The 60,948-nt window shown below is 31.3% G+C and overlaps 4 protein-coding genes and 1 long non-coding RNA gene across 6 annotated transcripts; 3 read left to right on the top strand and 2 right to left on the bottom strand.

Moving 5' to 3' along the window:
• The first annotated feature begins 11,937 nt into the window (after window positions 1-11,937).
• On the top strand, window positions 11,938-14,262 carry LOC123889479 (gibberellin receptor GID1B-like). Its single transcript, XM_045938826.1, has 2 exons — window positions 11,938-12,438; window positions 12,827-14,262. Exons 1-2 carry the CDS (start codon window positions 12,400-12,402, stop codon window positions 13,835-13,837), a joined length of 1,050 nt encoding a protein of 349 aa, XP_045794782.1. The 5' UTR covers window positions 11,938-12,399; the 3' UTR covers window positions 13,838-14,262.
• A 9,008-nt stretch (window positions 14,263-23,270) lies between these two features.
• Window positions 23,271-26,370, top strand: LOC123891261. Of its 2 annotated transcripts, none has more exons than XR_006803043.1 (9): window positions 23,271-23,513; window positions 23,684-23,809; window positions 23,970-24,035; window positions 24,142-24,252; window positions 24,564-24,611; window positions 24,965-25,036; window positions 25,637-25,717; window positions 25,842-25,919; window positions 26,019-26,370. It is a non-coding gene; the product is annotated as an uncharacterized LOC123891261 (long non-coding RNA). The 2 variants fall into 2 exon arrangements; XR_006803042.1 differs by having other exon boundaries at window positions 23,288-23,513; window positions 25,821-25,919; window positions 26,019-26,342.
• A 6,208-nt stretch (window positions 26,371-32,578) lies between these two features.
• Window positions 32,579-33,963, bottom strand: LOC123890541 (LRR receptor-like serine/threonine-protein kinase FLS2). The gene has a single exon (XM_045940178.1). It carries the CDS (start codon window positions 33,799-33,801, stop codon window positions 32,623-32,625), a length of 1,179 nt encoding a protein of 392 aa, XP_045796134.1. The 5' UTR covers window positions 33,802-33,963; the 3' UTR covers window positions 32,579-32,622.
• Window positions 33,964-48,356: 14,393 nt separating this feature from the next.
• Window positions 48,357-50,229, top strand: LOC123889997. The gene is made up of 2 exons (XM_045939534.1): window positions 48,357-48,491; window positions 48,806-50,229. Exon 2 carries the CDS (start codon window positions 48,824-48,826, stop codon window positions 50,012-50,014), a length of 1,191 nt encoding a protein of 396 aa, XP_045795490.1. The 5' UTR covers window positions 48,357-48,491; window positions 48,806-48,823; the 3' UTR covers window positions 50,015-50,229.
• Window positions 50,230-54,225: 3,996 nt separating this feature from the next.
• On the bottom strand, window positions 54,226-56,491 carry LOC123893266 (probable F-box protein At1g44080). Its single transcript, XM_045943198.1, has 2 exons — window positions 56,361-56,491; window positions 54,226-56,063 (listed from the first exon to the last, which is right to left on the bottom strand). Exon 2 carries the CDS (start codon window positions 56,043-56,045, stop codon window positions 54,858-54,860), a length of 1,188 nt encoding a protein of 395 aa, XP_045799154.1. The 5' UTR covers window positions 56,046-56,063; window positions 56,361-56,491; the 3' UTR covers window positions 54,226-54,857.
• Window positions 56,492-60,948: the final 4,457 nt, after the last annotated feature.

Below are 60,948 nucleotides of genomic sequence, written 5' to 3'. Positions count from 1 at the left end.
TGGTTTGGTAGATGTTTCTTGTTGTGGTTGAGTTGGTGGTGATTTTGGTTTGGGAGGTGATGTGGACTTGACAGTTTCATGAGTAAATGGATGATTGTTCAAAGTATCAGGGCTCAAGTGTTTTTCTAGTTCAGAAAAGGGGTTGTCAGAAGGAACATGTTTATCCTTCTGTTGAGATTTATTAGAAGAGGTAAATTTGTTACTACTTTCTTTACCTTTTCGAATCATCTCATCAGTAGAACAAGCAAGTTCTTCTGAATTGTCAGAAGATGAAAGATTTATGGCTTCAGGATGAATAGTTCTAAGGGGTTTGGTGTAACCTATTCCTATTTCAGCTTCATTAAAGACAAACTTAGGAGCTTTACCTTTTGTAGCAAGAACTTGGTTCTTCTTCAGCCTATCAGCAAGAGTTTCCTCATCAGAACGAGTCTCTTCTGAATCATCTTCATCAACATTCAGCACCATTTTCCTCTTAGGAGCCCTAGAAGATTCCTCAGCAACCTTTTCAGAAGGTGCTTCATGCTTCTTCTTTGTCCTTTGTTCAGCCACAGATTGTTCAACCTTGATTTTCTTCTGAGCAAGAAGATCTGGCTGAACTTTATCCTCTTGAGTATCAGCTTTCCTCTTAGACTTCCTCTGTCTAGGATTGTACAGGTTCTCAGGAGCCTTTGGAACCATTTCCCGGGTAACAGCAAATCCTTCATCCTGTAGCCCCTTCAAGTAATCCTGAATGACCTCTTCACAATCCAATTCAGAGATTAAAGGATAACCATCTACATACAGTCGATCTTCCAAACGTACTTCAAACTCTTGTGAAGGTTGAATCACCTTAGAATTGATGAGATGCATCTTTGTGAGAAAGCTTGCTGACAAAACTTCTGGCATAGTCTTCTTAGCAACAAGTTCTGGATAGAACTTCTGCAAATTCTTAATGATACCTCCTTGAAAAAGTAAGTCAGATAGCAACCTAGGATGAACAATGGTTGTTCTCCTCTGAGACTTGCTGTAGTAGATTGCTTCACAAATCCTTTCAAATAAGTAATCTCCCAGATTCACTTTCTTTTCAGTCAGAAGAAAGTAGATAAGATGACGATGAGACCAAGAGATTGTATCAGTACCACCTACTCTTGGACAAATAGATGATATGATTACCTTAAAGAGCACCCTGCACTCATCCGTCATTCCTTTGACTTTTCCTTTAAGCTGCATATCCACACACATCCGATGCAGCAAATCCTTTCTAAAAGTTGTGTCCTTCTCAAAAACATCTAAAATCAATCCAGAGTTTTCCAATCCCAGTAGAGCATTAAAATGAACCTTTGAGAAGGTGAGATTGATACCACAGACGTTAGACCTAATCTGCGTACCAGTGAATTCCAGAAGACCCATCTCCTTCCTAGTTTTTCCTTTCAGACTAGGATCCCTTTCAATAGCTAAGAATTCTTCTTGCTTAGCTTCGACCTTGGTAAAGACTTTAGCTTTCATCCAGAAATGCTTCAAAAGATCTGGGTAAATAGGACCGTTCAACATCTCAAAGTATTTGTCCTATCCTTGAGAAGTGAAATAAGGTTTCACATCAAATCTGTTTGCTTTCAAGCTCTCGAAGTCGACCATCTTCTCAGGAAGCAGAGTTAACAGAGATTCTGAGAATTCCATCTCGTTCCCAACTATTTGCAAGTTCTTGAAGATGAACGGAGGAATTTTAGTAGTAGGGTTCGTTGAAGATGAAGTTGAAGCAGACATGATGGAGGTTTGGGTTAGGGTTGATGCTAACGAGAGAGAAAGAAAGTTTTGTTAGAGGTTTAGAGAGAAAGAAAGTTTTGTTAGAGGTTTAGAGAGAAAGAAAAGTGTAGGTTGTGAGAGTGAAAAGTGTGCAAGTGTATTGTGTAAGTTTATTTAAATGCGTACAGTTAACATAAAAATGGAAAATTTGGGAAGTTACGCTTATTTGACAAAAGTTTGAATATCAAAAGTCGTCATTAACCACCCACTACCTGACACACACATAAGCCACGTGCAAAAGATTACTTGGTAACTGCCATCTTAGTGAATAACAGTTCAGTAGCGAATACTGAACGTTTTCCACTTAGATAGGTTAGAGCCTCAGAGCTTTTGTATTCAGATGTTCTGACACAGAAGTTCTGAGGTACATAACCTCTTACACCTTAGAAGCCAATTTTTTTTTTATTCAGAGATTGAAAACATGTTCAGATGTTTCTTAATAAAATCAAATCTTTCAACAGGTAAAGCTTTAGTAAATATGTCAGCCCATTGATTTTCAGTATCAACGAACTTAATATCTATTATGCCTCTCTGAACATAATCTCTGATGAAATTGTGTTTAATTTCAATATGTTTGGCTCTAGAGTGAAGGATAGGATTTTTAGAAAGATGAATGGCTGCAGTATTGTCACAATATAAAGGAATATTGTGACTGCTTACTTGATAATCTTCTAGCTGATATTTTAACCAGAGTAGTTGTGTGCAACAATTAGCTGCCGAAATGTATTCTGCTTCTGCTGTGGACAATGCTATAGTAGTTTGTCTTTTACTAGCCCAGGAGATAAGGTTTTCACCAACAAATTGACAATTGCCACTTGTGGATTTTCTTTCGATTTTATCTCCGGCATAGTCAGCATCACAAAATCCATTTAGCACATAATCATTGGATTTCTTATAGAGAAGTCCAAGATTAGTTGTTCCTTTCAGATACCTAAAGATTCTCTTTAAAGCAGTAAGATGAGATTCTCTAGGATCTGACTGGAATCTTGCACATAAGCAAACACTGAATAAAATATCTGGCCTAGAGGCTGTCAGATAGAGTAAGGAACCAATCATACCTCTGTAGACCTTTTGATCTACTTTTCCTTCATCTTCTGTCTTGCTCATGTTGGTAGTTGAATGCATAGGAGTGTTCATTATCTTGCAATCATCTAAGTTGAACTTTTTCAGAAGTTCTTTGGTGTATTTTGATTGATGAACATAAGTTCCTTCCTTCTTCTGATTAATTTGAATTCCAAGGAAGAACTTCAATTCTCCCATCATGCTCATTTCAAATTCATCCTGCATTATCTTAGAGAAATTCTTGCACAAGGAAGCATTAGTTGAACCAAAAATAATATCATCAACATATATTTGAATGATTAAAATATCTTCTTTGGTTGTTTTTCTAAAGAGTGTGCAGTCAACCTTTCCCTTTTCAAAACCCTTTTCAAGAAGGAAATTACTGAGTCTATCATACCAAGCTCTTGGAGCTTGTTTCAGACCATACAGTGATTTCTTTAGTTTATAAACATGTTCTGGGTTTGATATATCTTCAAAACCAGGAGGTTGTTTGACATACACTTCTTCAGAAATAAAACCATTTAAGAAGGCACTTTTAACATCCATCTGATATAGAGTTATTCCATGATTAACAGTATAAGATAAAAGTAACCTGATAGCTTCAAGTCTAGCTACTGGTGCAAAAGTTTCTGTATAGTCAATCCCCTCTTGCTGACTATAACCTTGTGCAACCAGTCTAGCCTTGTTTCTTACCACTTCTCCTTGCTCATTCAGCTTGTTTCTGAATACCCATTTTGTTCCAATAATGTTCTTGTGTGAAGGTTTGGGCACTAGAGTCCATACATCATTTCTTTGAAATTGATTCAACTCTTCTTGCATTGCCACTATCCAAGCATCATCTTGCAGAGCTTCATCAACCTTTGAAGGTTCCATCATTGAGATAAGACCAACTAAAGACTCCTCACTTCTTAGTTGAGATCTTGTCTTTCTTGGACTATCTTTGTTGCCTAAGATCAGTTCCTCTGGATGTGATGATTTGTATTTGAAAGTGTTTCTAGGGGGTTCATCATCTTCAGACTCATCAACAGCAGGTTCAGCATCTGCTTCATTACTTTGATGTTCAGGGTCTGTAGGAACTGTCATGTTCAGAGGTTCTTCAGAGAATGGATGTTCTGAGTAGTTTGGAATATCTGAATACTGATCCTCTGATACCTGAAATCTAGACAAACCTTCCACAAGCTCTGACACTTGGTCAGGCTCTTTGTCATCAAATTTGACATGCATAGTTTCTTCCACAGTATGTGTTTCAGAAATATACAGTCTGTATGCTTTTGAGCGTTCAGAGTATCCTATAAAGATACCCTTATAACCTCTCGCATCAAATTTCGTTAGATGAACTTTGTTGTTTAGAATGTAACAAGTACATCCAAACTGATGAAAATAAGAAATGTCAGGTTTTCTTCCTTTGAACAATTCATAAGCAGTTTTGTTCAACTTAGATCTGATATAGATTCTATTTTGAACATAACATGCTGTGTTTACAGCTTCTGCCCATAAAAACTTTGCTACATTAGTTTCATGCATCATGGTTCTAGCCATTTCTTGCAGAGTTCTATTTTTCCTTTCTACAACCCCATTTTGTTGAGGAGTTCTAGGAGAAGAGAATTCATGCAAGATGCCATATTTTTCACAAAAGTTTTCAAAAGGTTCATTTTCAAATTCTCCACCATGATCACTTCTAACTTTTAAAATGGTGTAGCCTTTTTCATTTTGAATTTGTTTGCAGAAGATGCTAAACTCATCATAAGCTTCATCTTTTGTTCTTAGGAATTTCACCCAAGTCCATCTACTGTAATCATCAACAATTACTAATTCATACTTCTTTCCATTGATAGAGGCAGTGTTAACTGGCCCAGACAAATCAATGTGAAGAAGTTCCAATGGTCTTGAGGTAGAAACAATGTTTTTAGGTTTAAAAGAAGATTTTGTAATCTTTCCTTTTTGACAAGAACCACAAAGTGTGTTTGAGTGATATTTAATCTTTGGTAAACCTCTGACAAGGTCAAGCTTGCTAAGCTTAGAGATTAACCTCCAGTTAGCATGGCCTAACCTCTTATGCCAGATCCATTTTTCTTCACTCAAGCTCAAAAGACACACCACTTTTTGTTCATTCAAATCAGAAAGATTAATTTTATAAACATTGTTCTTTCTCATACCTTTGAATACAATGGAGTTGTCAGATTGTTTAGTCACATCACAGTACATGATTCCTTATTAAAGACAACTACATAACCATTGTCTCAAAATTGACTTATGCTCAATAGGTTATGCTTGAGTCCATCAACTAACCAAACATCATTAATGGAAAGGGAAGAGTTACCTACTGTACCTGTACCTATTATCTTTCCTTTTTGATTGCCTCAGGTACTGAAGTTCCTTTGGTTCTAGAAGTTGAAGTCTCAGATTTTGAAGTTTTCAGAACATCTGATTTAATATTCTCAGGTTCTGAATAACTCCTATCTTCTGAACTTTTCTTTCCAAATCCTGAGGAACTTGGTTCCTCTGAGCTGTCAGTTTCCAATTTTCTCAGATCATCAGCCTCATTCCCCAGAGTACCAAAATTCTTCCCCTCTTCACTTTGGGGTACAACATAATAAACCCAAGATTTTCCAACCTTTTTGGGATAAGTTTTTAGCTTTGAATATGTTCTACCATATTCATAATCAAATCCTTCTCCTCTATGTCTCATGACATTATAAACCAAATTTGCAGCCTTGCTCTTCCCAAGGTTGAGATGCACAAACTGTTGAAGAGCTATTTCCTGCTCATCAATAGGTTTGTGACACACAGCACAACCCTTTTTAAGGTCATTCACTCTGTTCAATAGCAGTGATATTGCTATAAAGTCTTTCCTTCCACCACTCAAATAATGAAGCATCACCATTGAATATAGGGGCTTTTCTATTGCCACTATGTTCATGTGATTCATTATTTAAATAATCATAACCAAAAGCAGGTCCTCTATTGCTTTCACCAGTTCTAGAACTTTCGTCTCCTCCAGACATGTTTTCACAAGATCTTTACTATCTCACTGTTAAGTGAGAGTAACAGACCAGTGCTCTAGATACCAATTGAAGGTGTGAAAACACAAGAAGGGGGGGGGGGTTGAATTGTGTTTTAGCCAAGTTTTAAAACTTTTTCAAAGTTCTTAACTTAGCTACGATAGCAGCGGATAAATAACACAAAGTAACAAGATAAGAGAGAGAGAAATCACACAAGCAATTTATACTGGTTCCTCTCACAAAACGAGAGTAGTCCAGTCCCCTTGCACTTCCAAGGGATTTCACTATAATCACACAAGATTACAAATGCTCAAGCACACAAGCAAGAGACTTCACAACTATGCTTAAGCACACAAGCTTAAGACTTCTCACTTAAGCACACAAGCTTAAGACTTCTCAAAATCAGAGATAATAAAGTTGTTGAAAGAATACAACTGCTCTTAAGAGAACCTTAATAAACAAATACAGTGAACACAAAGTATTTGGACTAAGAGTTAAAAACACTAGTTCAGAGGTTCAGAGCTTGTATTCGCAAATATCAATCGTTCGAGCACGTGTAATAATTGTTGATATCTTGCAACCTGATTCTTCTAGTATATATAGGACTGAGAAAGAGTCGTTGCAAAGATGACCGTTGATGAAGATAACCTTTTGTCTTCAAGCAACTTGTCTTGATGTAGTTTGGTCGTTTCCAAAACAGAGTAAGAGTTTCAGTAACTTTGACCATGTGCAGAGAAGACTTTCCTTATTCAGCTAAGATGTCTGATAACCCACGTTCTCCATTGTGGACAGACAAAATGTAAGTAACTGTTCTGATCAAGGTTGAGAGGTCCTTTTCTTCATTGGTAAGAGAGTTGACCTTCAAATTCGAATCTTCACACAATCCAAGATATACCTCAGAGCTTGATTCACTTCAAATTTTAGTAAGTTCTGATGTCTTCATCCTCTGATGTAAGTAAGTTCTGAAGATTCTTATCTTCTGAGTTTTCTTCAGAGCTTGTCTGAAACTAAGTTCTGCACACTTAAATTAAATTTTTAGTCCTTCCAATTGTATATTAATACTTTGTTATCATCAAAACCTTAATAGATTTAGGGGCAAACATTTTTAAATCAATTTTGTTCCAACAAACATGAACACAAATTAGTGATTAGGAACGAAAAAGAAAATTTTGGAAGGATGAAAACATCATATTTTTATTTTCAGAGACAAAAATTAAATTTCGCTATATTTTTAGAAAAAAAAACTTGTTTAATCCTAATTATTTTTATGAATATGAAAACTAAACATAAGTAATACTATCTATAGCTACTATAGTATATTTCATATTGACAAAAACTATGTTAATTTTTTTATATATTTTAATAAATTAAACTTTTTTTTTATAAAAAGCAAAGAAGCAAGCTATAACTAGCTAAGTATTACATGACCTAACAATATGTTTATACGTGGGCGAAATTTTCACTTTGCCAGTCGATTTTAATATGAGTTAGTTAAGTCAAATATATAAATTTAAGTTGCAATCAGAGTATATTCAATACTCACTGAGTCACCTGATACCAATTTTTTGCTATTAAGTCACTCAATTTACTCTCTAAATATTTAGTGATGTTCATTATTGGGAGTGTGAGCGTTAAGAGTTCCACATCAAATAAGATATGACTTGAGTGATAATATGTTTACAAGTGATAATAGTCACCATCTTAAAGTTATTTTTGTAAGATATATATTAAGTTAAACCTAAGCTGAATTCTAAGATACATGATCATAACCTTCAATCCAAATTATATGGGCATGCGTACGCAAAAGCAAAAAATTATAGAAGACATTAAATATGAGTTAGTACTATATTAAAATTTAATATAGTATAGAGTTTATCCGAAATTCTTTGAATGACATGCTATTAAGTTTCAGCTATGAAATTAAAATTTAATATAGTATTATAGTTTATCCTAAATTCATTGAATGACATGCTATTAAGTTTCAGTTATGAAATGAAGCTCTATATGGTCCAATGTATGTTGGACATGAGAGAGTTTATATTAAAGTCTCACATTTAATGATATATAATTAACACTATATATGTTGTCCATAAGTCTCACATTTCATCATATATATGATGAAATTATATGATAAAGTCATTGTAAAACTTACATATCTAAGTGGAAGAGTCGAAATTCGAACCTCAATCATAACATCTAGTCTAACAATAACAACACATTGAATTAAGACTTATGGACAATTAACACAATATACTTTTTTTTTTTGTTACATATAACACAATATACTTATAAGTGCAGAACATGTCGATTTTGTTAGGTCGAATCAGAGATCTACTTAAATTAAAAAATAGATGATCATTACATTAGACAAAAATTATTTAGATATACACACATTACTATTTTTTTTTTTGAACAACACCCATTACTAAAATTATCAGAAGTATCTCTTTTCACACCACATAACCCATCGTCCGGTTCCTAACATAGCTTATTGAAAAACTTAGTTAATATTTAGAGATGCTCTAAAGTTTTGTTCCTTTATTGTGAGATGAGATCTACGTATTTTGTTTTTCAACCACAAATTAAAATTAATCCCTTTTATCTTTTGACATTAATAAATGTCGAATAATCAGATTATATCATATTGTAAACGAGGCTAAAACAGACTTGTCAACCACCCTACACAAAGGATAAAAGACAAAACATGAAGAAAAACTTGACGTCTAAAGAAATCAAATCGACGTGGCATATTAATTTTAGTTGTACTCCACCTTCTCTCTTTTTTTTTTTTCTTTTTTTTTTTTTTTTTTTTTTTTTATAAAAAAAAGAAGGGTAAATAATCAATTACCCCTGCAAAATAAGCAAATTTTTGTTTATCCCCCTATGCAGATTTTTTTTCTGTTTATCCCCTGCAAAAAATTGATTCCCTCATTTTGCCCCCTGTGTACAGCAGGCAAGTGCTGTGCAATTTTTCTGACGTGGCTTGTACACATGAAAAAAAACATTTATATTTATTTTTAAAATTCCACGTCAGATAATATTTTTTTCAAAAAAATAAAATAAATTTTTTTTCCTACAAAATTTTTAAAAAAATTCTTATTTATTTTTTTCCAAAATAAAAAAATCCTACAAAAAAAATTAAATTTTTTTGCTACAAAATTAAAAAAACAAATTTTCTTATTTATTTATTTTTTCCAAAATAAAATAAATCCTACAAATAAAATTTTTTTACTGCAAAATTTTAAAAAAATTTCCTACAAATATTTTTTTTTCCTAAAATAAAAAAACTAATTTTCTTATTTTGCTCCCAAAATAAAGATTTTAAAGATTTATTTTCAAACCTTTTTGAATTAAAAAAACAACAGAATCTTCGTCGGAACCGTTTTCTTCCACCGTCGTGATCGTCTTCTTCGTCGTCTTTTACTTCGTTATTGACTTATGCTTCTTTCTATTTTTCTAGTTTTAGAGCAAATGGTTTTGGTACAAGAGGAAAACACGAATAAAATTTCTTTTTCTATTTTTTTAATTCAAAGAGATTAACAAAAAAATAAAGTTTTGTTTTTAAAAAATAAAGATTATGTTTTTTTTAATTCAAGAAAATTTGAAAATAAATCTTTAAAATTTTTATTTTGGAAATAAACTTTATTTCGGAGTAAATCTTTATTTTCGTAGTAAACTAAGAAAATTTATTTTTTTTATTTTGGGAGGACATTTTTTACTTGTTGGAAATATTTTTAAATTTGTTTGTAGGACAAAAGAATTTTTTTTTTGTAGGAAATTTTTTAAAAATTTTTGTAGGAAAATAATTTTGGGAAAAAAAAAAGAAAATTTGTTTTTTTATTTTGTAGGAATTTTTTTTATAAAAGAAATTATCTGACGTGGAATATAAAAAATAAATATAAATAATTTTTTCCACGTGTACGAGCCACGTCAGCAGATTTGCACAGTCACATGTCCTGCTGTACACCCAGAGGGCAAAATGAGGGAATCTATTTTTTGCAAGGGGGTAAACAGAAAAAAAAAAATCTGCATAAGGGGGTAAACGAAAATTTGCTTATTTTGCAGGGAGGTAAATGACCATTTACCCAAAAAAGAAAAACCATTTTGAAACTCGAAAAAAAAATGAATATGAGAACAAAATTTTAATTTACGACAGATTACAACCTAATTAAACATTTAAACGAAATTATCGTCATAACCGGTTCAAAAGTTCATAGTAAATTATCCACTAACTTATTTTTAGAATTGTAAGTTGAGTTTAACTTAACCCTACAAAATCGGTTTGTAAAATGAGAATTGCCTCTATTATATAAATTCATACACATGTCACCTCACATTCGATGTGAGACTTCTTAACACACCCCTCACACACAATACCATTGAACTTAGTGCGTGGACATAAATAATGCGTGATCCGATAGCGGAAATCTGATAGCAGGTAGCCCAACAGATCTTGAACAGACTTTGATACTATGAGAGAATTGAAAGTTGAGTCTAACTTAATTTTACTAACCAGCTCGTAAGGTGAAAACACATCGGACACGTGAGAAGCAGATAAAACAGCAAAAAAAAATAATCTCTTTTTCGTTTTACAACGCAGCCAATGTTAAAATTCAGGGTCAATTGACCGGCCCATACTCAAACCCATTTTTTTTATATTTAAAATTGAAGATCATACCCACACCTTTAACATACTATCAAAATTTCTCGCCACTAAATCAAATCTAATAACTTTATACTCTAAGAGTTTGTTTGGATGAGAGATTCTAGAAATTCAAGGGATTTTAAATACTAAGCAATTCAATTGATTCAATTGAATTCCCTTGATTTTCAAATTCCAGTGTTTGGATAAAGTGTTGAAATTTCATCAATTGTAAAATTCTTTGTTTGGGTAATGTAATTGAATTTCCTTCATTTAATTTTATTTATTTTAATAAAATCGACCCTAAACCCAAAAATTGGCCGAAAAACCGAAAAAATCGATCAAAAACCATAAATCGGTTGAAAACCTAAAATCGACTATAAACCATAAAATCGGCCGAAAAACCTAAAATCGGCCAAAAACCATAATATCGGCCGATAATCCGAAAAAATTGCCCGAAAAACCTAAAATCGATAGTAAACACAAAATCGGCTGAAAAACCTAAAATCGACCAAAAGCCCTAAAATTGACTATAAACTCTAAAATCGGCTGAAAACCCAAAAAATTAATCGAAAACCCAAAAATCGACCGTAAACCCAAAAAATCGACCGAAAAACCTAAAATCGGCGAAAAATCCAAAAATTGATTAAAACCCTAATATCGGCTGAAAAATGGGTTTATAGTCGATTTTAGGTTTTTCGGCCGATTTTTTGGGTTTTCGGTCGATTTTTGGTTTTTCGGCCGATTTTTCGGGTTTCCGGCCGATTTTAGGGTTTATAGTCGATTTTTTTGATTTTGGCCGATTTTAGGTTTTCGGCCGATTTTTTGGGTTTTCGGTCGATTTTTGGTTTTTCGGCCGATTTTTTGGATTTTCAGCCGATTTTAGGGTTTATAGACGATTTTTGAAATTTTGGCCGATTTTAGGTTTTTCTGCCGATTTTTTGAGTTTTCAGCCGATTTTAGTGTTTATAGTCGATTTTTGAGCTTTTGGCCGATTTTAGGTTTTTTCTGCCGATTTTTTGGATTTTCGGCCGATTTAGCGTTTATCGTAGATTTTAAGTTTTTCGGCTAATTTTAGGTTTTACGATCAATTAGTAATTTTTAAAAGTTTATGGAGAAGAAGGAATTTCAAATTCTTTGGTTTTATGTGTCATTTTGAAATTCTCTAAATTAAACTTGAACAAAATACTTCATAAATTTCGATCATTTTAAAAATTCTTCAAATTTTCATCCAAACAATAAAATTCATCTCAAATCATTTGAATTCCTTCAAAACATTACTTTACTTCAAAAAAATCTCTCATCCAAAGACACTCTAACATTTTGATAACTCTAAAGTCTAACTAAACTAAACAAAACAAAGCACAGGTATGGTAAATTTGAATTTAAAATAAATGGTGGGACCCATATAAACAGGTAAAATCGGCCGCCCGGTTTGTCGTGTCTGTCGTCTCCGTCCATTTCCGTCGTTCCATTGCGTTTGACTCTCTCTCTCTCTCTCTCTCTCTCTCTCTCTCTCTCTCTCTCTAAGCAGAGCTAGTAATAAGGCTATATCTGTTCTGTTTTGTTCGATATACAACTGTACCTTCTTCTTCTCCTTCTTCTTTACTCAATCCCTTCATTTAATACATTTGCCAGAGACACCACCAACCTTAGTTAAATTAATCAATCAACACTTCTTCTACTACGTACACACACCAACAACAACAACCATCTACGTACTACTCTTTCATACCATACCATACCATACCATACCATACATACCCTTTTCTCCCTTCACCTCACTCACCAACATCTTCCTTTTTCATGAGGGTCACTCTTTCTTATTAACCCCTTTTCTCTGCTTCTTCCTCTTCCATTATTGTATTTCTTGATACATAGATAGATAGATACTACAACAACAACTAAGATATGACTGGAACTAATCAAGTCAACCTCAGTGAATCTAGGGTATTCTTACTTCCATCTTAAAGCTCACATTTTTATGCCTTTCTTGTGTTTGATGTTTTGTTTTAAAGATTTTTTTTTTTTTTGCTTGTTCTTTGTGGTGATATGTTTGATTGGTGTTCTGTTTGATGTTTGGGTTTTTTTTGTTAGGATCATGTAAAAAAAATTGTGGGTTGGTTGGTTTAATTTGTTTTTTGTTTTCTACTTTCTTCATTTTATGTGTTGGGTTTCTTGTTCTGGTAAATTTGAAAACTTTAAAAATTTAATTTTGTTTCACAATAGTTGGAAAGTCTTGTCTTTTCTTCAAGATTTGTGATAAAGTGCAGAACCCCTTTTCATTCAACACATAAAACAGAACTAATCTGAAGTTTGTTTGTTTTTGTTTTTGCAGAGTGTTGTTCCATTGAATACATATGTATTAATCTCAAATTTCAAGCTTGCATACAATCTTCTAAGACGTGCTGATGGAACATTCAACAGAGATTTAGCAGAGTTTCTTGACAGAAAGGTACCGGCAAACGCGGTTCCCGTCGACAGAGTCTTTTCGTTCGATCATGTCAATAGAAACTCTGGTCTTTTCAATCGAGTTTACTTACCGTCTTCAGAAAATGAACCACAATGGGGTGTCAAAGATTTAGAGAAACCATTGAGTACAACAGAAATTGTTCCTGTCATAGTATTCTTCCATGGTGGAAGCTTCTCACATTCCTCAGCTAACAGTGCTATCTATGACACATTTTGTAGAAGACTAGTAAGCGTTTGTAAAGCTGCTGTTGTTTCGGTTAATTACCGAAGATCGCCGGAGCATCGGTTTCCATGTGCTTATGAAGATGGTTGGAATGCACTCAAATGGGTGAAGTCAAGAAAATGGCTTCAAAGTGGGAAGGAAAAGAAAGTTTATATTTACATGGCTGGTGATAGTTCTGGTGGAAACATTGTTCATCATGTAGCAGTGAAAGCTTCTGAAGAAAAAGAAGAAGGAATTGAGGTCTTAGGGAACATTCTTCTTCATCCACTGTTTGGTGGTGAGAAAAGAACAGATTCTGAAATGAGATTAGATGGAAAGTACTTTGTTAGATTGCAAGATCGTGATTGGTATTGGAGAGCTTTTTTACCGGAAGGTGAAGATAGAGACCACCCTGCTTGTAATCCGTTTGGTCCTAAAGGGGAAAAAAATCTTAAAGGACTTGATAAGTTTCCTAAAAGTCTTGTTTGTGTTGCTGGTTTGGATCTTCTACAAGATTGGCAATTAGCTTATGTGGATGGTTTGAGGAATTTTGGTCAACAAGTTAAACTTCTTTTCCTTAAGGAGGCTACTATTGGCTTTTACTTCTTGCCTAATAATGATCATTTCTATTGCCTTATGGAGGAAATCAAGAACTTTGTTAATCCTAACTGTTAATACTATTACTTAACCTTACCTTTACATAACAAAAGGTTGAATTTTTCATTTGGTTTTTTTTAGTCTTTCTATCTTTTTTTACTACTCGTTCCATTCTTAATTATAAGTAAAAATTTATTTTTCAGATTCATTGAATAATTGATGTATCTGGTCTATATTATAGACTAATTTATCAGTTATTCAATGAATTTGAAACGATGACTTTTGCTTATAATTAAGGATCGAGGAACTACTTAGTAGTGTAATGGTGTGTACTAGGAGAAGAGACTTAAGATTAGGTATTGGTTGATGGTTTTGATTTGGGGATTGTATTTTCCTCATGTAGTGGTACTAATTACTGAATGTGACATGGGGAATATCCCTACATGTTTTTTTATGAATGTATAATATATATAAATATATAAAATTATATAATTTGTGTTGGATTTTTGCTTTTGTTTTTTAGCTGGGATTGGATTCTCCTTTTGATTGAAGCCAATGTTGTGTTTGTCTCTGTTTGCATTCTCTCATGGTTCCAATTCAACAGTTCTAATTTCTTGTGTCATATACAGTATTGCACTGTTGCTTTGATTTTGTCCATAATAGACCCATGTTTTGCACGATGCTTGTGTAAAAACTAGGTTGTGGGTTTATTTTTGTTTTGCATTTCCTAATGAAGGGATATTAAGACCTAATACTAGCATAATGTAAGATGAGGCCTAAAGTTAGTTGAGACTTCAAATGTAACAAATCATGAAAGATAATTGGAAATGGATGAGATGTTGTCATTTTTCTGTGCAGTCATGCCGTCATTATGTTTTTAGCCGTTCAATTAAGATTGAACGATTTAAAAAATAGTATCTTATTTTTATTCTAAATGTTGCAAATTGCCTTGAAAACGTGGAAAAACAGCAAAAGCTGCTGTTTCGGTGCCCCAGGCGAAATTGTGCAGTAGGAAAGGGACTGATTTCTGTTTCTGTGCCTCAGGCGTGAAAACTGGTGGCTCAGGCGAAAATCTCGCCCCATGCGTGAAAACTGGTGCCTCAGGCGAAAACTGCGCAGTAATATATAGGTGTCACGTTTTTGCAGCCGTAAGAGAGAGAAAAATGTGAGGTTTTTAGGGTTTCTTCATCCAACATCAATCTAGGATCAAAAGGGGTTCCTTTTGGGTATATTCTAGGGTTGGGGAAGTGTTTCTAATACCTTGTAATCACTTATCATTGAAATCTCTTGGTCACGGGAAGAGATTTGGGAAAAGGGTATAATTAGGGTTGAAGTCTAATTCTTGCAACTCTTTTGTATTGAATCTCGTTGTAATCAAGTTTTTTTATCGATAGTGGAACGAAGAGTCTCTCCCCCCAGAGTAGGTCGGTTTTGACTGAACTGGATAAACAATTCATCGCGTCTTTTATCGCTTTACTATGTTTTAGCTTTTGTTGATTATTGCTCATCATTTTGATTTGGTTGCTTCAATTCATTTGTCCCACACATAAAAGTATTATTGATGTGTTTTTCGGTCCGAATTCACAACACTAAAAGTACTAGTTAAATCAAGATTGTTTGATCTTTAATCAAACGGTCAAAAATACCCGACTGCATGACTGCAACGACATTCTACCTTAATTCAATCACGGTCCAAGATAATCTATGTTTGAATTGGTGTTGAGGTTGACGAAATTGTATCGCAAAAGCTATAATTTGAAGCTTGATTAAATTTACGATGCCATATAATTTTGTCGAATTCAATGTCATTCTAAAGATGTACTACTTAATTGAGGGCCTAAAACATCAAAAAATGAAGAATAAAAGAAAAGGTTGGAGGGGTAGGAAGCTTTTGATATAGGACAATGTGACATAAGTTAATTTTGGGATGACTTGTCTATTTGACTAGAAAAGTAGAAAAAAGTTTAACCCTCTTTTTTATTTTTCCTATTCTAAAAAGGGTGAATTCTAGAATGGAAGATCCATACATGTCTCCCACTGGTGGGAGATTAAAATACCTATGATAGTAGGTGGAACAGGTAATAGAAATATACATTTTATTTATTTTATTATTTAGATTTTTACAAAATAAATAATGTTTCAAATTTTTGACAAATTTATATAATTATTAAATACAATACTAGTCAATGTAAAAACATATCATATTTTTTAAAAACTAGTAGTATTTTTTTTTTAAAGGAAAACTAGTAAATGTAAAAGAATAAAAATTAAAATTACAAACCTGCTATTGTACTGTAGCAGCAGGTTGCTTATACTAAATCACAGCCGCTTAAGTATTTTTTAACCCATCACACGGCTAAAAGTTAATCTCCTACCAATAGGAGACATGACCGAGTCTCTCATGCTAGAATTCACCTTCTAAAAGGGTCTATTCTTTAGCATCTGGATCATAAGAAAATGTATATTATAGAAGTAAAAGGTAGTACTAGTGGTAGTGCACTAGTGGTAAAAAAATGAAGCATTAATTTGATTTATTCTCTTGTTTACCACCACTCTTTGCATTTACATCAGAAAATAAAAATGACATTCCTCTAAAAATTTGTTTTTGTATAATTTAGCATGTTTTTGGTTACAATTCTCCTCAATGCAGCTGCGAGTCTACTAAGGTATTCAACGCGAAAAGAATCTAGGAATTCTTGTTTCTAAAAAATGCACTATCGGGTGTCAACCGTGATTCCAAATAGTCTATTAAACAACTTTCACAATAACTTTTAAATGATTAGCACAATATTTTTTTTTAGTTTTCAATAGAACAGATGATCGAACTCAAGATCTCATGCACAAACTCCCTCCACTATACAAAATCTAGTGGCTGACACAATTTAAATATACGATAAATCATGGTTAGTAGATATGTAATTTATATATTATGTATACGTCAAAATTCATTAACTACAAACTCGAACTTGTGATTAAATATAATTGCGATGGAGAATAATTGAACCATGTTTGGATTGGAGAGAATGAAGCTAAACCCCATCCACCAAAAAGAACATGAAAAGATTTTCACGCCAAGAATGATTGGCAGGAGTTTGAATCATAAATTTCGCCATCTTTCAACATCAATCTTATTAATTCTTGTCTTCTCCTTATTGCCAATTCAATCAAGTTCTGTTTGGAGTTTGGGAAAACAGCAAAAACGGGAATTTGGCATTGTTTTCAAAGGGAGGGAACCCCCCTTTTTTTTTTCTCTAGTGGTTGTGAGTTTTGGATGTATTCTTTATTTTAGGGACCACTTTTGGGAACCTAAAAAAGTACAATAAAAAATATTAACACAGTTGAGATTGCTTTAAAGTGTGAAGTGTAGGAACAGCTAAGCTTAGACAAGGACATGGAACCTTGTCTTTTATTGACTTTGTTGTATAGAGAGAGGGGAAATGGTTAGTATTAATTTTTGGATTTAAGCTTTATTTTCACCTTTCTTGTGTGTATTATTTCATGTCTTAATGTGATTTGTCCTTAGTAAATTACTAGCTGTTTATGTCTTGACAATATTCTCCAATGCGACAAAGTGAGGAGTCATTGTCAACAAAGGGGTTTTCTTTATTGGGGTTCATAGACAAACAACTTCAATTTTTTGGTCGGTATAGCTTCCTTTTAAAATTTAATGGAGTAGTATAAATAAATCAACTGTCCTTGGTTCTTAAACAAAATATTTCTCTAAGAAAAAAATTCATTAATTAAAATATTTAAAAATTATAAAGTTGAATTGTAAAATAAAAAAAAATTACAAAGTTGATAATAGTTAAAAATTAATTTAAGTTTTAGATAATTTAATTAATGAATTTTTTTATTGATAGGTCATATTAGACACTAGTTAAGGGAACACAAAGTAATCAATTTTACATTGAAAAAATATATTACACATTAATCGCTATTTGATCCAGTGATGATTGATGATGAACTTGGTAGGGAGAACCACAGTTCGATCTCCCGCAACTGCGATCGAAAGGAGGCTAAAACTACTTGATGCCAAAACTGACCCCAAACCAAATTAAACGGTCCGGTGAGCCGGATACCGTTGGTGAAAAAGAATTCTAAGACAATTTTAGTACTTTTCGTTTCATTCATGACTAATATTCCAGGCACTAGTTAGCATTTTTATATAGGAACCGGAAGGAGAGGATCCAGATCCTTTTATATATAAGAATATTTGTTAGTATATCTTAAAAAAGAATATATGTTAGTATTTTTCATAAATTAACACAGATTTTTAAAGAGAATTCTATCCTACTATATTTAAATTTGAAGATGATGCTTTGTGGTTTACATGTTCACAACAAAACATTAGTAAATGACATATCCTTCTCTTGAGTGTGTCAATAGTGCTAGATGGATGAGATCTATAAGATGTTTGTGATATTAAAAAAACAACTTCTTTTGAGGTGTCAACCTCTAAATGCAGCAATACATAGATGAACTAATCTATGGTTGTGTTTAGTACAACATTGCATTAGAATATGAAATTGTCTCAAGATATTTGGTTCTCAAAAGTCAATTATTAATTTTCCTATACATGGAGCTTAGTTAGTACCAACCGCTCCATACTGAGTTTGGTTCAACATTGGTGCTTATCAAATGACAAATAAACAATTCATAATATTTATTTTTGTTTTAATCATCGGTATGTGGTTTATTGGACCGCCTAATCTGACACGGAGTCAGTTCTGACATTAAGTGGTTCCAACACCTTTTTATCGTAATTATGGGGGATTAAACTGTGATCCTTCCTACTAAGTCCAACGTCAATCACTCTGCATCAACTAACAATTTGTATAAACAATTCATATTAGAAAATGATATGCTACATAGCTAGTTTTATGATATCTTGACCAGCTTAACCTATAACCTTATTATATTTTTAAGTGTGAACTTCCAAAAAATTGTTAATGAGCATGAGAGTATGGTAAAAATTATTTCAAATATAATATTCTACATATGATGCATATAAAAATAAATAAAAAATAATATTCTACTATATGGTCAACAATACTTACTATTAGAAAATGCTATAGCTAGGGCAATCTTTTAAGCTTAAACTTACATGATTAACTTATTATTATATTATTTATCAAAGCGTGACATTGAAAATTACTAGTAGACACAACCTCCTAAATATATTACCTCATGAATGACATTTGGACAAGAATGATAAAACAAAATATTCCCAATATGATAATGCTGTAGACTTTGAATGATTGTAGGTCAGTTGGACCCGGCCACACCAAACAATCTGCCAGGAGGTAATCCTATAATTTTAATCCATAGGACCCAGTGTGGTTACACAATCTAGCTAAGTTTTATTCATAATTAACATTTTTGTTTTATTCATAATAAACATTTTTGTGATTGAGGGGTTGGATTGGAGGCAATGGAGGGTAAAGTCATATATAGGCATCTACTCCTAATAATTTGGGTCTCATAGCTCATTATGTAAGCAAAAATTGTTTGTTAAGGAAATGTCACCTCATTGTTGAAATTACTATTTTGACCCCCACAAAAGCAAAAAATTGAATGAGTTAAACCAACAATTCAACACCTTCCTAGGTATTTCCTTTCTTTTTGGACAAGACCTTAAATAAAAAAAATAAAATTGTATCTCCCTATTTTGGACATATTATTTTTTACAAAAATTATAATGATGTGATATTTGATGCTGTAAATAATAATGATGTGGAGCATAATATTATTGTCGAAAGTAATATAGAGGAAATTAACATGATAAAAATTGCATAATAGTGATGACTACTTAATTAGTTGAGTTAGTTCAAAATTCTATAGTGAAATGTGAAGTCTTGTGGATCTCTCCTAATAAAATATCTAAAATGTTGTGTATTAATTTTATTTTCTCACAACATTTATTCTCAATATATTTTTTTTGCCGATTTTATTCACCCGCCCCGAATGATAAATTGTGGAATATTCTTCTTATTAGTATTACTTTTCTATTTGATACTAGTAATGGGAATAAAATTATCGATCCAACCATGTTTTCTTCGATAATTGGAGATAAAAATATTTGATGTGTTGAGCCATATGGACATTACTTGACAAAGAATGCTTATAGACTTTGCACTTAAGAACTCATTGATACATATCTTCTCTCAGGGAATGTGACATTTAATCTGGAAGCTTCACACTTTCCCATGTTAAGAAGTCTCACATCGGTTATGAGATGACATTGACAAGTGTTTATAAGCAAGTGACAATCATCATCTTACAAGTCGGTTTTGTAAGAATGAGTTAGGCTCAATACTCATTTCTAAAATGATATCAGAGTCTTTCCCCGATCTGTTGTACCACATGTTATTAGGTTTTCGCTATCGGACCACCCACCGTTTATATCCACGCACCAAGCCCAATAGTGCTAGACGTGACGGGGTGTATTAAGAAGTCCCACATTGGTTGTGAGATGACCTTGATAAGTGTTTATAAGCAAGTGACAATCCTCACCTTACAAGCTAGTTTTGTAAGGATGAGTTAGGTCCGAAACTCAATTTTAAGATCCCATAGATTAAGAACTTTTTATGTCGTGTTTGTCTCGACTGCCTTTTTAACGCGTCTTAAACTTCGAGATAATTAAAGATGTGAATTGTCCAGCAAAATGCAGCGAATGAATAAATCTCCATTTATTTTTTTTTGCAGGAGGAACAACGGACATTTGGCGTCAGAGGAAATTCTGTTTGGACGTATATATGTGCAACTGTTAGTCAATTTCTCGTAAATTTGAAGGCTTTTAAATTAAAGACTAAAAAGAAAAATTACACCAATTTAGTCCTCGTTGATTTCTAATCCTTTTCACATATTAACTTTGCAGTCCTCGATCCATTATTAATGGACAACATATTTGTTTTCAAATTAGTCAATTCTTCAATCGAATTTTAAGACAATTAGTCAAAACTTAAAACAAAACTACGCAATGCTAGGTGCATAAGTGAATATGAAATAGAATGTAATTTCAATATTCCATATATGAATAATGCTATCAACACACTTTTTAACAAACACACTCCAACTTGACTACTCCCTCCAGCCTTGTTTATAAGTAAAAATCAACAAAATATTTTGGCCTCAAATATAAGTAAAAGTTACCAAAATCAACTTCATTTAATGTTATTCTTCCAAAAGTACCCTTATTAATAGTTCTACTGTTTAACATGATTATAGAGTCCCGATACATATTTAATAAATTGTAAGGTCATTTTAGAAATTTCAATAGAAACATCACGTAAAATTAAGATAAAAAAGATACTCGTTAATAAGTGTGCAAAAATGATTTTTTGCTTATAAAAGAGGCCAGAGTAGTACGAATTATCGTTTTTATCCTATATATATCATAGATGCGGAGTCAACAATATATGGATTTAATTTAATTTATATACTAACAGTACAAAACTATTTTATACATACAGTTAATCAAATCATCATGACATGACATATAAAAATTTAAAACTTTACTTTAAGAACAAATTTATAAAGGAAAATGCTAAACGGTGTCCCGTCTATTAAATACATATGTAAAATATATAATTTTACATTGTAAATTACATAGCAATAATCTCTATGTATATTGAACGTGACAAAGGGTTTTGTAAGATGAGTAAATGAAACATGAGAAAAATACAAAAAACTGATTAAAAGAAAATGGTGTTGAAATATAAAACAAGAACATGTTGAATGACAAAGGTGAGGAAAAAAAGACTAGGAAGAGAGTATCCTATGAAAAACATGGGAAGATACAAACTCCTTAATTAGTGCTATCTAGCTAGATCTTCATGACATTATATAAAATCTTGATGTTCATAATTTAAGCATGTAATTTGTCCATGATGAGAAAAAAAAACATTAAAATAGTAGTATATTTTAAAGAACAGGAAGGGAAAATCAAATAGAAACTATTCCACAAAAGACAGAATTTATAACAAACAAAAGTAATTGTTTTTACCTGATTTAAGGTCAATATCAAGTAGCAGGAAATGTCTATAGGGTAAATAAATTTTGATGCTGGGACCTACTTATCTTGTTTGTTGGATTGGGTGTAACTAATGTATCTACCAAACTAACTTCCAAAATTTATTTAATTCCCTCATTCTGACTAGACGGTATCCAAAAGTACATATATAATTCATATTCCATAGTTCATACTCATAATGAAATAACATTTGCCTAGTAAAAAACATCAATTTTACTTTTTTAGGATTAAATAATATTTTGTCCTACAAATATTGAGTTTTTTGTTTTAGCGTCTATAAAATAAAACGAGATGTTTTTGTCCCTATAAAATTTTCTAATACGCAGTTTTATTCTTGTTGAATTCAAATTTTGTTTAATTATTTTCAATTTTGGAATATTATAATATATATTTTTTACAAAATAGTAGAATTTTTTAACTTGAGGTTAATTAAATACGATTTTTTTTAAAACTAAATTTTGTTTCCCAATAATTAGTGAATTTTGATTTCCGACCTTATAAAAAACATGTTATCGTCCCAAAAAAAATTTCTATATTGTTTTTAGTCGCGAATGACTTATTTATGTTTATTTCAATGTCAATGTTGTGATCCTTTTATATTCAAAACATGTCTTGTCTATACTATATTAAACTTATATAAGTCTATATTATGTTTTAAAAAAGTCAAAATTTTGTCAATTTTTTAAAAAACACACATAAGGAAAAAATAATATACAATAGGGAGGACCAGAACCATACCCTAGAAAATAAAAGTAAAAAAAAAAAACAAAAAACAAAAGCAAAGAAAAAATAACAAAGAAAATCTAAATATGGAGGAAACCTCCAACCCTAAATCATGAAACATGCATATCTCAACAAATCTGAATATTTGAGAGTATTACACGGTTTAAATATGTCAACCAAATCAACCTGACGGAAACCAACGATCCTCACAGGTTCAAAAGCAACCCCAACGGGGTAAGAAGGTGATGCGAAGGTATGTTCTCGTCACACAAGCATATTATAGAGGCTACATCGCGGCGGCACAAAGGCAGAATAGAGAAGGAAGTGGCATGCAACAAGGGTTGATGTTTGAGGATGATGGGAGAAAAGGAGAAAAGCATCAAGCAACTATGGGAGAGAAGATGGGCTACAACGCAAGGGTTTTGACCTATTAATCTTTTGTTCATTAAGGACTAAAAACAAAATATTAAAATTTTGAAAATAAAACCATGTGTTTTTTTAATAGGAACAAAAATCCACTACTAGAAAAAAGATATTTGGTTAAAGGATTTCACTACTGTTTTTAATATAACTGAAGTGAAATACAATTGGGCAAAGTATTCCACTACTGTTTATTGCATAACAAAAGTGAAAAACTTATGGGCAAGTGATTTCACTACTGATTTTGCTAAAACTGAAGTGAAAAATCAACGCGGTGGTATTATTGTAACTATGTTGAAGTTTAATTTTTAATTGATTTCCTTGAAAATTTAGAAAGGTTTTCTTTCCCTCTCCCACATACATTCGCGCAGAACAAACATTAAACCCTAACTCTCCAAATCTTGTCTTCCTTCTTCAATGAAACCCTAACTCACTGAATTCAATCGTGTTATTCCTTCTTCGTTGAAACCCTAACTCACTGAATCTAATCGTGTTCTACAATTTCATTCTTCTTCGTTCTGCAATTTCGTTCTTTTTCATTCTGCAATTTCGGTTTGGTTCTTCGTTGAGCAGTAGAAGGTTTGGTTCTTCGTCGTTGCATCAATTTTGATTTGCAATTTCGATTCCCTTCTTGGATTTATTAAATCTTAAACTAGGGTTAATGAAGGGTTCTTAGGGTTATGGTATTGTGTGTTTTGTTCCATTTTTCTCATGTTAATTGTTTTGCTTTGTTACGCTGTGTGAAATAGGTTGATTTTGAAGGCGATTAGAAGAAGAAAAGATGAGGCCTGTTTTTCGGTGGGAATTTGGAATATGATACTCACGGTGAAAAGGTGATGTAGAGCCCTGGTATTGCTTTCGAAGAGAATATACAGGTATAAGTGTTACCTTGTTTATGGCTTAGACTATTAAGATTTTGAATTCTTTGTTTTGAGTTTCATGCATCACTCCCAATCTTATCTTATGAATAATGAATAAAGCAATGGATTATGGATGTTGAACTCTGAAAGTTCTGTTTCTAACTTGTTGGATCAGGCTACTATCCGGGAGCTTGAAGAATAAGTGAAGCTTCTCAAGAATCTTAAGCATCCAAATATTGTTGTGAGTTTGTGGATTCTTATTATGTTAGTTTGACTGAGTGGTTTTGATTGCTTGATGTGGAATATGGTAATTTTATTTTATCCTTTTTGGTTATTTTTTATAATAGAGATACTTAGGAACTGCTAGAGAGGAAGATTCCTTAAATATTCTGCTTGAGTTTGTACCTGGTGGATCTATCTCATCACTATTGGGGAAATTCGGATCCTTTCCTGAGTCAGTGAGTGGTTTATACTTTATCAACTGCGTAGAGAATATGATAGGTTGTGCTTTGTTGTTGCTTCACAATAAAGGAATTAACGTGGAGCTGTATGGACTGTGAAATGAGAGACATGATTGTGTATTCTTGGTGCTTTTCTGAGAGAATCAGCTTAGTTTTTATCTATTTGTAGATTTTGAAGTTGTAAAGTCTATGGATTAATTTTGATTCAAATGTCATGTGGGGACATAATGTGGATGAAGAACAAAAATTGTCATTGCATTTTTGCTTCTTTTAGCTTTTGTTTTACGTCAATTGTGATTTTTTTGTAGCTTGAATGCTCAACTTGTTCGTCGCAGACTAAGACATATTGCGATGAGGTAATAATTCTCTCTCTTTCCTCACACATGATGTTGTTGGAACAAATTACTCTGTTAAACTGAAATGTGTCACTTCAGCTTGGTGATTTATTTTTAATTGCTAATATTTATTTGATATGATGTAATATGAACAAAAATTATACACAGGAAATTCTTTTATGGTTCAATTTCATTGATTCCATTGTCCTTTGCATTTAGTGTACGTATGTGTTCCGTGAATGTTAATTACGTATATAGTATGTCTTTTTGCAATGATTCTTCTATTCTATAGATTGTGATAATGCCCTTTAGTTTAATGTTTAGTTATTTCTTTGCTTCACTGGATAATAATTCATATTAATTTTACATTTCAGGTTTTACCTTTGCCTAATGTCCCATTCTTCTGGATTTTATACCGCTCGTATTCTCATTGGAGGGCACTTCAGGTTTGTACTGTTGATAAATGTTCTTGGCACTTGCATTTTATTATTTTCCCTCTCCTCTCATTTATGTTATGGTGTATGTTTTTGCCGTCTCAATCAAGGACTTTCCTTTTACCTGTCTCAACATTCAAATTTTCAATTAAGAGCTTTGTTTTATAGATGTTATATTCAGTGTTGTTAAATAGTGACTGCAGTGGCGCTATAGCGTAGCGGAATTTGAACTAAACTAATCCCTATTGTTCTGCAGTATGCATTTTCCTACCAAATATTGTCAAATAGTAGCTGTAGTGGCACCATAGCTCAGTTGCATAGAGGATTTGAATAAACCTTTATTTTTCTGTGATTCGCAATTGATAAGACTATTCTTGCCAAACCCAGCAAAAAAAACACCTCAAATCTGTCCAATGACGCCAGTTATTCCTTGAAATAATGAGGGCTCCTGCTATATATTGAAGCTTCCTATTCTTTTGATCTTCACAAGATGTTTATTTGTAAATCCAATTGACCCACTTATACATGCTTTAAATTTAGGGAGGATTATCCAATTGACCCACTTATACATGCTTTAAATTTAGGTTGTGCAATGTTCCATTTTTTTGACAGGTTATAAGAGTGTATACAAAGCAGCTTTTACTGGGGCTTGAATATCTTCATAATAACGGAATTATTCACAGGGATATTAAGGTACATGGTCCATGCTTTTAATTTTAGACGACTCTTCCATGTTTCCTCTCTCTCTCTCTCTCTCTCTCTCTCTCTCTCTCTCTCTCTCTCTCATATTTTGTAGATATGTTGGAATTGGATATAGGGTGCAAACATTCTAGTTGATAACAAAGGGTGTATTAAACTCGCAAACTTTGGTGCATCCAGGAAAGTCGTGGAATTGGTATGATAGTTGATATTATTAATTCATTATGCTATTACAAGCTTCTTGTGTAACTTTGTGGCCATGACATCTGAAGTTTGTGAATTTTGTTTGATATAGGCTACCATAGTACCATGAATGGAACAAAGTCTATGAATGGTATCCCACACTTTGCTTCTGAATAAGATGAGGTCGAGGTTTCAGCTATGGTAACCTCTGCTTGAAACTTGCTAAAACTAGTATGGAAAAGGGTGCTGACTATCCGAAGAACGAGATTCAACGTCTTGAGGGCATGCTTTGAAATGTAATTTATTAATATTATAAATATAGCCGTAACAACTCATATGAATATCATATTACGTAGTTTTTAATTTTGCTTCCGACTTGCAATAACTAACATCAAACTGATGAAGGGAAGATACAACGGAAATAACATTGATACAATGGAAATATCATATTATGTTTTGTTTTTCCTTGTAAACGTGTTTATTTTTTTTTCTCTCTATATCTATCTCACTCTTTAGATATTATGTTATTTTAGCTTGTCATTCTTCCATGTGTTGCATGTGAAAATCATGATATTAATAAGCGTAAAGCTCTAAGTTTGGATAAGTGACTGGAATTAACAGGGAAGTAAAAATTGCTTGGCTAAAAGGTGATATATGAAAAAATTATTGATTTTGCTGATTTTAGCTTTATATTTACTGACTAATGCCAACCCCTTCATGTAATAGTATAGCAGGAAAAAAATCATTTTTTTTTCAAAAAATTAATACATTCCACGTCGGGTTTAATACAAAACAGACGTGAAATCCCCACTTGTCACTTCAGGTTATACAAAACACCGACGTGGAATCCCTTTTTATTTAATACTCCATCCGGTCCTTATTATAAGAAACAGTTTGACAAAAACACACAGACCAAGGAGACCTATTTTTTTTATTAAAAATTCAAAAATGTTATGTTTAATTCCAAAAATAACCTTGGCCTTAATTAATTGTTGTCTCTTGTAATTATCAATATACTAAAATGTTATGTTTAATTCTAGTGTGTGTAATTAATGTTAAGCATTGGAATAGGTTATATTGGAGTATGCAATTCAATTCAATAAGGGTATAAAAGGAATTACTTATTTAATAAAGCATAGATTTAAGGAGTGTTCCTTATATAAAGGACAAAAAAAAATCCAAACTGTTCCTTATAAAAAGGACCGGAGGGAGTAAAAATTAATTGAAAAATCAGGATACCACTTCGGTTAAAAACCGAACCGACGTGGAATCTCCAGACTTACAACGACGATAGTCTTTACGTCGGGTCCAAAACCGACGTGAAAAGTGGTTTCTGTCCGACTTAGAATCTCCATTCTGTACTAGTGACCATAATTCGTTAATTTTATAAATAAGAAAAACATGTTTAATCTGATTTAATCCCTAAAATGGTTTGTGACGTTTGGTATTTATTTACATTTTATAGAGACTACTTTATAAAATGTAAATAAATACCAAACGTCACAAACCATTTATAGAGACTACTTTAAAGATTAAAGTTATTGGGGTGGAGTGGGTAGTCCAACTGGGTTGAGTTAAGGGTAATAAGTTAAAGAGTAAAAGTCTAGAGGTCAAGTCTTGGCGAGGTGAAAAAACTAACATTAACAACTGATTACTAATTTTGGCCGTTTTAAAAAAAAATTAAAAGGCTAAATTGCACTTTTGGCCCCTTAAGTTTCAGAAACTTGCAATTTTGGCCCCTTATGTTTCAAAATAGCACTTATAGCCCCCTAAGTTTCAAAAAGTTGCGATTTTGGCCCCCTATGTTTCAAAATAGCAATTTTGGCCCCCTAAGTTTTAGTAGTTGCGATTTTGGCCACCTATGTTTCAAAATAGCACTTTTGGCCCCTATCTTTACCCCTTTTGTAAAAGGTCAATTTTGATCGAGTCAAAGTTGATGTGGCAAGTCACTTAAGTGACTCATCTGCCATGTCAACAGTTTTTTGTCATCTTATAATTAAAAAAACTAAAAGAATAAAAAAATAAAAGGAAGAAGTCACATGCTTTAAATTTATTCTTTCACTACGTTCAAAAAAAATAAAATTATTCTTTCACTAACACACATATATAATCTCAAATCCTAAAGAATTAACCAAATACTTCGTGACGTTTATTCAAAAGGATTTTTCACTATACGTAAAAAAAAACCTAATTCCAAATCCAAAAATAGGAAACAATGGAAATTGAAAACTCTTCGTGCTTTTTGTTATGTCTTTTTAATTATGTAATGACTTCATATATGTAATGACTTGATTTGTTATGTCATTTTGATTTAGAAAAGTGTCTTGAACTTCCATTTAGAAAAGTGTCTTGAACTTTCATTTTGCAAAAGGGGTAAACATAGGGGGCCAAAATTGCTATTTTGAAACATAGGAGGCCAAAATAGCAACTTTTTGAAATTTAGGGGGCCAAAAGTGCTATTTTGAAACATAGGGGGTCAAAATTGCAACTTCCTGAAACTTAGGGGGCCAAAAGTGCTATTTTGAAATATAGGGGACCAAAATCGCAACTTTCTGAAATTTAAGGGGCCAAAAGTGCAATTTAGCCAAATTAAAAATATCTATTTTTGGTAAAGAATTTTGAAAATACAAACTATATTACTATAAACTGTATTATTATAGAAGAGTAAATTTATTATTAGAATTTAATAGAGATTTAACTTGAAATAAAGTAATTTTGTAGAGATTAAAAATATAAACTTTATATATTTTATAGTGATTATGGGCTTTTGATATGGTTTTTAATTTGTCTTAGATCTATAGATTTAGTTCCATACGTTTGTTCTAGGCTTTACAAACCCTTTCTGACTACAAAAGGAAATTTTTTCTTCATACCCTCTCTTTTATACGTATACCCCCATGAAACATCAGAACACAGAATAGTATACTCTTACTTTTTAAGCAAATAATCAAATATATTAAATCAATATTTTTCTATTATAAAAAAAAAACTCAATATTTTTCTCCAAAAGTAATTTACCCCCAAACTGACCAAACTTTCAAAAGCCAAAAAGCAAGTGAGTGATTTTTCCAGAAAGATTTGGTATTTATCAACTTTCGATTTGAATATTCAAACTGAAAATTATTCAAATCGAAAGTTTATTAATATTAAAAGTTTGACCTTTCAATATTTGCACGAGAGATCCTAATTAGAGTTTTGTTCTATTCAAAATAGAACTGATCGACTTCCACGATGAGGCTGCAGGCAGTTATGGTGGCGATAGACCAATAAAGTGGTGGTTCACGATGACGAAGGTACCTGCAAGTTAGCACCCTGACACGCTCAAGTCTGTATGTGATCAAGATGAAGTGAAAGTAATTGAATCAAACTTTGGCTTGAAAATCTTCGCACTTATATAAACGGAGCAATTATAATCATCATCATGATAACCTACATAGAATACATAGGACCGTTGAGATCAATTTAAACGGTCTTGGAGATAGGGAAGGACTGGATTTGCTGTGGCAGGAAACAAGCTTTCGGTGCACCGTATAAGTGAACTTGGAATTGAGCGACAAAATGACATGAAATGAAACTGAACCACTGATGATTGAGACGTTTGTATTGAAACGGTACATCGGTACGAGAGTGGGGTGATCGGGATTATGCCTTACAACTTGTCCATTTAATTTCCTTTTTTGGGTCAAATTCGTTGTCTTAAGTTTGGGCTTATAGTTTTTTAAGTAAGTCTAATTCTTAAGTCATATGAAACATATATTCTTGCCCTCTCAAGTGCATATTATTAAAAAGGATGATTTCTCTCCCGACCCCCCTCATTTCTTTTATACCTCCCAAAAATCTAATTTTGCCCCTTGCGATTTGAAACGTTTTTGCCAAAAAATTTTGGTTTATATTCACCGAAGCCAAATATTAGACCATTTCGGTAACTACGAACCGAACATTAGCGTTTTCGGTACACAGAAAACGAACGTCAGCTTGTTCGGTACCTGCGAACCGAAATGTGATAGATTTTGGTACGTTGGTCGCTGGAATTAGGTCATTTTCGGTAGCAGTTTACCGAAATAATTGTTTCGGTACATGCGAACCGAAATGTCCCAGATTTCGGTAAGTGGTTACCGAAATTTATCAGCATGTCATATTATTTCGGTTCGTATAAACCGCAGTACCCTAATGACAAAAACGGAAATTCAGGAGGTAGAAAAGAATTGAGGGGGTTGGGAAAGAAACCATCATTAAAAAGTTATGGTGGACTTGGCTTATTAGATATTTGAAGAAAGGTTGCAACAACAACTTTGTATTTTCAAATTGGTCGAACAATGCGGTAGACATTTATTGTAATGGATTTTGAGTACCATTGTCCATGACATTTTATATGCAAGAGGACTGAGGTTTAAACTCTAGACACTCACATATCTATTTTAAGGTGAAATTTTTAGCTATTAAATCATCTAACAAAAAAAAAAAAGTGTTGGTAAACGTTGTAAACTAGTTAAACAAGACTCATTACAAGAATTTTGCGCATTTCTGATGAACATTTCCGATGAAAAAACAATTTCATCGCAAGCGAAGAGCATTTCCAACGAAATATTCGTAGGAAACGTCACTGTTGTGCAATGGTCCCCTTTGACAGCGCATTTCCTACGAATATTTCGTCGGAAATGCTCTTTAGATCGTTTGAACAGAAAAACGAACGTTGTCCAACGGCTGGCACGCACGCCTATATTATATATATGCACACCAGTGTTTTAAAAACCGGACCGGTCATCGAACCGGCGAGAGCACTGGTTCACTGGTTCATTGGTCGAACCACTGGGTCACTGGTCGAACCGCATGACAAACCGGATTAAACCGGATTAAACCAGCGGAATGAACCGGTCTCTATAATAATACTATATAGTTATTAAACCGATCGAATCAGATAACTTGGTCTTTTAAAAAAAATCATAAAAAATATGAAAATTTGAAAATTTCATAAACTTATAATGTCACAAGTTCTTAAATTCAAATCCTAAACATTGTCATTGCACACATTAAAATCACACACATTATAATAGTACAAAATACAAATTCAAATGAATTTTAAATATCAAACACAAATAAGTTTTAAACAAAGTATAATTGTAGTATAAAACATAAACGGAATAACAAAGTGTCTAATAAATTAATTTCAAGGAGGCATAGTTGTTTCAATAAATCTAAAAAAATAACATGACATCATAATTTCTTATAAAAAAATTATCATAATTTCACACCTAAAAAAATAACATGACATCATAGTTGTTTCGAACCGTCGGGTCATTGGTCGAACCGAATTAATAAATCAGATAACTCGGTTGAATAAATTGGTGTCTATAACAAAATTATATAGTTAATAAAAAAAATTATCAAGTAGTTTAATGGTTAAAATTTCACTATAAATTTTTCTCAAACTTTTTTTGTTTTTTTTGTACATGAAACATAATTAATTAAATTTAGAGTAATGGGAATGCCAATTTTAGTCATACAATTAACCAGACTTTTTAGTAAAAAAAATAAGCCCCACTTTAACAAGTAATAAATGAGCCCACTAACCCAATTTTCCAACAAACATATTAATGCATAAGAGAATGAGCATAACCCTAAATCATACCGCCGCCGCACTTGTATCTATTCTTCTTCTTCCATATTTTTTCTTCTTTTTCTCTGGTTTTTTTTTTTTGCTTTTCCAAGTTCATTCTCTCTGTTTTTCTGTTTTGCTGGGTTAATGGAAAAAAACAAAGTATCAAGTGTGTTATGGTAAACATTTATTTAAGATTTTGAAGAGCAATTTTATTTAAGATTTTTCCTTGCATCTTCTCTGCTTCTCGACTTAATCTCACTTCCTTCTCGATCGTTTCTAATTTGTCTGTTTCTTTCTTCTTCTTTTTTTTTTATAAAAAAAGAAATTGACGTGAAAAAAAAAAAGGAAAACAATCAAACCGCCGGTTTACAAAACCACCGGTTCGCCGGTTTATACCGGTTTATACCGGTTTTTCCCGGTTTTCATCGGTTCGATTGCTTACCCGGTCCACAGATCAGACCAGACCGTTTGTACCTCCGGTTCCCGGTCCGACCAGTTTGACCGGCCGGTCCGGTTTTTAAAACACTGATGCACACTCATCTTTCTCATTTCTTCATTCTTTCTCAAATCTTCATTCTTTCTCATCTTTCTTTCAACGGTCAGCACTAACTATCTATCGTAGCCTTGTAAGTTGTATCCATTTTAAACTATCTATTGGAAGCTAATTAATCATACAAGGTTGAACTTTTTTTTTAATGATAATATTATTAGTTTTTATGGTGGAGATCGAAAATAATACTCTTGACCTATTTATGACTCTTCTCTTTAACTTCTTCACCTTAACTATCAAATTAAACCAGCCTTATCTTTGTCTCTCCTATGTACTCAAGAAACTATTCAAAAGAGCATTCAAGGAAAAAAAAAACAACAACTTTTGCACCTTCATTTGTTGATAGAATCATAACTTTTGCTTTATCATTTTATTAATTTTCCAGCTAAAATGAATATACTACATCAGTAATACATAAAGCACAGTGAATTGAAACTCCCTAATTAACAATCGTTTGATTCCGAACCTGTTAATTAACTAACACTAATCAATATTAGTTGATCTAACTTGAATATTATCTGCGTCAAAAAAAAACAAACTTGAATATTATATAACCGTATAAGATTTTCAATGATGTTGGTTGCACTCCCTAGCAGGTCTGATTTTCTGGTAACCAGCTTTAGAAGGACACGTCATTTGAACAGGAGGAACCATGCAGTTATACTGTAAACAAAGTGAACTACTCAACGGAATCTCCGCCGTTGGATTAATCACAATTCCGGTAAGATAATTATGTTGCAAATACAAAATCTGTATATTCGCCGCCAATAACCGTTCTACAAAACTACCGGGAACTTCACCGGTGAAACCGTTGTTGTTTAGATACAAATTTTGCACACTCGCTAATAAAGGTGATATTTCACCTGATAACTTGTTGAAACTAAGATCAACGGTTTGGATTGTAACTTCGTTAAACGGTTCAACCGGACCGCATAATTGGTTTCTTTCTAACTGTAAGTTTGTTAGCGGGAATGAGAATAGTTGAGCTGGGATTGGACCGGTGAACCGGTTTAAGCTTAGATCGAGATAGTTGAGGCGGTTTAACCGGTATAAAACCCGATCTACATTCCCGGTAAGCTGGTTCCATGCTAGAGAGAGATATTGTAGTGAAGAAGGTAGAGAATCAGGAGCAAGTGAACCGGTGAGAGAGTTGTGATTTAGATCGAGCCGGTTTAAGTTTTGAGCCGATGCGAATGACGGAACTGAACCGGTGAGACGGTTATGACGGAGGATCAAGTTGTTTAGTGCCGGCAATTTTCCGATTGACGGAGGAATAGTTCCGGTTAACTGGTTGTAGCTTAAATCAATTGTTCTCAGCTTGTGCAGCTGACCAAGCCCCGCCGGAATCTCACCGGAGATGAAATTCCGACTAATACCGAGAAACTTGAGATTCTTCAACTGCGAAATTGACTGAGGAAGATGGCCGTAAATTCTACCGGGAGAAACAGTTAAATCAGCGAGAGCAGAGAGTTTACCAATGGCGATATCAATTTTTCCAGTGAGACCAGGCGAACCGGCTCTAGTTTCGCCGAGATTGAGTGCAAAGACTTTATCAGAAAGGCAATAAACTCCGGCGAAGTTGCATGGATCGCCGGTAAAGTCCCAAGATGAAAAGAAATTCGAACCAGGAACATCGTGAAGCGATCTTCGGATAGATTGTAATGCTAAGAAATCAACAGGATCTAAAATTGCTCGCGCTGATTGAAAAAAGCAGAGAAGAACCAGACAAAATGTAGAAATCTTCATCGGAAAATATGAAGAAGAATGAAAGAAGCGAAGAACAACGTTTTTGATGTGTTTTATAGTAATGGAAATGAAAACTTTTCTATTTTCTTTCTCGTGAGAGTTTAATGGAGGAAGTGAAAAATTACGAGTGTCAGTATCAAAATCAACTAATTTTCTAGCTGGCTTGGAAGAGAAGCAATTCTTTTTTTGTGAATGCTTTTGTGTTTGAAGTTTGAACAACTAATTTTGCCTTCTCTCACAAGTTACAGCAGAGAAATCACCGTCACAACTAATTCTGGTATCACACGTGACGCAGTACACAAGCGGAGCAAGCGCTAATCCTATACCAAAATACAGGTTTGCAAGACAAACCCGGAATCCACCAGAAAAGTAATTAATTGTTTAACACTTTAACTTAATAGTAGTGAAAATAAAAATAACAAATATCCTAAAATATTGTAAAAGAAAATAACAAACCTAAAAATCTAATTAAAAGAAAATAATAAATCTAGCTAAATAAAAATAACAAATCTAAAAGAAAAATGGCAAATCTAGATAAATGAAAATAACTGCTACATTAGGTTACAACTCTCTCGCAATCGCACTTGCGGAGGATCGAACCGGTGGTCTTCTCTACAAAGTTTAGTGTCAATCATCACTGAACCAATTAATGATTGATATAGAACCTAAAGCTAAAAATTAGTATTGTTAATTTAATTTTGGTTCATTAACTAATTTGATTAGTGTTAGTTAATTAACAGGTTCGGAATCAAACGATTGTCCAAACCAAAAACATCAGCTCCATACCACCAGGTCTGTGTAATGTAAAGTGTTATTATTAAAAAAACCAAATTAACAAAACAAAAAAACGCAGGTTCCAAGCCCAAGTGCACGTTTTATCTTATGCGATAAACGAATTCTTGATATTGATAATGTGATTACTAATACGACGTTAGTATTTGTTTTTTTCGTTTGATGTAATGTGCATGCAGGGCCGGCCTTTTGAGTGTGCAAGGTGAGGCACCGTACATGGACTCAAACATTTAGGGCCTCTAATTATTTATATCGGTCTATTAAAAAATTTATATAAGTAAAAAAAATTAATGACTTTGTTGAAGGATTTTAAATTAGCCTGAGATCATAGATACATGATCATATATAAAAGATTTATCATCATATGAGTGAGATTAAGTCTCTAGTATTGTAAAATAGGGTATGAGACTATATATATATTAAAAGTTTAATAACTCACTCATAAAACTCAAATGCTACAATTATAGACACACACATTTGAGAAATAGTTTGGTTACACGCAGCGGAAATACACGAGACTTACATTTTATTATTATTGAGGATATAAAAGAAAATAGTCATTAACTTCCATAAGTGTTGAAAAATAACAATAATATGAAATATGCCAAATATAGTGAAAATTGAAAAAAAATTGAATATCTCAAATGTACAATTTAAAATAATGACATAAATAGAATTTTTCTTGATAAAGTTGTTAAGCATTTGAGATTTTGACATATTGCGTTTACAAAACGAGTTTGCAAAAATATATAATGATATGGAAGTATATAATAATTTATGAGAGAAGACTATAATTAATATCCTCAATATAAGTCTCTACGGTAGTTTTATGTCTAGAATTATGAGACAAATAAATATATTTGTTTCTTAGCTATAGTTAATTTACATGTAGAATTTTCCTCACTTGACAAAGAATGATAATTAAAATGGTGAGATATTTTTCTTACACCAAGGAGAGGATGATCATGTTAAGCAATGTCATACCGATAGGGTATGTCCATCACGTCACACAATACATAGTGAGGATTCTCCCACTTGATAGAGAATGATAGTTGAATTAAAAGTTTGAAAATATTTTAAATAAATATTCAACTATTTCTCTATCACATGATGATCGTGTTGAGTAACGTTACGACCAGTGCATTAGCATGGGTCTATTACTAGTTTTAATGATAAAGATAGTAGATGAACCAACACACCAAGATTGTTTACACACCAAATTGACCTACGTCGATCTAACAACGAGTCTTTACAAAAGATACAAAAGAGTTACAAGAAATTAGCTTCAACCTGATTCCAAAATTTCTGACATGTGATTTTAAGGCACAATTATGAAGTTTTGAACATTAAATAGTGAAAAAATTGTCTAATTGTATATTTCATTTACTATATCTCTTGGATAATTTCTCAACATGTAGTCCTAACACGAACATTTATTTTTCCCTTGGTCATCCAGGATCTTGCACAAATGAAACATTGTTTGGCTGATATTCCTGCATTTCGAATGTTGGTTCATCTTCAGCTATTATGTGTTACCTGTGAAATTTTGTTAGGCTTACTTTTAAAATCACCATGTCTGCAGACTCTAGTTATAATGGTTCGTGATTGATAATCTTTAAATTTTACAAAATGCATTTAAGATAAGGTCTTAGTAATTGTTTAAGCTTTTCCATTTGTCTTAATTGGACCTAGTCTAATATTAACAAAATATATATATATATATATATATATATATATATATATATATATATATATATATATATATATATATATATATATATATATATATTTTCCGGATCATATCAGGTGACAAATTCTAATGAAGAACCTTTGAATATTTTGCAATTGTACCAGACTGTTTTCTATCTACCCTAAAGAGTTAAAAATTTGAATATTTTGTGGGTGGTAAGTATGAGTTAAGTTTTGCTAAATTTGTTATGGGAAAAGGTCAGGTTTCGGAGAGTATTAGTTTCTCATGTAGTCAAGAACTGCATGGGGCAGCATTCGAAAAAATTAAAGAGGAGATATTTTTAGTTAAGAGAAATTTCACTATAGAATTTTCAGCTCATTCGGTTAAAGAAGATATTTGAGAGTGAGGAATACACTGTTCATTCATATTTATAATTGAATATTGTTCATGGATGAATGTATTTCAAAATTGTTGATATATTTCAAAATTGTGAAAAGAGTGGGGAATAGAGATATGCTAATATATGTTGAGATTTTGGAGTAATTCATGTTGTTGAGACAGTTACTTGTTCTGCAAGTAACAGGATAGTTAGTTGCAATCGGTTGCTTAGGTGTCAAGTAATGGATAAGTTTGTTACTTAAGGAGTTAATAACAATTTTAGAGTTTGTTAGGGTGTTAGTTAGAAGTTAGTTATAAACTAACTTTGTTGCTTATGTGTGAAACAACTTATATAAATGCTTAGATGCATTTCATTAGTGATTGTACTTTGAGTTTTGGCCCAATAGTGGATGAATAAAATTCCTCTCTTTCCCCCTAAACAATTCTATTCTTTGTTAAGCCAATTTTCATTGTTCTTCATTCATCTTCTCTTCTCTCATTGCTTCTGCAACATAAAAACCAGTTTGTGAAAGTGTGTGTGTGTGAAGCGCGTTCCGCACTTGTTGAGCAGTGTGTGTGCGCTTGTGTGTTTGATCAATTGTTGCGCTAATGATATAGACTATAAATCTTATAAGACTGAGTAATGGGCCAAATACAATTATTACGCATAATTATTATGCATAAATATACACTATAATGCTAGGGTCACGCCCACCCTCTATAACATACTCTTTAAACACACTCCAATAGTCCGACGTCATGTCATCCACGTTTTTGTTTCATTTCCTGGCTACCGGATTCAATTTGACAGGTATAGTTATTTATTTATTTTTTTGTTATTAACTTTTGATTCCAACTTTTCTTCTTTCTTCTAGATTCATTCAAAATCATCTCTTTTGTCCCTGCAACTCTTTAACACTACTCACAATTTTTGTTTTAGTTGCTTCTTCTGTCAAAGGAAACCACATTTTTTGTACATCTTGATCTACATCATCCTTCATCCATACAAATTAAAATCTTCTTTGTCTTGCTTCACCGTGTCTTCGTCATTCTTCTACAAAGTATAATAAATGTCTCTTGGAAAAGTATTAATAAATATGTTTAGAGATTTGAAAAATGACTTATATTTAAGGACAAACTTTTTCTTTGAAAGGGGGCGCTTTAGCTTATAATTAGGAACATGGGGCGTATTTTCAATTTAAAATATCGGTGCTATATAGATTATTAGACATTTCACTCATCATTCATATTGGAGCAAATGATTATTTTGATTATTTTTGGGTATCTCTTGTGCACTTTATTGTTCTGTATAATTCTCTTATCGGGTCATTTTATAATCTAAATTGTGATATGTACTTATAAAAAGATGCCACATTGGAATTTTATCATGAGAGACAAACTCTCAAACATATAGTATTATATATAGTTATATATAGATACTATGGTTCAGCTTATAAAAGAACCCTAAAATGAACCATGGGGCGGCTTCCCCCTTGCATCCGATCGAGTCACAACTTAACCCATGCATATTTGCATACATGTATGGTTAATAACATTTGGAATAGTACCTAACAACTCTCTTAAATATAATATTTATGGACTTAAATTATTACTATTACTATGCATAATTTTTTGAACTATTTGTAGAAGACTCACGACTTATGGTGCTAGGAAGCCAATGTCAAATGCAAATGGTATAAAAGCACGTTGATTGTCAGAACATGCTTTCTCATATTTATATCGATAAATTAGTTCAGCTGCTAATTTTACAAAACACTACAAATTAAATAAGTTAACTTATTCACTACAAACTACTGCATAAACTTGTTCATAAATTATAAGACATTTGCTCTTTGCTATAACCTAGATCATCAATTGTCCATTATTTTTTACTATACAAAGTCTATAGTGTTGGGTTGGACAATATTAATAACTAGCTGGACACCCGTGCGTCCGCACGGGATCGGAGTCGCGGTGTTGCCGCTTCTCACTTGATAAGATGAAATTTATTGGAAAGTAGATTAAAAGATAAAAAATAGAAATGATATAATATTTGGTAAAAAAAAAAGAAAAAGAACAATGGTAAAACCATCATCAAAAAACCTTAGGTCTCTGTATTAATATAAGAATATAAATATAGATAATGTAGAAATTATGAAAAAAAAATAGGCTACCTTATTAATATATTAGTAAAAACATAGGTGTTGAAAAATCACAAAAAAACTTATGTCCATGTATTAATATATGAGTATAAATATAGTCTCGTAAAAATTATTAAAAAATAGACAATCGTATTAATATGTTAGTGAAAATATAGGTTTCGCAACAATCATCAAAATAATTAGGTCATCGTATTAAATATGAGTATAGCCAGTAAAATTGTAAAAAAAAATAAACAACTTAATTTTTATTTTATTTTTGTTACAAACATCTTAATTAATATATAATTAAAAGTATAAGTCCTGTAGAAATCACACAAACAAAAAAGTTTTCATATTAATATATGAGTTTAAATATAGGTCCCGCATATGTTATAAAAGAACGGGTAAGCTTATTAATATGAGTAAAACACATAGGTCCCCATGTACAAAAAAAAACACATAGGTCCCCAGAAATCACACAAAAGATTAGGTTATCGTATTAATATATAATTATAAATATAGGTCTAAAAAAAATAGTAAAAAATTGAAAACTTCAGTAATAAGAGTAAAAACATAGGCCCCGTATAGGGATGACAATTTGACCCATACCCAGTGGCCACCCGCAAAAAGTACCCATAACGGGTAGGGAAAAAATCTGCATTTTGGGTACGGGCACATGTATGGGTAATTACCCACAAAAATGAATGGGTATGGGTGCGGGTATGGGTGCGGGTACGGGTACCTTAATACCCACCCCGCCCCATACCCACATAATATATTTATTTATTTTATATATGTTTTTATATAATAACATATGTATATCAATTTAAAAAAAATACAACAACAATTAAATTATTAGACATTTTTAATAAAAATGTTTATTTATAATATAATACAAACACAATGTGACAATGAAATGAACTTTAACATGAGATTGATAACTTTTTTGTTTATAATTTTCCTGAGTCAACATTAAAATCTTTTAAAAATATAATTATATTAAAACGATATGATATTTTATAATCGATCGACTTATTTTTATAAAAAATGCGGGTAACGGGTACGGGTACTTAGGTACCCATAGGGTATGGGTACGGGTATTTTTTAAAACTGTGGGTATGGGGATGAGTATTATAGTACCCTACCCATTGTCATCCCTAGCCTCATAGAAATTACACAAAAAATTAGATCTTTGTATTAATATATGATCATAAATATATGTAATGCAGAAATTATGAAAGAATGACAACTTTATTAATATATGATTAAAAATAGGGTATGCTAAACAGTGCCCCGGGGCACTTGTTAAGCATACCTAAAAAGGAAATAAAAAATAAAATTTATATTGAAAAGACAATATTTTGTACTTTTGAGGCATTGAATGCACCCATTTTAAGACATAATTTCTATTTTAACATGCTTAACCAGTGTCCCGGGGGCACTGTTTAGCATTTTCCTTAATAATATAAGACTCGTAGAAATAAAAAAAAAATATAGGTTCTCGCATTAATATATCAGTATCAATTTAGGTCCTACATAAATTATTAAAGATCAGGAAATCTTATTAATAAGAGAAAAATCATAGGTCCTGCAGAATTCATACAAAAGATTATGTTCCCGTATAAATATATGAGTATAATACATAAAATTATAAAAAATATAAAATAAACAACTTTATTAATATATGACTAAAAATATAATGCCCGTAGATATAACAAAAAAATGGTTCCCGTATTAATATGAATATAACCCGTAAAATTATTAAAAAAAAAATAGATAACATAATATATTAGTAAAAACACAAGTTCCGTGAGAGTCGCAAAAAATAGTAGATTTTCGTATTAATATATAAGTATAAATAAAGATTTTACTAATGGTATTGATGGTCAATCTATTCTAGAAAAATGGTCAATGTATTGATTACACAAAATATTACTCCCCCCGTTTTTTTATAAGTGTCCAGTTTCATCAAATTTAGCGTTTCTAATTAACTGTCCAGTTTGTGTTTTAAGGATAATATTTGTCAATTATACCCTTTGTCAATTATTATTATTATTATTATTATCTTTTTCAATAATTTTCTTATATATATATTTGAAAAACTAAAGTTTTTTTTTAAAAAGAAATTTTGTTACTTTTTTTTTTTTACGATAGGAAAGTTTCTTTCTTCCTTGTTATATTCATATTTAAACAGAATTTGTTACCAATTTATTTTTGTATAAAAATAAATTTATTTGAAAGAGTGCAAAAAATAGAATTTATTGGTGAATTAAGACGAGGGTATAATAGGACGATAATGTGCAAAAATCCACTTTCTTAATTTAGTGTTATCATTATAACTGAACACTTATAAAAAACGGAAGGAGTAAAATATTAAAATGGAATTAATCAGCTTCAAGAAAAATTTTAAAATATTGAAATTATTTACTAACTTTCAAATATGACACAAAATACCCATGAAAGTGATGATGTGTCAAATTATTAAGTAGGGGTAACATAAGATTTTCACATGTATCTTATTTTCTTAGGTCCCTGTATTAAATATATATATATATGAGTATGAATATAGTCCCATAATTTTTTTCTTCATATATGAGTATAAATATAGGTCTCGCAAATGTTATAAAAGAACAGACAAACTTATTAATTTGAGTAAAAGACATAGGTCATGCATAAACCACACAAAAATTAGGCTATCGTATTAATATATGAGTATAAATATATGACATAAAATATTAAAATGGAAGTAACCACCCAAAGAAAAATATTAAAATATTGAAATTAGTTATTAACTTTCAAATATGACACAAAATACCCTTAAAAATGATGATGTATATGATATATCGATGTCCAATTAATAATTGATTTTTATTTAATAAAAAAAATTGAAATTTTATAAAGTGAGGTAATTTGAATTTGGGATACATACAAAAAAATTGGATTTTCAGATAAAAAGAAAAAAATTGTGGGAGAAATAACAAATAAAGTGGAGTTTTGTGGTTACAATTGGGCATTTAACTCATATTGATTATATGTTGATTCCAAAAATATAACAAATTAATTCATATGGCTTAGTGATAAACACAATAACAAGTGTAACTAAAAGGTTAAGGGTTCAAATCCTGATGACTGAGAAATTTTTTAGCATTTTTCTACTAACTTTTTTTGATAAAGACACAAAATAACCCTGAATTGATTATGTGTCAAAAAAAGAAAAAAGGGCAAATTAGGAATTTCATACGTATCTTCTTTTCATATATTGTAGTAGATAGATAGATAAATAAATTTCAATTATCGACAGAGGAAAGAAAAAAAACCACGTAAAGCCTTTAACTCTTTTAAGTGCAATGGAAGATGACAGTGTGGTGGATGGTATGGTAAGTTTTGCTCAAGGTATTAAGTGTAATGGCAGTGTGGTGGGTGGTAGTAGTAATGTTTTGTATATACTTAGAACTTAGAAGTCTATATGTAATTAATGATGGTTGTTTTTCTTTTTTCTGATGCACATAAAATATTATTTATTTTCTTTTTCCAAATTTTTTTTATGGTTTTTAAGAAGAGTTGCTAAGATTGAAAGCAAATTATTAGAGGCTGCTCTTTTCTTTTTCTTTTATCTATTTCATAATTGTTACAAGAGTTTTGCTATATTTAATTATATCATATAATGGAAACAAGAACTTAAGAGCAAGGAAATTAAATAAACTTCGGATTCTCCACTTTTCTACATTTATAACGTGAGTTCAATCACTAGATTATTAGACTAAAAAATAATATTACATGATTTAATATTACTTGATTAATTGTTATTATTGTGTGTAATTTTTATCATAGTTTGGTGTAGAGTTTTTTTTTTTTTTTTGAGGCATAGTTTGGTGTAAAGATGATATGCGAGAATCAGCCACTAATTAATTAGACTAATTGAAGTGTCCAATTTTATTTTCAATAATTTATTTAATATCATTAATTAAACTAATTGAATTTAGACTTAATTATTTAATTAGAATTTGTTTAGTTAATTAGACTATTATTAAATAATTAAATTAAAAAGAAAAAGATTTCTTACTTTCTTTAATTATAGAAGGTGGGGTCCACGTGGGTTTAAAAGTAAAAAAAAGTAGGGAAAAGTGAAAGTAAAAAGGTGAAATTGTAAATTAGAGGGAAGTGATGCTGATGTTTCAACCTTTTTTTTTTTGAGCTGTCATAACTCATCATTTTTAGAGACTAGAGAAGAGAGTATCCAATGCAAAAATTTTCCATGACTTATTATATAAGAATTGCAGAGAATTCCATAACTAGTTAATCTTCCCATAGCAATATTTTTGGCAAATATACTCTTAATACAACACATATCAACCAAGCAACTTATCTAAATGAGTTCATTTGCATTATGTATTAGAGAAAATCTCCACTCTAATTGAGTTAGGCAGATTTGTGATGAAGGTGAGTGGTGATGTAAGCTTTGAAAATAAATCTCCACTCCAAATAAAGTGATAACATGAAAATGGGTCTGCATTGAAATAGCAGGTATTTTTATGATGGTTCTTTTTTGTATTTGTTTTGGAACAATGATGTAACTTGTGGGTGACTAGACCGAAGAAAGTAATTGGTTTATGTAAATGCAAAGTTACTCTGACTGAGTACATGGAGAGTTCCTACAAGGAGAGTAGTGAAAAATTTATTTTAATTTACTTTTCTTTTCATTTCAGAATCCATGTGACGAACCCTCTCTTTCCAACCCTTCAGCTTAGTCCACACCTTATCTACAATATGATTCAAGATTTGGTGATTCTATTGGTTATGGTAATTGGTTTATGTAAATGCAAAGTTACTCTCACTGAGTACATGGAGAGCTCCTTCCTTCCTACAAGGAGAGTAGTGAAAAATTTAATATACTTTTCTTTTGCAAGCATACAATAGCAATTTAAGAGTTTCTGTTGCCTAATAAACATATAATATATAGTAATTGTTGTTTTTTATATTGAAAAATAATTTTCTGAAAAAATAAGCCTAAAAAATCCAATTAATATTGTGACCAATATTTCAAATGGAAAAATCAATTGAAAGTAACTTGATCGGACTTCAAATATGGTTCACATATATATATATATATATATATATATATATATATATATATATATATATATATCCATTTTTGAGGTCCAAGAGAAAAGAAAGTTACATAGAATAGTCTTTTGAAATATATTTTTCTTTATTTTTTTCAATGTTTGTTCAGGTGCCATATTGGGAAAAATTTATTCTCCTCCAACCATTTCTCTGAGGTGCCATATGTTTACAGTATAACTGCATGGTTCCTCCAATTCAGATGACGTGTCCTTCTAAAGCTGGTTACCAGAAAATCAGACCTGACCTGCTAGGGAGTGTAACGAACATCATTGAAAATCTTATACTACTATTTTTTTTTTTTTTTTGAAGTTAAATCTTATACTCTATACTATTTCATATTATAGTTACATTTATATATTAGCACTATAATATTCAAGTTAGATCAACTAATATTGAATACTTAAAATTAAAAGTATAGACTATATATAGCTTTTGTTTTCTTGCTTTTGTAATATTTAATTATTCTTTTTGACTTGTTTTGTTAATTCATTATTATTATCAAAGTTATAGTTGTAGTATTTTAGTAGTTTTTTTTTAATAATACTACTTTTTTTTTTAATAAGAGACAGATAAGTTAATAAAAATTAATGTATATAATTCATAATATTATTGATCAATTTTTATTATTAACTTGCAATTAGGGAGCAAAATGCTTTATGTATTAGTTTTACTGATGTAGTATATTCATTTTTAGCTGGAAGATTAATTAATAAAATGACAAAGCAAAAGAGAAAAAAATTATGGGAGATGACTAGTTAAATAATTGTTTAGTTACTTATATTGAGAGAGATATTTTTCTTGATTTTGAAAAAGAGAAAATCATTCAATATTATCAAAATATGGAACATAAAGCCACTAAGTTTGGTTTAGTAGTGAGGGGTTTCGGTAGTACGTTATAGGTTCTGGGTTCGATCCCCAACTAATTGTATGGAACGTCCTAGAGAACAATTATAATGTATTTTTATGCTTTTGAAAATGAAATGTTATATTTATTTAATGATGCAATTTTATAATGACCCCACTACTCAAAACTTCTGGTTCCGTCCCTGAAAAAAAATGTTGAATTTATAAAAGATGTAATCCATTAACATAATGTATCTGTTTCTCGTGAGCTCTCCCAAACTCCCCATCGATGATCTGATAGTTGAGATGAAGAAGTTAAAAGAGTAAAGTCATAAATAAGTTAAGAGTATTTTTGATCTTCACCACATCAGCATGAAAACTAATAATACTAACATTAATCATTTTTAAAAAAATAAAATAAATCAACCTTGTATGATTATAGCTTCCAATAGACAGTTTAAAGTGGACACAAGGGGTACACTAGAATTACCTTAATATATTTTCGGTTACCACCATTCACAATTTTGCAATTGCCTTTATCGTAATTTTTCTATAATTATGCATGCTGATTTTTCTATATTCAAGTTAGATCCCAACTAATACTGAATACTTAAAATTAAAAGTATAGAGTATAGACTATATATAGCTTTTGTTTTCTTGCTTTTGTAATATTTAATTATTCTTTTTGACTTGTTTTATTAATTCATTATTATTATCAAAGTTATAGTTGTATTTTAGTAGTTTTTTTTTTAAATAATACTACTTTTCATTTTTTTTTAATAAGAGACATGTAAGTTAATAAAAATTAATGTATATAATTCATAATATTATTCATCAATTTTTATTATTTTATTTGTAATTTATAAAAAGGATCGAAGAAAGTATTCATACGATTAGTGTGAAAACTTGCAATTAGGGAGCAAAATGCTTTATGTATTAGTTGTTAGATATTAATTATTTATATTTTTATTATATCTTGTATTGGTAAGGATAGTTTAGTCTTTTTCTAGTATCTAATATTTATACTCTATTGTAACCTTTACTCTTCAAGTTTTGTTCATTCCATTGAAACCCTAAGTTCAAGGGTCTTTCTCTATGTTTTTATACATTCAATTTTGTTAACATGGTATCAGAGCCGGGTTAAGGACTGCAATGTGGGCATTTGACCCAGGACCACGCTAGGCGTGAGGGTGGGTGTTGAATATGTTGTTGTGTTGGAGATTGTTTGAAGTCCCACATTGCTTAGGTTCCCGGGATGTGAAGTGTATAAAATATGTGAGAGCAACCTCACCCTTTGAGCTAGCTTTTGGGGATGAGATCCAAGCATATTTAACATTAGTTTCACTGATGTAGTATATTCATTTTTAGCAGGAAGATTAATTAATAAAATGACAAAGCAAAAGTTGTGATTCTATCAACAGAATAAAGATGCAAAAAGTTGCGTTTTTTTTTCTTATATATGCTCTTGTGAATAGTTTCTTGGCTACATTAGGAGAGATAAATATAATGCTAATTTAATTTGATAGTATTGAGTTTCGAGCGTAAGTGGTTAAGTTTCACATCGACTATGTATAGAAAGAATGTTGGATTTATAAAAGAAGTTATCCATTAACCTAGTGTCTTAAGATTTTGGTGGAGATGTGGTGTATCCCTCTCTTGTGGCCGTGTATAATTGACCACATTGTTTCTCCCGAGCTCCCCCATCAGACTCTCCCAACAAGTGGTATATCATGATATTTGATCAACTATAGGACGTGGGAACTCACACTTGAGGGAAGAATGTTGGTCAAGTACGTGAGTGGTTAAGTTCGACATTGACTATATATGAGAATAATAATGGATTTATAAAAGATGTGACCCATTAACATAATGTATCTGTTTCTCGCGAGCTCTCCCAAACCAGTGTCGTACATATTTCAAAAGGATAGTGAGAATTTGTTTTTTCACCATCAGGATTCGGTCCACTGAACCGTCTAGTATAATTCGAAGATTAATTCTGACATCAAATAGTTTCAGCCTCATTTCGATCGCACTTGCGGGGATGGTTAGTGAGAATTTTGTCATTCAAAATAGTAATCTTGCACCTTATTATTATTATTATTATTATTATTATTATTATTATAATTATTATTATTAGTGCTGACTTGGGCCCTTGGAGTATGCTCCTCTCAAGGTCTCAGATTCGATTCCCACTAGTGCCAATTTCGATGGCTAAGTCCATACAGAGCAAAAAAAAAACTCTGGCTTTAAATGAGGCCTTCGCAAGTGAGCGGTGAGATTGGTCCCCTTAGATTAGTTGGTCCTAAGACCGGATACCAAGTTTTAAAAAAAAATATTATTATTATTAATATGTTGAGACTGATTAAATTAAGTTATACGTAGAAAAATGTAGAGTATGGTTCTCTTAAATATGATCCTAATTAGATGATGCCAACTTTACCCCTCCATACCATTACTCATTCCTATATAAAGGGAAGGTGGCAGTAACACTATTTCCTAGTCCATAGTCAACTTCATAGTCCATCTTATCTTTGGTCTTCCATATTATCAACACATATTATCAAGTAAGTAACATTTTCCTCCTCATGTTTATCTTTTAGATTTTTGTTGAAAAACAATTTTTTTTTTTATAATGTTGAAAAATAGATTTATTAAAAATAAATATTTTTCTCATGATTTTTGTACAAAAAAATTTAGTCCTGGAAGTTGGTTTATAGTCTCAAAAAGATTTAGTCCTATGGCTTTTTAAAATAATTTGGGTTTTGATTTAGCTTTAATAATAAATAAATAAAATCATTTGGCTAAGTTATTTCTAATATCTACACTTTATATAACACAAGTTCATTTTTTCTTTTTGTAGCTCTACATTCAACACAATATGGGTAATGCACTATTTTGTTTGGCATCAACTTGCATGGTTTTGGACCATGGCAATGCCAATGCTCGCAATCATCCATGCCATGAATGTCCCCAAAGCTTCAGGACAGAGAAAAGGTTGAAAGACCATATAAAAAATAATCACAAAGGAACTTTCAAATGTAACAAGTGTTTTAGGACCTTTAAATTGAGAGATGATAAGAAGGCACACGAAGACAAAAACGAATGTAGTAAAAAGAAGTGATCCAATGTTTATTTTCAGTTTGTTTTAAATAAATGTTGTTATTTTAAATAGGTATTGGTTAGGAGTTGCACCTTTAGTTTCTTTTTTACTATGCATGTTGTCTTGTGTAATCAAAATAGCTGTGTTTCAGCCATTGTTTAATGAATGTTGTGTTTACTTCTAAAAATAAAAATTTAGTTGTCTCAAAACTCTTAATAGTAACGATGTTTTAATAATTTTTCCTATCATTATTTGTTTAAAAAAAATTGTGCGAAAACTTTTAGATTTAATAAAATCATTAAAGAATTAGTCCCGCAAAAAATCATTAAAGAATAATTTTAGAAATAAATGAGTAAGAAAATTCCCTTTAAAAATTATAAAATATTTTGTAAGAAAAATAAAATATAAAATAGTACGGTGTAACATACATGCACGTGTGAAACCAACAAGGCAGCAACAACCTTGTACTGTAACTAGATCTATAGATTTTCTTAAGCAAAATCCACTTCATAGTGCTTTCGATATCTTTTGTTCACTGTCACCAACAAGATCCATAGTTCTTCCCATATCACTGTATCAAGCAATTGAAGTTGAGAATCTCTCATCATTATTATTTTTCATTGTGAGTATCTTTTTCTTTGAAAAACAGATTTATTATGAAAAAAGATTTTAAACATGATTTTTGTATAAAAAAGATTTAGTCCTAGAATTTTGTTTCTATTAGTCCGTAAAAGATTTAGTCCTAAAAATTAGACTTTTGATTTAGTCCAAAAATTTGTGGCTTCTGATCCAAAATATCTCATGATTTCAATTCAAATTGAAATCCTATAAATATATACTCCCAAATTGCAACAATATATTTTCTTTTTGGTTCGCAATTTTAACCTCTAACCCTTTTTTATTTGTTCTTTAACATTCTTACCACTTGATTTTCAGTATTTTAATTTCTTGTTAATGGAGGTAGCAGTAGATTGGGGAAACTTAGAAGCACTTCCTCTAAGTTTGATTTTTGACAAGTTGGTAGAGCGCATAGATCACATTTATTTCAGCGTGGTATGCAAGAATTGGTATTCAATTGCAAAGTTTAATTATCAGAATCGCCAAGTAAAAAACAATGTATTGCCCATGCTTATGATTCCTAAAAGAAAGGCTAGAAAAACAAGATATTTATATGGGATTTCAACCAACACAACTTACCGCTTTCAACTACCACTACCTCATAACAAGAGGTTGTGTGGTTCGAGTCATGGTTGGGTTGTAAAGATGGATGATATTAAGCAAGGTACAATTTTAACCCTACTAAATCCATTCAAAAATCTAGTTTCCATCACTCTACCACCCCTCTACATGCCGGATGGATATAAACGAGTTAGATATTATGAATGTAATGTTCATAAGGTTTTTTTATCATCTAATCCCACAACTAGGCCACATGATTATGTTGTTGTAGTAAGTTATGGTATGCGTGAATGTCTTGCTTTCATAAAAGCGGGTCAAGAGTTTTGGACTTATGTTAATGTTGATTATTATGGCTTCACCGATATTTCTTTTTATAAAGGCCTAGTCTATGCGGCGGGACGATGGAATAACATTGTCTCTTTCGATATTTCTAACTCGAAAGATTCTTTTGATCATGAGAAGGTAATAATTCCCAATGTTCTTCAAACCTGGGGGGATGATTATGCTCATAGAGCATATCTTGTGGAATCATTGGAGGGAGACTTGTTGCTCGTAAGAAAATGGATGGGTTTTCCCGATGATGACGATCCAGATGAAGAAAGGAACCTACCTAGTAGTGGCACTAAAGGATTTGAAGTGTATAAGTTGGAATTGGATCTTCAAAGTGGTAATAAACTTATACAAAAGATAAGACTTGATAGTTTAGGAGACAATGTTTTATTTTTGGGTGATAATGATTCTGTCTCTATGTCGGCTTCCTATTTTGCCAATTATCTACAAAAAGATTCAATTTATTATACCGATGATTTTTACGAAGAAGATCCACGTCCATATCCTAATGGACCATTTGATATGAAAATCTTTAACGTAAAAGATGGAAGTTTTAGTGAACATTGCCCTTTCCAATCTTGGTTCAAACGGATGCCACCTTCACTATGGGTTATTCCGCCATTTCAATGGGATTGATTGATAGCTTCAATTTAAGTTTGTTACTTTATTTTATTTCTATCAATTTTTATCGTTTTACGTTTAGTTACAGTGTACAATTTATAGTGTTCAATGAATGTCTATTGTGTGATTGATCTTATCAGAGTTAATATCAGCTTGTCGTCTTTCTCTTGATAATAGTAATATATTGTTACACATTTCTTTTAATATAGGAGTTTTCTTTTGCCAATACAAATGAATTACAATTTGTGAAATAGATTTCTTGTCCGTTCCACGTCGGATTCAGGCTGAACCTGACAAGCAGTGTTTTAAAAACCGGACCGGACCGGCCGGTCCGACCGGTTGAACCGGGAACCGGAGGGGTCACCGGTCTGGTCCGGATGTTGGATCGGATACGCTATTGGACCGGCGGGAACCGGTAAAACCGGTGAAAACCGGTGAAAACCGGTGAACCGGCGGTTTTGAAAAACCGGCGGTTCAATTGCGTTTTTTTTTTCTGGACCAAAACGTTTGCTTTTTAAAAAAAAAAAAAATCGAAAAAAAATTAGAAAAAAACAAAGAAACAGAAACTGAGAAAACTCATAAAAGTGAAACGCAGGAGAATGAAAATAGAGAAAAAATTGTACATATACCTTGTATATTTTGTTCTTTTAACCCTCTAAATTTTTACTTTTGAACTCACCCAAGAGAAGAATAGAACACAGAAGAATGAAATAGAGAAATGGAAATAAAGAAGATTCACGATTATGGCAAGAAAAAGAAAGAAAAGAAGGATAAACCAAGTGCAGGAGAAAGAAACAGGAAGTGAGGCAGGCAACAGTTGGCTGCTATTCAATGAATGAGTTAGAGAAGATGATAGGATTTAGGGTTTTTTTAATTCATTTTGGGCTTTCACTTATGGCCCACTTGTTATATGTTTGTTTTTTTTTTTGACTTTTTTTATTACTTCCTTATATATCTATATATATATATATATATTTTTTTTTTTTTTTGAAACACTTACTTATATGTTGTTGTTTGGGTGTTTACTTTGCATTTAAAACAAACATACTATATAAAAAGAAAAATTCCAGCTCGTAAAAACTAATATTTTTTTATTTGTTTTTTTTTTAAAAAAAAAAGTTTTATTGTTTCTATCGTTGCCTTTAACGTAATAAATTATTAAAAAACTCATTAAATTTGTACTACCGTAAAAAAAAAAGCTAAATTTGTGTTCTATTTTTGTGTTCAGTTTGCTATTTTTGTGTTTTCTTTTAATTTTTAAATTTTTTATGCTTTTATTCAAAGAACGAGTTATCTCATTCGACCGATTTAATAACTATATAGTTTTATTATAGAGACCGGTTTATTCTATCGGTTTAATCCGATTTAATCCGGTTTATCATGCGGTTCGACCAGTGACCCAGTGGTTCGACCAATGAACCAATGAACCAGTGCCCTCGCCGGTTCGATGTCCGGTCCGGTTTTTAAAACACTGCTGACAAGCATTTCGCCTTGGTGTCTGGCGATCATTAGACCATCTCCAATGGTGTAGTACCTATTAGGTACTCATGGTACTTATTAGGTACTATCATTGGAGCACAACACATTTTAGTACCTAATAGGTACCACTTCTAATATAAGAACTCTCTCTCTCTTCTTTTCATGGGACCCACTTTATTTAATATATTCAAAAAAAATTAATTTGGCAATATTATTTTAAATTAAATTTCAAATTTTAATGATGTGGAGTTATTGATGGGACCAATTTTAGAACTTTTTAAGAAATGCTCCATTGGAGAGGTTGAGTACCTATTAGGTACTATTATTAAAAAAATAATAAATTGATGACGTGTCTATGTGGGACCATTTAAGTACTCAAAAATGGAGTACTCCATTGTGAATGCTCTTAGTGATCCCGAACCTCCGTAATTTCTCACTTTCTCTTCTGTTTTGTGTAATCAAGTTGCTGCGTTTTTAATATTTTACTTTTTTGCTTTTTTTTAAAAAAAATAAAAAATAAAAATAAAAACTACTCAACAATCAAATTTAGAATTATCTCAGCGTATCATTTGGAATTTTGGCATATTCCGTTTGACTCCAAGAATAACTCTCAATTGACTTACTCCGCTTAATAAATCGATATCAGCATTATATTTATTCAATTCAATCGTTGAATTCAAAGATCTCATTGAGTAGATCAACTTCACAAATTTTTATAAAAATTCAAAACCATTTGATACTTTTTCTGATAACTTCAATTGAACGCATGACAAACTTTTAAAAAAACCGTTAAATTTCAATAGTTTGAATACATAACTACATTTTTTCTAATTTTTATTTTTTTGAATATTTTGACATAACTACCTTTCTAATCATTTTTTTTTATTTAAATATTTGCCCTTTTGCAATATCTTTGTGGAATTGGCTCTCTCATATCACCAAGTGTGTTATACATCTTAATTCCATCTCTCATATATTGGATGCTATTGTCAACATATATATTATTAATGTTATATGGTACTGCAGAAACCAATTGTGATTTCAAGATAAGAATTATCAGTCAAGAATTCTAATGATTCTGCTCTAAATGGTGAGTTGGTCGGTGCAACGAAGGCAATAGAGATAGCCTACACTAGAGGTTAGCATCACCTTAGTTATATTTTTAAATAGTTATCATTTTGAAAATAAAATAAGAATTTAGAAAACTCCACAAACCTCATAATATTTATTATCATCTGACATCTTCTTTAAACACAAAAAACTCAAATGTAAAATATCATCATATTAGAGACTAAAGTATCTTATTAATTTAAGAAACTAAAGTGTTCAAAATTTAATTTAAAACCAAAATAAAATGAAAAAATTAACTTAAGAAACTAAATTATCTAATATTTATAATTTAAGAGACTAAAATAAAACAAAGAATTTAAGGGTATAAAGTGAAACTTAGAATATCTGTTAATTAAATATGAGCAAAGAGATATATGATTAGCTCTTAATTTACCTAAAAATTTTTTTTAAAAAAAAAAAAAAAAGAATATCTGTTAATTTAATTTAACTACAATATGACATGAAATGCTTCTTTCGTAGGATTCTTTATATTATGCATGAAAATAGACTTGATAAAATGAAAATCTTGGGTAAAAGGTATATGAGCTATGAAATCGTAAATCTTATGACTGAATAATGTTAAAAAGCATGCATGCTACTTTGTTGCACTTACAATGTTACAGTTCAACCATTGAATATGTGAAAGATGAATTTGGAACTCATCCGCTTCATATGCTCACTTACTATGTTGCTCATGAATGTTAAAAATTTATTAAGTTGAACTCTCTGGTGGTATATGAGCTAGCTACGATTTCAAACCACCAGACCAGACAATGTTACACTTTCGACATTGGTTACTCTTATGACTGAGGTATTTCCTTCCTCTTCCACTACCCTTGCTGCACAGAAGCTGTTTGTTTATTTGCCTCATAGAAACAAGATTAATTGGTCTCACATTGATTCTATGTATGTTCAACATAGTTTCAACATATTATAGCCTTGGTGTTGTTTTCTCATTTTCTGAAAAGTTACGGTATGAAACCAATAGAATTCAGTCTTGACCATGACATTAAAATTGGTATCAAAGGCGATAGTATGAACCATTTTCTACATGTTTGTTGGGGCACCTTTTTGATTGATATTTGTGAAAATTATGGTTCTAGTAATGAATCCAATTTGCCTCTTGCTGATCATGTAACAAAAATCATTGTCATGTGGACTGCAAATTCACCACAGGGGAAGCTTAGGCATTGTTGTATAATATGGTTAGCAATTGACATAGTTGTTTTAATGGTTGATGTTTATATAGCCCATTATTGTGAAATGACATTGGAAAGGGACTTGTTCTTTGTTAAGGAGTGGATTTTTGATAAGAATGCCAACACTTACTATAACTTCATTGTTGCAAATTGGTGTGCTACTCATTTCATAGCTCATATACCTTTTACCCAAGATTTTCATTTTATCACGTCTATTTTCTCAATTAATGATTACCTTCCACATGAGCTTATCCCTCTTAGTCACCATAGATATTGTTGTCTTTTGAGCCAAATTGAGAAGAAATAAGTGATGCAGAGTTTCAAATGATCCAATATTTATTTATCAAGCGCGAGTTTTTAACTTTTTATCACGAATACGCCAAAATTCCAAATCGTACACTCAAACAATTCTAAATTTGAGTGTTGGGTAGCTTTTTATTGTTTTGAAAAAGCAAAAAGTATTATATTAAAAATCAGGCATAAGACATGAACTCACAATATTACATTCTGATATTAAGGATAGCAGCCAAATGGAAAAGATACAACTCAAGACAGCCTATCAAAATCTTAAATAAACAAACAAACTACAATTAAGCTGAAAGAACGTCCCAACCTATACATAATCTGAGATAAGCAATCTGCCTGCGAAAAGCAACAACGATACATCAGCACCCCCAACAGGTTCTCGCCACTGCCACGATCTGCAACTAGGCACACATCAGCACAAAATTTACAATTCAACACCACCTCCACCATAATCAAACACAAATCTAAGAACAAGTAAACTCCATAATCTACCTAATGTCTGAGCGAAATAATCGTCTTCTGCAATAAATAAATCCAAAGATGAGCTCTGCTATGTGAAACCTTATACTTCTTTGACAAACGCAGCAACTTGATTACCAAGAAACACACTTCCCTCAAGAAAAATATGCTCCATAATTCTTCAATTAGAGTGTCACAGACCAACTCCGATAACCGACTTAAATTATGAAATTAAGCAAGCTAAATAATGAAATGTAGATACTGAAATGTTAATTCTAAAGGTGGCATACTTCAAGTTGAAGCTATCAATCCCATTGAAATGGTGGAATAACCCATATTGAAGGTGGCATCCGTTTGAACCAAGATTTGAAAGGGCAATGTTCACTAAAACTTTCATCTTTTACGTTAAAGATTTTCATATCAAATGGTCCTTTAGGATATGGATCCGGAGCTTCTTCGTAAAAATCATCGGTATAATAAATTGAATCCTTTTGTAGATAATTGGCAAAATAGGAAGCCGACATAGAGACAGAATCATTATCACCCAAAAATAAAACATTGTCTCCCAAACTATCAAGTCTTATCTTTTGTATAAGCTTACCACTTTGAAGATCCAATTCCAACTTATACACTTCAAATCCTTTAGTGCCACTACTAGGTAGGTTCCTTTCTTCATCTTCATTGTCATCATCGGGAAAACCTATCCATTTTCTTACAAGCAACAAGTCTCCCTCCAATGATTCCACGAGATATCCTCTATGAGCATAATAATTATCCCCCCGGGTTTGAAGAACATTGGGAATGACCTTCTCATGATCAAAAGAATTTTTCGAGTTAGAAAAATCGAAAGAGACAATGTTATTCCATCGTCCCACCGCATAGACTAGGCCTTTATAAAATGAAATATCGGTGAAGCCATTATAATCAACATTAACATAAGTCCAAAACTCTTGACCTGCTTTTATGAAAGCAAGACATTCAAGCATACCATAAATTGCTACAACAACATAATCATGTGGCCTAGTTGTGGGATTAGATGATAAAAAAACCTTATGAACATTACATTCATAATATCTAACTCGTTTATATCCATCCGGCATGTAGAGGGGTGGTAGAGTGATGGAAACTAGATTTTTGAATGGATTTAGTAGGGTTAAAATTGTACCTTGCTTAATATCATCCATCTTTACAACCCAACCATGACTCGAACCACACAACCTCTTGTTATGAGGTAGTGGTAGTTGAAAGCGGTAAGTTGTGTTGGTTGAAATCCCATATAAACATCTTGTTTTTCTAGCCTTTCTTTTGGGAATCATAAGCATGGGCAATACATTGTTTTTTACTTGGCGATTCTGATAATTAAACTTTGCAATTGAATACCAATTCTTGCATACCACGCTGAAATAAATGTGATCTATGCGCTCTACCAACTTGTCAAAAATCAAACTTAGAGGAAGTGCTTCTAAGTTTCCCCAATCTACTGCTACCTCCATTAACAAGAAATTAAAATACTGAAAATCAAGTGGTAAGAATGTTAAAGAACAAATAAAAAAGGGTTAGAGGTTAAAATTGCGAACCAAAAAGAAAATATATTGTTGCAATTTGGGAGTATATATTTATAGGATTTCAATTTGAATTGAAATCATGAGATATTTTGGATCAGAAGCCACAAATTTTTGGACTAAATCAAAAGTCTAATTTTTAGGACTAAATCTTTTCCGGACTAATAGAAGCAAAATTCTAGGACTAAATCATGTTTAAAATCTTTTTTCATAATAAATCTGTTTTTCAAAGAAAAAGATACTCACAATGAAAAATAATAATGATGAGAGATTCTCAACTTCAATTGCTTGATACAGTGATATGGGAAGAACTATGGATCTTGTTGGAGACAGTGAACCAAAGATATGGAAAGCACTATGTGATACAGTACAAGGTTGTTGTTGCCTTGTTGGTTTCACACGTGCATGTATGTTACTTTTTTTTTTTTTTTTTGTGTATTTCTATATATCTATTTATATTTCATCATTTTACATGTATATGTTTTTATATTATTTGTTTATTGAAGATTTTTTTTTGTTATGGAGTATAATATTATGAAAGAGCTTTCTTTTCTTACACTATACTATACTATTTGATATATTTTTTTTACAAACTATTTTATAATTTTAAAAGTGAATTTTCTTAATCTTTTACTTCTAAAATTATTCTTTAATAATATTACCTCTAAAATTCAAACAAAAAAAAATTACCTCTAAAAGTCTTCACACAATTTTTTTGAAACAAATAATGATAGGACACATTATTAAAACAACATTACTATTAAGACAACCAAACTTAAACATTACATTGAATATATAAAAAAAAACAACATTTATTTTATTTTTTTGACAAAACACAACAACAAACAACAACAACAACATTTATTTAAAACAAACTGAAAATAACATTGGATCATTTTTTGCTGCATTCATTTCTGTCCTCGTGTGCCTTCTTGTCATCACTTGTGGTCAAAGTCCGAAAGCACTTGTGGCATTTGAAAGGTCCTTTGTGATTTTTTGCATGGTCTTTGAGCTTTTTTTTAGTAGGGAAGGTTTGGTTACATTGATGACACGGATGATTGTGGGCATTGCCATGATCCAACACCATACAAGTTGATGCAAAACATACTAGAGCATTACCCATATTGTGAATGTAGAGAAGAAGAACAAAGTATACCCCTTATGTGAGCTACGTAAAGAAAAAATGAACTTGTGTTAAATAGAGTAGATATTAGAAATGACTTTAGCCAAATGATTTTATTTATTTATGTTTAAGATTAGATCAAAACCCAAATTATTTTAAAAAGTCAAATTTTTAGGACTAAACCTTTTTTTTACTATCATAAACCAAATTCTACGACTAATTTTTTTTTTACAAAAATCATGAGAAAATATTTATTCTTAATAAATCTGTTTTTCAACATTATAAAAACAAAAATTGTTTTTCAACAAAATCTAAGAGATAAACATAAGGAGAAAAATGTTACTTACTTGATAATATGAAAGATTCTAGTGAGGAGTGAGGACTATGGAGTGGACTATGGACTAGAAAATTTAAATCTAGTTACTCCCTCCTTCTCTTTATATAGGAATGAGTAATGGTATGGAGGGGTAAAGACGTAAAGTTGGCATCATCTAATTAGGATGATATATAAGAGAACCATACTCTACATTTTTCTACGTACAACTTAATTTAATCAGTCTCAACATGTTAATAATAATAATAATAATAATAATAATAATAATAATAATAATAATAATAATAATAATAATAATAATAATAATAATAATAATAATAATAATAATAATCTATAACAATATATAAAAAGAATAAGTGAGTTTGGGTTGAATTTTTTATATTGTCCAAATTACCCTTTTAAATTCAAATAACACAATAAATCTAATAAGACATCAAGTATGTAACATATTATAACTGCGTAACATATTATAATTGCACAATGGTTCTTTTTTATTTTCAATGATCACAATTCTTGCAGAAATTTAAATAAGGTACATTTTTTAATTGCAAAATTTTATTAATCTCTCATTTTTAATTTCATCTATAACAATATATAAAAATGATAAGTGAGTTTGAGTTTGGGTTGATGGTTGACCGGGAACCGGGTTAACCCGTACGCGTGAACCGGACCGATTTGAAAAGGAAATCAATTATTTCAAAAAAAATCTACATATGTTGCATATAGGTGTTGAACTCAGGTCACTTGGATACAACCGCATCACTACTACCACTAGGCCACTCACATTTATGTGATATTCCAAATAACTGAAATATATTTAATACTACTATACTACTATATCAGTTATAAAACACCATGACATGTATTAATAAATACATTGATCATTTTTTTCCTTATTATTTTTAATTTAACATATATTCACTGTTTTATTTTAATATAATATATTAAATTATGTATTATTTTTTTTTGGACTTATAAATTATGTTGTTCTAATTAAAAATTATGATATAATAATACTTTTATCGACTAAATTATAATATTATACGGTTAGATATGTGAATCAAAATATAAATAATGATGAAATGAAAAGCTTTTGAGTTTTTTCTTTTAAATATATGAAATTTTATTGAAAAAAGTTTGAAGGAAAATTTTTTTTATTAAATTTTATTGTTATGAAATTTAAGTTAATATATATAAATTTTTTATATAAGCCGGGTCAATAGTCATGCGGTCTGACCAGTGACCCACTGGTCTGACCAGTGAACCAGTGACCCAGTACCTTGACCGAGTCGATCACCGATCCGAGTTTTAAAACATTGCAAGAAACTATTCACAAGAGCATATATTCAAGAAAAAAAACGCAACTTTTGCATCTTTATTCTGTTTATAGAATCACAACTTGTCATTTTCTTAATCTTCCAGCTAAAAATGAATATACTACATCAGTAAAACTAATTCATAAAGCATTTTGCTCCCTAATTGCAAGTTAATAATAAAAATTGATCAATAATATTATGAATTATATACATTAAATTTTATTAACTTATCTGTCTCTTATTAAAAAAAAATGAAAAGTAGTATTATTAAAAAAAAAAAACTACTAAAATACTACAACTATAACTTTGATAATAATAATGAATTAACAAAACAAGTCAAAAAGACTAATTAAATATTACAAAAGCAAGAAAACAAAAGCTATATATAGTCTATACTTTTAATTTCTTTTAATTTTAAGTATTCAATAATAGTTGATCTAACTTGAATATTATAGTGCTAATATATAAATGTAACTATAATATGAATATAGTATAGAGTATAAGATTTAACTTCAAAAAACAAAAAATAGTAGTATAAGATTTTCAATGATGTTTTCTCAAAAAAAAAAAAAAAAAGATTTTCAATGATGTTGGTTACACTCCCTAGCAGGTCTGATTTTCTGGTAACCAGCTTTTGAAGGACACGTCATCTGAATTGGAGGAACCATGTAGTTATACTGTAAACAAAGTGAACTACTCAACGGAGGAGAATAAATTTTTCCCAATATGGCACCTGAACAAACATTGAAAAAAATAAAGAAAAATATATTTCAAAAGACTATTCTATGTAACTTTCTTTTCTCTTGGACCTCAAAAATGGATATATATGTGAACAATATTTGAAGTCCGATTAAGTCACTTTCAATTGATTTTTCCATTTGAAATATTGGTCACAATATTAATTGGATTTTTTAGGCTTATTTTTTAGAAAATTATTTTTCAATATCAAAAACAACAATTACTATATATTATATGTTTATTAGGCAGAGACTCTTAAATTGCTAAGCTAAACACGGGTTCGATTCCCGTAAGGGATGGCTACGCTTTCTCTTTCAAAAGAAAAGTAAATTAAATTTTTCACTACACTCCTTGTAGGAGCTCTCCATGTACTCAGAGTAACTTTGCATTTACATAAACCAATTACTTTCAGTCTAGTCACCCACAAATTACATCATTGTTTCAAAACAAATACAAAAAAGAACCATCATAAAAATACCTGCTATTTCAATGCAGACCCATTTTCATGTTATCACTTTATTTGGAGTGGAGATTTTCAAAGCAAACATAAAAGCTTACATCACCACTCACCTTCATCACAAATCTGCCTAACTCAATTAGAGTGGAGATTTTCTCTAATACATAATGCAAATGAACTCATTTAGATAAGTTGCTTGGTTGATATGTGTTGTATTAATAGTATATTTGCCCAAAATATTCCTATGGGAAGATTAACTAGTTATGGAACTCTCTGCAATTCTTATATAATAAGCCATGGAAATTTTTTGCATTGGATACTCTCTAGTCTCTAAAAATTATGAGTTATGACAGCTCAAAAAATAAAAAAGGTTGAAACGTCAGCATCACTTCCCTCTCATTTACAATTTCACCACCTTTTTACTTTCACTTTTCCCTACTTTTTTTACTTAGCTTAAATGCAGTTTTACTCCCCCTATTTTAAATAAATCGGAATTTTGTTCTTCTATTTCACTAAAACAATAATTAATTTCTTTCTGTTACTCCAAATTTAGTGGAGTTTTATTCTGTGGAAGTTAACTCGGTTACGGTCATTTTGGTACCAGTTTGGTGAATTATTGATCAAAATTGAGTTATGTGCAAAACTTTGAAGTTGAGGCTCAGAAGCAAACTGATACCTCAATTTTGGTAACTCAATTTTGATTAATAATTCACCAAACTAGTTCTAAAATGACCGTAATCGAGTTAGCTTTCCACAGAATCAAAATACACTAAATTTGGAGTTACATAGAGAGATTAATTACCGTTTCGGTGAAATAGGGGGGGCAAAATTCTGATTTATTCAAAATAGGGGTTAAAACTGCATTT

The sequence above is a fragment of the Trifolium pratense genome, linkage group LG6 (assembly GCF_020283565.1).
Source record: "Trifolium pratense cultivar HEN17-A07 linkage group LG6, ARS_RC_1.1, whole genome shotgun sequence".
Classification (NCBI taxonomy): Eukaryota; Viridiplantae; Streptophyta; class Magnoliopsida; order Fabales; family Fabaceae; genus Trifolium; species Trifolium pratense.
This window is presented reverse-complemented; position numbering and strand designations above follow the sequence as displayed.

Coding starts and splice junctions, on each gene's coding strand:
- LOC123889479 (XM_045938826.1), top strand. CDS start 12,400: ATGACTGGAACTAATCAAGTCAACCTCAGTGAATCTAGG. Junction 12,439..12,826: donor TCAACCTCAGTGAATCTAGG/GTATTCTTACTT, acceptor TTGTTTTTGCAG/AGTGTTGTTCCATTGAATAC.
- LOC123890541 (XM_045940178.1), bottom strand. CDS start 33,801: ATGAAGATTTCTACATTTTGTCTGGTTCTTCTCTGCTTTTTTCAATCA.
- LOC123889997 (XM_045939534.1), top strand. CDS start 48,824: ATGGAGGTAGCAGTAGATTGGGGAAACTTAGAAGCACTTCCTCTAAGT.
- LOC123893266 (XM_045943198.1), bottom strand. CDS start 56,045: ATGGAGGTAGCAGTAGATTGGGGAAACTTAGAAGCACTTCCTCTAAGT.